Source organism: Oncorhynchus nerka, linkage group LG21, assembly GCF_034236695.1.
Source record: "Oncorhynchus nerka isolate Pitt River linkage group LG21, Oner_Uvic_2.0, whole genome shotgun sequence".
Taxonomy (NCBI): Eukaryota; Metazoa; Chordata; class Actinopteri; order Salmoniformes; family Salmonidae; genus Oncorhynchus; species Oncorhynchus nerka.
The window spans coordinates 30963581-31034424 of record NC_088416.1 but is presented as its reverse complement, the minus strand read 5'-3'; the positions used below and the strand labels follow the sequence as shown (position 1 = coordinate 31034424).

General features: G+C 42.2%; 4 protein-coding genes and 1 pseudogene across 9 annotated transcripts in view; 4 read left to right on the top strand and 1 right to left on the bottom strand.

Moving 5' to 3' along the window:
* Nucleotides 1-8294, top strand: part of LOC115110577 (interleukin enhancer-binding factor 3 homolog) — a 20774-nt gene extending 12480 nt beyond the window's left edge. For 2 of the 3 annotated variants that reach the window (XM_029636347.2, XM_029636349.2), the window contains exons 14-19: nucleotides 67-204; nucleotides 705-845; nucleotides 967-1087; nucleotides 3127-3177; nucleotides 7076-7474; nucleotides 7569-8294. In XM_029636347.2, coding sequence (XP_029492207.2) covers nucleotides 67-204; nucleotides 705-845; nucleotides 967-1087; nucleotides 3127-3177; nucleotides 7076-7474; nucleotides 7569-7699 — 981 coding nt within the window. In that variant the 3' untranslated portion in view covers nucleotides 7700-8294. Of the gene's footprint in view, nucleotides 1-66; nucleotides 205-704; nucleotides 846-966; nucleotides 1088-3126; nucleotides 3178-6109; nucleotides 6948-7075; nucleotides 7475-7568 lie in introns of those variants that run through there. The other variant, XM_065006588.1, reaches the window with a different exon arrangement.
* Nucleotides 8295-15363: 7069 nt separating this feature from the next.
* LOC115110576 (phenylalanine--tRNA ligase alpha subunit-like) lies at nucleotides 15364-24663 on the top strand. Its single transcript, XM_029636346.2, has 13 exons — nucleotides 15364-15550; nucleotides 17360-17497; nucleotides 17687-17785; nucleotides 17908-18026; nucleotides 18632-18724; nucleotides 19299-19427; nucleotides 19548-19663; nucleotides 19881-19965; nucleotides 20455-20554; nucleotides 20707-20875; nucleotides 21505-21582; nucleotides 22169-22283; nucleotides 23973-24663. The coding sequence occupies exons 1-13, from the start codon at nucleotides 15404-15406 to the stop codon at nucleotides 24076-24078; spliced, it is 1494 nt and encodes a 497-aa protein (XP_029492206.1). The 5' UTR covers nucleotides 15364-15403; the 3' UTR covers nucleotides 24079-24663.
* Nucleotides 24664-27750: 3087 nt separating this feature from the next.
* LOC115109914 (synaptonemal complex central element protein 2-like) lies at nucleotides 27751-32910 on the top strand. The gene is made up of 4 exons (XM_029635164.2): nucleotides 27751-31830; nucleotides 31998-32086; nucleotides 32168-32384; nucleotides 32537-32910. Exons 1-4 carry the CDS (start codon nucleotides 31750-31752, stop codon nucleotides 32729-32731), a joined length of 582 nt encoding a protein of 193 aa, XP_029491024.1. The 5' UTR covers nucleotides 27751-31749; the 3' UTR covers nucleotides 32732-32910.
* A 734-nt stretch (nucleotides 32911-33644) lies between these two features.
* LOC115110574 (glutaryl-CoA dehydrogenase, mitochondrial-like) lies at nucleotides 33645-41849 on the bottom strand (annotated as a pseudogene).
* Nucleotides 41850-43599: 1750 nt separating this feature from the next.
* LOC115110573 (choline transporter-like protein 2) lies at nucleotides 43600-68869 on the top strand. Of its 4 annotated transcripts, none has more exons than XM_029636342.2 (22): nucleotides 43600-43764; nucleotides 61311-61359; nucleotides 61467-61540; nucleotides 61724-61808; nucleotides 61965-62049; nucleotides 62160-62270; nucleotides 62503-62563; nucleotides 62769-62895; nucleotides 62993-63076; nucleotides 63201-63313; nucleotides 63479-63610; nucleotides 63875-63974; nucleotides 64135-64227; nucleotides 64362-64446; nucleotides 64605-64867; nucleotides 64998-65092; nucleotides 65270-65373; nucleotides 65543-65616; nucleotides 65715-65785; nucleotides 65937-66025; nucleotides 66149-66233; nucleotides 66830-67735. In XM_029636342.2, exons 1-22 carry the CDS (start codon nucleotides 43731-43733, stop codon nucleotides 66991-66993), a joined length of 2178 nt encoding a protein of 725 aa, XP_029492202.1. In that variant the 5' UTR covers nucleotides 43600-43730; the 3' UTR covers nucleotides 66994-67735. The 4 variants fall into 4 exon arrangements, with proteins under 4 accessions (XP_029492202.1, XP_029492204.1, XP_029492203.1 ...); XM_029636344.2 differs by lacking the exon at nucleotides 66830-67735 and adding an exon at nucleotides 68049-68869 and having other exon boundaries at nucleotides 43601-43764; XM_029636343.2 differs by lacking the exon at nucleotides 43600-43764 and adding an exon at nucleotides 58464-58610.
* The last annotated feature ends 1975 nt before the right edge of the window (nucleotides 68870-70844 follow it).

Sequence of the window (70844 nt, the reverse complement as noted above, 5' to 3'; positions counted from 1 at the left end):
TTGACTCCAGTTTATTGTATTGCTCTTGTTTACAGAGAAATTAAAATGTCTGTCTCTTTGTCTTAGAGTGCTCGTCAACAGGGACCAATCCTGACCAAACATGGGAAGAACCCTGTGATGGAGCTGAACGAGAAGCGGCGCGGCCTCAAGTATGAGCTCATCTCAGAGACCGGAGGCAGCCACGACAAACGCTTCGTCATGGAGGTAAGTGTCTCAGGCGTGGACGACGTTCCCATCCCCTGAAACCAGACTGATGCCTTTAGGATCTAACAGTAAATATCTAGCTGCTTCAATGAATGAAGAAGTTTACTTTATTTGCACCAATCTTGATTTTATTAAAATTTTATAGAGGTGTCTATTTTTAATTTTTGTGTTTTGAGTATTTACCCCTGCATCACTATACTGAGTGCTTTGTCATTTCTAACATTACATTGGGGTGTTTTTGGAGCTTTGTTCATGTATATCTATGGCTCCCATACTGCAGAATGAGCAACAAGGAAGTATATTGGTGAGGTACATTTTTCAAAACAGTGTCTGGACACTTCTATAACAACATACAAATTGAAATTTGGTTCAAATAAAGTGAACTTGTCCTTTCTAAACATTGACAATAACAACATGAGCTTGGCTTTGACACAAATGATGTGTCCCATGCTTTATTCTGTTCTTGTCTATGTATTGACCTGTCTTTCCCCCTGTTCCAGGTGGAGATAGACGAACAGAAGTTCCAAGGGACTGGCTCCAATAAGAAGGTGGCCAAGGCCTATGCTGCCTTGGCAGCCCTGGACAAACTCTTCCCAGAGGGCTCTGTGACTGAGGCAGCCAAGAAGAAGAAACTCCCAATGGTAAGATTCCCTCTGCCTTACTCTATCTTTCCTTGCTATTGTTTGTAAAATATATTAGCTGAGTAATGATGGTTGCTGCTGACCCGTCTGTCCATTTAGTCCTTGTGTTTTCTCCCAACAGCATGGGTTTGGCATGATGGGTGACCCGACTGGTGACCCGGCAGCCACTCCCAGGGGCAGAGGTAGAGGGCGTGGCAGGGGGAGGGGCCGAGGCTTCAATAATGGTGGCAGCTATGGACAAGGTAAAACCGAGCTATATGCTTCCTACAGTGCCCTCAAAGTATTCACACCCCTTTATTTTCTCCATGTTTTGTTATAGCCTGAATTTAAAATTGATTAAATGTATAGTTTGTCATTGGCCAACACGCATTACCTCAATGTCACATTTTTGAATATCTACCCCATCTCTGTATGCAATTATTTGTTAGGTTCCTAAGTTGAGCAGTGAATTTCAAACACAGATTCAACCACAAAGACCAGGGAGGTTTTCCAATGCCTCGCAAAGAAGGGCACATATTGGTAGATGGGTGTAAAAATTATTTCAAAAAGTAATCCCTTTGCTCATGGTGAAGTTTGGATGGTGTATCAATACACCTAGTCACTACAAAGATAAAGGCGTCCTTCCCAACTCAGTTGCCGGAGAGGAGGGAAACTGCTCAGAGATTTCAGAGGCCAATGGTGACTTTAAAACGGGTACAGAGTTTAATGGCTGTGATCGGAGTAACTGAGGATGGATCAACATTAGTTACTCCACAACACTAACCTAATTGACAATGAAAAGGAAGCTTGTACAGAGTAAAACATATTCCATAAGATGCATCCTGTTTGCAACAAGGCACTAAACTAATACTGCAAAAAATGTGGCAAAGCAATTCACTTTTTGTCCTGAATACAGTGTTTGGGGCAAATCCAATACGGCGTACCACTCCATATTTTCAAGCCTAGTGGTGGCTGCATCATGTTATGGATATTCTTGTAATCTTTAAGGACTGGGTTTTTTAGGATAAAAAATAAACTGGGTGGCGCTAAGCACAGACAAAATCCTAGAGAAAAACCTGGTTGTCTGTTTTCCATCAGGCAGTGGGAGACGTGTGTTAGGATATTGTCCTGCCATCAAGGCCAGCTATACACAGGAGTTGCTTATCAAGAAGACATTGAATGTTTCAGAGTTGCCTAGTTAAAGATTTTACTTCAATCAGCTTGTAAATCTTTGGCAAGAGTTGAAAATGGCTGTCTAGCAATTGTGCGCTATCGTGCATAAATGTATTTTGTCCCCCCACACCAAACGCGTTCACGACACGCAGGTTAAAATATCTAAACAAACTCTGAACCAATTACATTAATTTGGGGACAGGTCAAAAAGCATTAAACATGCTAGGTAGCTTGCACTTGATGGCTAATTTATCCTATTTAGTTAGCTTGTTGTTGCTAGCTAATTTGTCCTGGGATATAAACATTGTTATTTTACCTGAAATGCACAAGGTCCTCTACTCCGACAATTCATCCACACACAAAACGGCCAACCAAATCATTTCTAGTCATCTCTCCTCCTTCCAGGCTTTTTCATCTTTGAATTTATATGGTGATTGGCATTTTCACTTTCATAGTATTACCACGATGACCTTGTGTCTTTCAATCACCCACGTGGGTATAACCAATGAGTTGCAGAGCGATTTGCGTCAGAAAAGGAGTTCTATTTTAGCCCTTGGCAACGCAGACGCTCGGTGGCACTCGCAATAATTGAATAACATGGATTTCTAAATGTATTTTGCGACGCTCGCACACGCGACGTGACCGGTCTGGTCAGCATGTAACAAATGACCAACAACCAACTTGACAAAGCTTGATTTAAAAAAAAAAAAAAAAAAAAAAACATTTTAAGAATGCAAATATTGTACAATCCATGTGTGTAAAGCTCTTAGACCTAACCAGAAAGACTCACAGCTGTAATCGCTGCCAAAGGTGATTCTAACATGTATTGACCCAGGGGTGTGTATATATATTTTTTGGGTCCACGAACATGTTTGTCTTTTGTCATTATGTGTGATTGTGTGTAGGTTGTCAGGTCAGATTTTTTTATATTTTTAAATTCAGGCTCTAATACAGGGACATTTGGGATAAGTCATGGGGTATGAGTACTTTCTGAAGGTATTATTTGCAATTGTGTGTTCTGTACCTGAATTGACTTTATGCTGTAAATACAGTTCTTCAATATATTAAATGGTAGGCAACATCTCACGTCAGCTGAGAAATGTAATGGTTGATTTGCTTAACTCCTCAGGTGGCTATGGAAGTTATGGATATGGGAACAATGGAAACTCTGGAGGCTATAGTGAGTATTGACTTTCGCTCATCTTCCAATCCCTGGAATAGTCTTCCGACCGTCTAGTCTGGTTTTTATTTGATATGTCCACTAGAGGTCGACCGATTATAATTTTAACGCCGATACCGATTTATTGGGAGGACCAAAAAAAAGCAGATGCCGATTTTTATATTTGTAATAATTACAAAGCTACTGAATGAACCTTTTTTATTTTAACTTAATATAATAAAGAAAATCTATTTGGTCTCAAATAATGAAACATGTTCAATTTTATTTAAATAATGCAAAAACAGTGTTGAAGGTAAAAGTGCAATATGTGCCATGTAAAAAAGCTAACGTTTAAGTTCCTTGCTCAGAACATGAGAACAAATGAAAGCTGGTGGTTCAATATTCCCAGTTAAGAAGTTTTAGGTTGTAGTTATTATAGGAATTAATATATTTCTCTCTATACCATTTGTATTTCATATACCTTTGACTATTGGATGTTCTTATAGGCACTTTAGTAATGCCAGCTTAATCTCGGTAGTTGATAGGCTTGAAGTCATAAACAGCGCTGTGCTTCAAGCACTGCTAAGAGCTGCTGGCAAAATGCAGTAAAGTGCTGTTTGAATGAATGCTTACGAGCCTGCTGCTGCCTACCACCACATCAAATATCAAATCATACTAATCAAATATCAAATCCTAGACGTAATTACAATAAACATACAGAAATACGAGCCTTTGGTCATTAATATGGTAAAATCCGGAAACTATCATTTCGAAAACAAAACATTTATACTTTCAGTGAAATACGGAACCATTCCGTATTTTTGTTGAACCGGTGGCAAGTGACAATTTCTCAAGGTAATATTGCCTGCTAACATGCATTTATTTTAACTAAATATGCAGGTTTAAAAAAATATACTTCTGTGTATTGATTTTAAGAAAGGCATTGATTATGGTTAGGTACATTTGTGCAACGAATGTGCTTTTTCCGCTAATGCGCTTTTGTTAACCTCTCTGGGATAGGGGGGACGCTTGCGTCCCTCTTGGCCAATAGCCAGGGAAAATGTAGAGCGCCAAATTCAAATAAAATACTATAAAAATCAAACTTTCATTAAATCACACATGTAAGATACCAAATTAAAGCTATACACTCGTTGTGAATCCAGCCAACATGTCAGATTTTAAAAAGGCTTTTCGGCGAAAGCATAAGATGCTATTATCTGATGATAGCACAACAGTAAACAAAGAGAGAGCATATTTCAACCCTGCAGGCGCTACGCAGAAATAAGATATAAATCATGCCTTACCTTTGACAAGCTTCTTTTGTTGGCATTCCAATATGTCCCATAAACATCACAAATGGTCCTTTTGTTCGATTAATTCCGTCGATCAATATCCAAAATGTCCATTTATTTGGTGCGTTTGATCCAGAAAAACACAGCTTCCAACTTGCGCAACGTCACTACAAAATATCTCAAGTTACCTGTAAACATTGCCTAAACATTTCAAACTACTTTTGTAATACAACTTTAGGTATTTTTATTAAACGTTAATAATCGATCAAATTGAATACGGGACATTCTATGTTCAATACAGGAAGACGACAAACTCGCTCTACTTTTCAAGTCATGCTCCTCTCTCAAAAAGTAGACTTCAAATGACACTCATTCAAGATGGCTGTACTTCTTCATTACACAAAGGAATAACCTCAACCAATTTCTAAAGACTGGTGACATCCAGTGGAAGCGGTAGGAACTGCAAACAAGTCCCTTAGAAATCTAGTTTCCCAATAAACTCATTGAATAGACAGTGACCTCAAAAACTAAATGAAAATCTGAATGATTTGTCCTCTGGGTTTTGCCTGCTACATAAGTTCTGTTATACTCACAGACCTGATTCAAACAGTTTTATAAACTTCAGTGTTTTCTATCCAAATCTATTAATAATATGCATATCTTATATTCTGGGGATGAGTAGCAGGAAGTTGAAATTGGGCACGCTATTTATCCAAAAGTGAAAATGCTGCCCCCTATCCCAAAGAAGTTGTTTGGTGGAGTTGAATTAGGCTGTGATTTGATGATAAATTAACAGGCACCGCATTGATTATATGCAACGCAGGACAAGCTAGTTAACCTAGTAATATAGTCAAGCATGTGTAGTTAACGAGTGATTATGTGAAGATTGTTTTCTATAGGATAAGTTTAATGCTAGCTAGCAACTTACCTTGGCTTGTTGCAGCTACAAGGTCCCTTTGACGCTGCACTCACGTAACAGGTGGTCAGCCTGCCACAGTTTCCCCATGGATTGTAATGTAATCGGCGTCCAAAAGGTTGATTACCGATTGTTATGAAACCTTGTAATCGGCCATACCGATTTTAATCGGTCGACCTCTATAATGTCCACCTTTATCAGGAGGACATTACAAGAGGGGTTCTCACTCTACTCACATTGTAATATTTGCAGAAGTTCAGTGTAGTTTGATCAGAGCACAACATGCCCAGCCATCTTGGAGGAGAGTTAGTGGCATACATCTGGAGGTTCCCAACAAGACAAGACCTGGGAAAAGTTATTTTGTATCTATAATCAAAAGTATATTTTTGTTTTGTAGAGCGTATGCCATTGTTTAGATGACATTCAAACTACCAAAGAAGGAACCGGAGTGCTCTTATTCCTGGTTCGATTATGATTTTACATTTCTCTGCTTTGTTAAGCCACAGGACTCAAATCTATATCACTTTGACCCCCCCCATATGAGAGACACCCCTCCTACCAGCAGCCTGTTCTGAGGAAACACCTTCTTGAGCGTGACCGGAGCAGAGAAATCTAAAAGTCCCAACAAACAAAAAAAGCTGTTTGAAAACAATTTGACCAAATCATTGACACATGCCACGTTTTATGGCAAAAAACAAACCAATCTAATTACATTTTTCCTTCTCTGCTCTGTCTCATTCTTTAGGTGACTTTGTCTCAGACTGCTATGGCTACCACGAATTTGCTACATAGATCATCCCAATCTTTTAAATCAAAACAAAATGTAGAGAAAGAGGAGCAAACTATAGTGTTCCCGCAACATGAACTCCAATCACTCCCCTGGGGGAAAAACGGTCCCTTTGCTTACCTGCCACAACTCATGTCCCAACGCCTAGAGAGATGGGAGGCCAGTGAGTTGCCTTTGGTCAGCTTCCATTCCCTCTGCCAACCCTGGGACGTACCTGGACACCTGGAAATGCCAAAAGCCACAGGCACACTTTTCCAATAGACTGCCTTCAATAGTGGAATTGAGACCAGAACATTATGGTTGGCTGATGGATAATGGCCCACTGTGATGACATGCACATTGGAGTGGGTCAGACTGGGGAGATTGATCCCATTGTGGCCATCTGTCTTGAATGTCTAGGAAAAAAGTTACATTTCTTATGTGAACGGTCTTATTTCATTTTGTTGTCTGAACATGTATTATCAATCACCTCATTGTCAACCTGTTTTGTTTGATTTTTTGCCTTTTGTTATGGGATCATAAGGCTGCTTTGAATATTTGCAGTTTTTTTAATTCAAATGTCAGAATTGCTAAATCATAGCGGTTACATGCTAGTCTTATCTTAAATGACAATATTCACAATGCCCCTCATTTACCTCACGTGAGGCACCGTTAGGCATGAAAAAACCATGGCGTTGTTGATACTTGCACAAGACTGATTTTGACATTCTGCATTATGATTGTGAAGTAAAAAATAAAGTCTTGTATGTTTTTAAAAAATAAATGTGATATCCCATTCAATAATGTGGTACTACAATTTTAGTGAAACGCTTCACTTTCTTGAAGATGCAATGTATTATTCTTAGTGTCTTTACAAGCATGGGTGTGACAGCAGTAGAACTCTCTACAAAAAACCCCTCTTAATCTAATGCTTCTTTCTTTTAGATTATTACAATAGTGGAGCAAATGGTGGAGCTGCGGCTGCTGGCACCGTTACTGAAGTCCCTGCGGCCAGCACTACAGGCGTGACAGCTACAGGAACCTACAGTTCATACTACCAGAACGATGGAGGCTACTCCAGCCCTTCTCCAGCCCCCAAAGCCCCTGTCAAAAAGGAGACCAAGTCAACCTTCCCTGGACCACCAGGAGTTGGTGGAGGGGCCCAAGGGGCCTACCAGACCACCCCTGGCCAGAGTGCCTATAACCAGTATGGCCAGGGCTATGGGCAAGGCAATAAGACCTTCAATCAAAACCAGGCAGGAGCAGGAGTTTATCCTTACAGCACTGCCTACCCCAGCCAAGTGACGGGCAGCACTGTTGCCAGCCAAGACTACAGTTACGACGGTAAGTTGGATTCTCGGCAAAGGGGAACACAGGTACACCGTAACCTAAGCTGTTTTATCGACAGTTTTACTAATCAACTTACTCTTTTCCGTAGGTTACGGAAATCAGTCAAATTACAACGCACAGGAAGAAGCCAACCAGAGCTATGGTGCAAATCCAGCTCCATACCACAACCCAGTAGGATACGGCAGGGGAGACCCCACCATGAACTACCAGTACAGATAGACTGACTCCGTGATGGTGGCTATCCTGGTTTTTCCATGTCTGCGTGCATTTGGTTATTTTTTTTTACTTTAAAGAAATAAACTGGACTTATTAGTTGGCAGCTCCCCACGGCTGAATCAAATAGTCTATTTCATCAGTTTGGTCAGTGTTAAAGCTTGTATTTTCTTTGTATGCACTCCACAAATTTCCCCTCCCCACCATCACTACCACTCAAAAAGAGGGAATTACTTTTTTTTTTTTTTTTTCACCAGTTATGATTTTATTTCTGTCCATACACAAGTTAACTATGTTGTTTTTGGCTGAGGATTTGTTTAAATTTTCATTTCACATTACAATGGGTCTGGAGGACTGCTTGTTTGTTGAAGTATTTGTTTGTAATTTTAGACTTATTTTTCAATGTTTTACTTGATGCATTTCTGTAGTTTTAATTTTAATAAATAATTTTGGAAGTTTACTAGAAATACATTTTAAATGTCAATCACATTTCTGGTCAAAGTAGATTTGGTGGTTGGGATTATTTCATTTTTTTTCTCAGAACAGTGTATAAGAAAGTGGTGTTTGTATCAATAAAGGACTTATTTTGGAGCAAAGCAAATTGTGTGTTGACCAAGCATTTCACTTCATGAAAGATACTCACTACTAACCTTAAGTGCCCTCCCAGATTTCAGAAAATATATTTGTTGTCAACATTGTGCAATGAAATGTTACAATTGTCCTTTTGGAGACGCTCCTATCCAGAGAGACTTACTTACATTCATTTTAAGATGGCTAGGTGGGACAACCACATCTGTCATAGTACATTTTTCCTTAATGTAGCTATCAACAAAACTAGTTACCTGTCAAATTTTAATCGGTAACAATTTTTGGATTACCCAAACTAATTTATTCTGATTACATTCAGTACTTTAAGATTACTTTCCCCATAAAATACATTGGAAGACACATGTATGTTACCAATTGAACCACATCTATTGTAGGAAAAATCAATGTTAGTTTACATAGCTGGCCATATATGGATGTTAAATTGTTCTTTATGGGTTGGCTATGTAAGCTTCTTCTAATCTAACCCATCACTGTCTACTACGTATAAACATTAAAACCAAAGTCAGAATTCCAGTCATTCCAATAAATGTTTTACCCCTTTATCTTCAAGAATAGGACTTTGAAATATGGAAGTATAGATTACCCAAATGATTTTACCTGAGCATAACCCCAAAACTAAGGATTTATTAGCCAGCCCTACTCTATGATTTTGTTGATTGGACTCATTGATTTGAGTTGAAAAATAAATGGTGAGCTCATGGAATGGCATGCTTTGAGCACTACTGAAATGTGCTATATACATGTGAAAAATTTATGCCAAATGCTGCATTTGCTATAGGCCTATTGTTTACCTATTTGTCGGTGACACTTTATCTTGATAATATGCAGCTGTTTAAAGGGCAAATCCACAGATGAAACCATATGGACGCCGCCTCGGTTTTGGTAAAAAGATGAGGGGTGGGCCTGGAGAAATGTAACCACTGAGATTAATAGACCGCTATGGATACAAGGACTGACCATCCATGATACCAAAATTGTTTTAACCATATGAGGCTATACGGTGTTTGTTCACATTTACAATGTTTACAAACATTGGAGAAAAGCATATATTGTGTTCTAATGGAGTGTGACAGTTGAACTAAACTCATGAGGCATTTATTAGTTATATTCTTCAAGAATCAATGATATATACATAAGTCAGAAAATGGTTGTAGCAACTACAGACTGCCCCTTTAAGTCTATCAAAAGGGTGCTAGTTTGAGTATGTGTCCATTAGACCTATGGATTTTTTTTTATCAGCATGAATTAGATTGAGCAATAAAAGCCCCACTTTTATTCCATATGCTGGGATCTGCACTATGCAGCTGTTGCAAGAACACATTTTTCACTGGATGTCCACTGGTTTCAAAAACAATGATTGATAGGCAGCTTAGACTTCTTGAATTCAACCATTGGGTTCAAAAAAACATTTAGATTTGTGAACACCCATCCACAACCAGTAAGGCGCAAATAGATAAATGAGAGAGCAGCAGTGTGATTCACATCAATGAGCTATGTAGATATCAGTATCGCCTTAGACTACACCACTGTTGTCATCCTTACCTCCAAGTGTTTATTCAAATTGGATCATCTTTGGATGCAGTCGCACTATTGGAAGACAGCTTGGACTGTAGCCTACAAAAGCCAATTCCTACTCTTTTTCCCGCGATCCATCAAACACATTTGGTGTGTCATCATAGTGCTCTCTGACTTGTGGTCAGACTTGCTTTGGTGGAACAAACTTAAATTTGATTTGAATGTCATTGAGAAAACATCCTTTCTGAATTTAAAAGTAATCCTCGAAGTAATCATCTAGTTTTTAAAAAGTATCTGTAATCTGATTCTAATATTTTTGCTGGTAACGTAACGGATTAGAGTTACCGTTTTTTTGTCATCTCTTACATGTAACGGATTACATATAATCCGTTACTCCCCAACCCTGTTCAGATGCAGCCTGAATGAGGTGAACATGTGGGTGATTGTGATGAAGTGTCATGCTCCTACAGTTTTATCAGAAACCGGGATAACAGCTCATTGCCCTTACAACGCTGGGACAGCAGCATATGATCCAGCTCTTTGGTTTGCGACAAACTCCTACATATTACATTAAGTGTCAAACAGATTGGATGAATCTACGTATCCGGTACTTGATGAAGTGTTAAAATGTGTATTAATACAAAAAGGAAAGACAGTTTACAACCAAGTAGTACTTGGTTGGGTATCAACTGATTCCTCATCAGAGTTGTCTGTGGAAATTGTTTGTGCCACAGCCCACTGAAAGAAGAAAAGCAATGGCATTACATGTCAAAATGTTTGATTCGATTAATACCATTTATAGCATAACCAAAAGGCCTTTCCATTTGTGGTCAGCACACTTTGTTTACCCCAATTTGAGCTGATCTGGATGTCTCCCTCTGCCCCTCTCTTTCTGCTTCAGCACTGACTGTCAGTCTCAAGGAGCCACGGTGGGATGCCAGCTAGGTGTTTGTACCTACAGATGGTGTGGAGTGGAGACGGGCTCTGGTACCATCACCACATCAGGAATTACCTGCTCCGCCTTGATGTATTTCGATGGAGCCGGAGGAAGCTTGGGAAAATGCTGGAATGTCAGAGTGATCATGTTAACCACCACCAAACACTGTTCTGTCTGCTATGAAGGTCTCGATTTTCATGCTATTTTCTGGGGGGAACAACTTTGTGTAATCGTCGTACAGCATGACAGGCATCTTGTCATTTGTGAAATGAGTCTGGTGATACAGTTTTGCCAGATGTCACAAATGCTCTTCTCATATGAGCTCTTGACACGAAGCCCAGAACCAAGGTAAGCAGGTGTTCAACTACAGCTTGTTACAGAGTGAAGAGCTTTGGTCTGATCTGTGCTTCAGGGTAGATCCTCCCTACAAATCTGCAGAATATGTATTTTGAGGAGAAACTCATAGTTAATACCAATATCTGGACTCACTAAAGCCACATCTTGAAGGACTAGTTTGTTTCCCCGGTGTACCAACAGTCTCTTATGGACAGAAGTTACAAATTCTAAAACCTGCCTTGGTTCAAGATGGAGGCTGGCCATCGTTTTCAACACTGTGACTCGTTAAATTAAATCTACCTTGCTCACAACACAATCAATGAGCTGCCAGTCATGCAAGTCTATGGTTTTGTTTTTTGGGGCGTCATTGTAGATCTGAATGTGCAAGAGAGAGATATTGCACCTCACAGTGTCTGAGTGAGCCAGCAAGTCCTCTTCTTCTGTTGGAGTCCTATTCCTAGTAGCCTCTGATAAGAGGCTGAGGGTAGTGCTGACTGTTACATTGAGACTGCTGGGACCCTTAAACACATTCTTAACTTTAGCTGTGATCTCAGCAGTAATGTTGTTGAGCAGGTGTGTGTCACCTGTGCTTAGTTTGTCAGTCAGGAGTTTAGTAGTGCCAAACAGGTGCTCTAGCTTCCATTTTTTGGACGATCTTCTCAGCTGTAGGTATAACAAACTAGAGGTGCATTCAACAAGGTTTCCATTTGCAAACGCTCGCCGCTAACTATATTTGTTTTCAACAGAGTTTGTTGAATGTTCCATTTCTGTTAGTTATTGGAAAAACTGATATGGATGCGACAAGAAGAGCAGCTGTGCTTTCTGCAGCTAGAGCAATTGTGGATATTAAAAAAAAAAACATTAATGTGAACCTCCCAACTACAATTGAGGACATTGTAGGTAGGCTATTACATCTGTTATATCTTTCTGATGCAAGTAGATAATATAACTACTAGAGAGTGAATGTGGCTCATAGATTAGCCTGACTTGTTCCCCACACTGGCATCATGGTCATCGCTGGAGGAGGACATTTCACCTCTACCTCCGCCTGATTCTTCATGTCAATCATCTTCAGGCGTTTGTTCACCTCCCAAACCTGGTCTCAGAAACATTTTGTCTTATTCTGCACATAAATCCGAGACACTCCATTTAGTATGATATTCTACGTATTGTATGGTATGTACTCATTTGTGGATGTCCATCACCTATTTCATATGATATGTTACAAATTACAATTCGTATTATATATTATGAATTTGCAAAAGGTACAATATGTTACGAATTTGTGAAAGATGCTATATGGTACGAATTTGCAAAACGTATGATGTGTTACGAATTCTGGCGAGGTGGCTAATGTTAGGCTAGGGTTTTAGGCTAGGGTTTAGGATTAGGGGTTAGGATTAGGGTGATGAGATTCTAATTCTTAACCTTTAGGTTGCTAGCCATTCACCTTACAGTAATTAACCATGACAGTTTGCCAAAAGGCACCTAAAGGATTCTGACCATGAGAAACAAGATTCTCTGGTCTAATGAAACTAAGATTGAATTCTTTGGCCTGAATGCCAAGCGTAACGTCTGGAGGAAACCTGGCACCATCCCTACGGTGAAGCATGGTGGTGGCAGAATCATGCTGTGGGGATGTTTTTCAACGGCACTGACTGGGAGACTAGTCAGGATCGAGGCAAAGATGAACGGAGAAAAGTACAACGAGAGCTTTGATGAAATGCGCTCTGGAGCAGGTTAGGACCTCAGACTGGGACGAATGTTCACCTTCCAACAGGACAACGGCCCTAAGCACACAGCTAAGACAACACAGGAGTGGCTTTGGGACACATCTCTGAATGTCCTTGAGTGGCCCAGCCAGAGCCTGGACTGGAGCCCGATCGAACATCTCTGGAGAGACCTGAAAATAGCTGTGCAGCGACGCTCCCCATCCAACCTGACAGAGCTTGAGAGGATCTGCACAGAAGAATGGAAGAAACGTCATGCCCAAGAAGACTCACGGCTGTAATTGCTGCCAAAGTTGCTTCAACAAAGTACTGAGTAAAGGGTCTGAACACTTATGTAAATGTAATATTTAAAGTTTGGGATTTTTAATACATTTGCAAAAAATGTCTAAACCTGTTTTTGCTTTGTCATTATGGGGTATTGTGTGCAGATTGATGAGGGAACAATAACTATTTAATCCATTTTAGAATAAGGCTCTAATGTAACTAAATGTGGAAAAAGTCAAGTGGTCCGAATGAACTGTATTTACTGCTTTGAGTGATGAACACACAGCTTTCTTTCTGCATAGGTGTATTACAGTCAATTGAGCCAAATATAGACTGAACAAAAATATAAACCATAAAATATAATATATAAACCATTTCAAATATTTTACTGAGTTACAGTTCATATAAGGAAATCAGACTATTTAAATAAATTAATTAGGCCCTAATCTATGGATTTCACATGACTGGGAATAAAAAATATGTATCTGTTGGTCACAGATACCAACAAAAGAAAAAGTAGGGGTGTGGATCAGAAAACCATTCAGTATCTGCTGTGATCACCATTCGCTTCATGCAGCATGACACATCTCCTTCGAATACAGTTGATCAGGCCTGTGGAATGTTGTCCCACTCCTCTTGAATGGCTGTGTGAAATTGCTGGATATTGGCGGGAACTGGAACATGCTGTCTTACACGTCGATCCAGAGCATCCAAAACATGCTCAATGGGAAAAAGTGTCTGGTGAGTATGCAGGCCATTGAAGAACTGGGACATTTTCAGCTTCCAGGAATTATGTACAGATCCTTGCGACATGGAGCTGTGCATTATCATGCTGAAACAAAAGGTGATGGCGGGCGGATGAATGGCACGAAAATGGGCCTGGGGATCTCGCCACGATGTCTCTGTGCATTCAAGATGCCATCAATTGTTTTCATTGTACATAGCTTATGCCAGCCCATACTATAGCCCCACCGCCACCATGGGGCACTCTGTTCACTACGTTGACATCAGCAAACTGCTCGCCCACATGACGCTATCTGCCATCTGCCCGGTACAGTTGAAACTGGAATTCATCCGTGAAGAGCTCACTTCTCCAGCGTGCCAGTGGCCATCGAAGGTGAGCATTTGACCATGGAAGTCAGTTACGACACCAAACTGCAGTCAAGACCCTGTTGAGGACGATGAGCACGCAGATGAGCTTACCTGATGAGCTTACCTTATCAGTCGTGCAAACCCACAGTTTCATCAGCTGTCCAGGTGGCTGGTCTCAGACGATCCCGCAGGTGTAGAAGCCGGATGTGGAGGTGTTGGTCTGCAGTTGTGTGGCCGTTTGGACGACGTACTGCCAAATTTTCTAAAAGGATGTTGGCTTATGGTAGAGAAATTAACATCCTGTTAACAGCTCTGCTGGAAATTCCTGCACTCAGCAAGCCAGTTGCACGCTCCCTCAAAACTTGAGACATCTGTGGCATTATGTTGTGTGACAAAACTGCACAAAACTTTTAGAGTGGCCTATTATTGTCCCCAGCACAAGGTGCACCTGTGTAACGATCATGCATTTTAATCTGCTTCTTGATATGCCACACCTATCAGGTGGATGGATTATCTTGGCAAAGGAGAAATGCTCACTTATAGGGATGTAAACAAGTTTGTGTACAACATTTGAGCAAAATATGCTGTTTCTCTGTAAGGAACATTTCTGGGAACTTTAATTTCAGCTCATGAAACATGGGACCAACACTTTACATTTACATCATATTTTATATTTGGTACAGCTATCCATCTGGATTTCCATGTCTGTTTCTATTAGTTGTTTTTAATCTCTCAACAAGGAAGATGTGTAGTAATTTGCTTTTGTATAAAGTAAAATGTTATTATATTTCTATTGAAATATTCCTTCTAGTTCTAGGCAAACACGTTATAGCCCCCTTTTATGGGACAATTCTGGTGTTGAGAGCCATTCAGAAAAACATAATTCCAACTGTATGATCTTACATGCATTTAAACTTCACCTACCTACAGCAAGCACAATATTTCCAGGATATATCAGATCAGTAATTCAACTATATCCATTCATGTGAAGTGTTAATCATTCTCATCCTCAGTCGCAATGCAGTCACTGTCAGTACATTGCATGGGATAAATCAAGTGTGTAGTGGATTTTTTTTTATTCTTCAAGATGTCAATTCAGGTATTAATTTTCGCTTGTTCTAAGGAGTTTACGGTATTTCCAAAATACTGGCTCTTGTATTCCAGTACTTTCGACATATCCAATACTGAGCTCACTACCGGTCTCTTTTCGGCTTCGCTGTGACTAGCATGGCTGACACTGGTCTTGTAGAAACGCTTCTTCGGCGGGTGGAAAAGGTGGACGGTGGTCTCGACAGTCAAGATGTTGCGACCAGTCTCGGGGTGGACCACCAAGCTATCGTCGGTGCTGTGAAGAGCCTACTGGCACTTGGTGATGTGAGTTTACCTGCCCGTTTTGAAGCGGAAGTCAAGTGACCGTCCACTTTTTTCATTCGGCAGAGACTTTAAGGTTAACAGTTGACGCTTAAACCGCCTAGCAAAAACCTAAAACTGACCATTACCTTAACACTAACCTAATTTTAATAAATTCTGAAATTAAATATCGTTTTGGGCGTCAAGCTTGTACTTATAGCATTTTCTGTTCATCCTATGATGATGGGCGATTGGATAGGAAAGTGATGCAATAGGGACGTAAACAGGATCGTGTTATCCATGAATAACTGCAGTGGTGACTGTTCAGTCTGATTGTTCAACTGCACTGCTAATCAGCAAACTTGACTAAAAACAAAAACTGTTAGACATGTTCAATATTTGGTTTTATTGAATCGTCATTAAGGGAATCTACCAACGTCTGATACACCTAACTGGCTACTACTTGTATAGGATGGTAATTAATGGAAGCTTCTCTAATATCAAACATGTAAAGTGTGGTGTACCGCAGGGCAGCTCTCTAGGCCCGCTACTCTTTTCTATTTTTTACCAATGACCTGCCACTGGCATTAAACAAAGCATGTGTGTCCATGTATGCTGATGATTCAACTATATACACATCAGCAACCACAGCTAATGAAGTCACAGAAACCCTTAACAAAGAGTTGCAGTCTGTTTTGGTGTGGGTGGCCAGTAATAAACTGGTCCTGAACATCTCTAAAACTAAGAGCATTGTATTTGGTACAAATTATTTTTGAAGTGCTAGACCGCAGCTGAATCTGGTAATGAATGGTGTGGCTGTTGAACAAGTTGAGGAGACTAAATTACTTGGCGTTACCTTAGATTGTAAACTTTCATGGTCAAAACATATAGATTCAATGGTTGTAAAGATGGGGAGAGGTCTAGACGTAATAAAGAGATTGCTCTGCTTTTCTGACACCACACTCCAAAAAGAAAGTTCTGCAGGCTCTAGTTTTGTCTAATCTTGATTATTGTCCAGTCGTGTGGTCCAGCGCTGCAGGAAAAGCCAAGTTAAGCTGCAGTTGGCCCAGAACAGAGTGGCACGTTTTGCTCTTAAATGTAATTGGAGGGCTGATATAAATACTATGCATACCAGTCTCTCTTGGCTAAGAGTTGAGGAGAGATTGACGGCATCACATCTTTTTATAAAAAACATTAATGTGTTGAAAATCCCAAATTGTTTGCGTAGTCAACTTACACGCAGCTCTGACACACATACTTTTCCCACCAGACATGCCACCAGGGGTCATTTCACAAATTCAAGAAAGCGTACAGTATTATATAGAGCCCTTATTGCATGGAACTTCCTTCCATCTCATATTGCTCAAATAAACAGCAAACCTGGTTTCAAAAACAGATAAAGAAACACCTCGTGGCACAACACCTCTCCCCTATTTTACCTAGATAGTTTGTGTGTATGCATTGATATGGAGGCTACATGTGCCTTTATTTTTTTTTATGTGGTTCTGTTCTTGCCTATTGATCTGTATGATGTCATTATGTTTCATGTTTTGTGTGGACCCCAGGAAGAGTAGCTGCTGCTTTTGCAACAGCTAATGGGGATCTTAATGAAATACCGAAATGTCAACATTGAGAAATTAGACTGAGTCAATAAATTGGGAGCTGTTTTTGTCACTGGATCTAAAAATGAATCCATGGTAAACGTATAATGTGCAGTGATAGTTAATTCATGATGTGTACACCAATCAGACCTTGAGAAGATGACAAATGTGTGGTCTTCTGCCTCAAGGCTCCATTATGATTCTGATCATGGTTGTTTGTTTTCCTGCGCAGGTGATCTCAGCTGAGCAGCGCTCCTCGAAGCACTGGGAGCTGACTGGGGAAGGCTGTGAGATAGCCGAACAGGGCAGCCATGAGGCCCGAGTCGTCAGCTCCATCCCAGAGGAAGGGATGCCTCAGAGCCAGCTCATGGTGAGAGGACCTGTAGGGTGCCTGGACAAATAATATGTACCATGATGTTATGTTTATTTGGAGGAAAAAAATCTGGCTGAAAAATAAAGAATTGATTGAAAGTTGATCTTTACATTGTGATTTTATATGCTTTCCACTTGGAGCATTGGGGCAGTGTTTACAGGTAGTTTTGTCTCTCTTTCTGTGTAGAAACTAGCCTTTGGGAAGGTGGGTTTCAGCAAGGCCATGTCCAACAAGTGGATCCGTCTGGACAAGGGCCACGAGGGCGGACCCAGGATCTTCAAGACTGTGAGTTTATCTTCACATCTGACTTGGTGTGCTTTGTGATTGAGTGTGAGTGTTGCTTTTCTCATGGAGAAATGAAGTATGACACACATAAACATCAATTTCACGTGTGTGTGTGTGTCCAGGTGGAGCACTTAGAAGACTTGGTGAGGGACAAGTTGCTCCTGGTACAGAAAGGCCAGGCGTCTCAACTGCAGGAGAAGGAGAAGAATGAGCTGAAGAAACGCAAACTGCTCTCTGAAGTGTAAGAATCAGACCGGTTGATAATATTTGACTACTGTGAAAACGTCTGTGAAATGTTAAGTATATTCCTAATTGATATCTACCAGTAGATGGCAATAGATGCCATTCAGCAGTACAACAGTGTTCAATCATCTGGCATCCAGGCATGTTCAGGATGCCCCAGTCACAACTAGCCTCAGCATAGTCTCATGCTGATGATGTTCTCTGACTTGTTGACCCCTAAGTCGTTAGTTGAATAACAGCTGAGAAATTATATTAAATATATCAATAAGGTTTGGATTAGAATATAAATTGTCATATATCATAGTTACATCCTACTTACATAATATTCTCAGATCAGATGCGCGTCAATGTTGTCGTCTTGTCTGAGTCGAGATGTCTAGTTCACCCAATGATATGAATACACTGAGCAACAAATTGTTAATTGTATACTTTCTATTTGCTAAATAGTGTCCCAGGCCCTCACCACCACCACCACATGTTCCCAATCTCCAATGTTCCCCAAGATAAGACCTCTTGTGGCCTTTGTGACTCATGTGATATACCACTTTCAAATGACCACATTTATGCCGTTTGAATGATTATATTTATTTCCGTGAATTTTAGGACGGTCAAGTCCTATTGGATCACAAAGGGCAGCTGTTTCAGCACCACCATCACTAAGCAGGAGACAGAGCTCACCCCTGAGATGATCGCTAGGTGAGTCCTGCTCTGCTTTTCCTGTCAACTTTGTCATGGTCGCTCTATGATTGCTAAGATGGACGAGGGATTCCTCATTCTGTATCTCTAACCTGCATGCTGCTGCTGAGGACCCCGTCCTAAGGCAAATGTATATTATCATTCTCTCACAGTGATGTTGTTTCTATTCATATCACTGCATGTTGTAGTCAAATTGGCAGTGTTTTCATTAGGTACCGCGCATGATCCAATTAGTTTTTATTTTTACCTGGAAACTGCTGTCTCTCTCAAAATGCAGGTGATCTCTTGACCAAGCCTGGTTTTCATGTGATTGTTTGAAACAATTTGTTAGTTCTCGTACCCCAAAACAGATTAATGAAAATGCACCTGGTCTGCAATATCACATGAGGGGATTTGGCACAGAACTGTATTCAGGTGTCCCAAAAATGAAATGAGTGTTTTTGTACATTTACCTCCACGTTTTATCTGCACACAGACTTTGCTTGTGTTTGGCCATATACACAAATTAATTTGATGTTCTCTAGAACATATTATATGTTCTCCTCCAAATTGACCTATCTCTGGTCTGTGACAGTGGGAGCTGGAAGGAGAAGAAGTTCAAGCCTTATAACTTTGAGGCTTTGGGTGTGGCCCCAGACTGTGGCCATCTGCATCCGCTCATGAAGGTCCGCACGCAGTTCAGACAGATCTTCCTGGAGATGGGGTCAGTCGCCTATCCTCTATTCTGCCCTTGCAGGACACCATCAGTATACCCTATATAACTAATGTACGGTAAGACTAAGGTTTAAGACATGTGTGTACTCACTCCTCCTGTCTCCTTCAGCTTCACTGAGATGCCCACCAACAACTTCATTGAGAGCTCCTTCTGGAACTTTGACTCCCTGTTTCAGCCCCAGCAGCACCCAGCCAGGGACCAACACGACACCTTCTTCCTGTCTGGTGAGCGACTGGGTGTCTCTGTGTGTCTGGGCTTGATGCCCAGATAGGATTAAATGGTGCATTATTGATGATGCACTGAAAGGGAAATCTGATTTCCCTAGCTAAAACAGACTCTAGATTTCCATTAGATATAACTCATCTGTTTTCATCATGTACCATCAGTATTATTTCCATTTAACTTACTGGTAACTGTGGCCCCTCTTATTATATGTCTCAGACCCAGCTCAGGCCCATGAGTTTCCCCAGGACTACCTGGAGAGAGTGAGGAAGGTCCATTCAGAGGGAGGCTTTGGATCACAGGGGTGAGAGCTAATCTTCCACACACGTGCATACACATGGATTTACACACACACGTTTTATTTAATTAATTTTTATAAAAAATAAAAATAAATCTCCCCAATTTCGTGGTATACAATTGGTAGTCACAGTCTTGTCCCATTGCTGCAACTCCCGTACGGACTCATTCTTGACACAATGCCCACTTAACCCGGAAGCCAGCCGCACCAATGTGTCGGAGGAAACGCAGAGGAAACAGCGCCCGGCCCGCCACAGGAGTCGCTAGTACGCGATGGGACAAGAACATCCCTGTCGGCCAAACCCTCCCCTAACCCAGACAACGCTCGGCCAATTTTGTGCCGCCCCATGTGTCACTCGGTCGCGGTCGGCTGCAGCTGGACTCTAATCAGGATCTCTAGTGACACATCTAGCACTGCGATGCAGTGCCTTAGACCACTGTGCCACTCAGGAGGCCCAACATGTTCTATTTTTAACGCTGTGTGTGTGTTTGACAGGTACAAGTATGACTGGAAGATTGAGGAGGCTCAGAAGAACATCCTCCGTACTCACACCACAGCAGTCAGCGCTCGCATGCTGTACAAACTCGCTCAGCAGGTAACCCACTATCTACGTTTGTTCATGCTGTCTTAGTATTTACTAAAATGAATTAGAACGTAATTGCATGAGGGTGATGTTACATTCCAACTGTGCAGAAATTGAGCAACTTTCCTCTGTAACCATTTCAAATGTACCTTTCTTTCTACCAGGAAAAGTTCACCCCTGTCAAGTACTTTTCTATCGACAGAGTATTCCGTAATGAAACTCTGGATGCCACCCACTTGGCAGAGTTTCACCAGATTGAGGGAGTGGTGGCTGACTATGGCCTTACCCTGGGTGACCTCATGGGCATCCTTCATCAGTTTTTCAATAAACTAGGTGAGGGCTCTACCGGTCAGGGTTGGGGTCAATTCCACTCATTCAATTCTCTCCCACGAAATGTAATTCAATTCAAATTCGAGGTCGGTCTTTGAATTCAGAGAGAATTCAATTCCTCTCAATTCCAATGTTAGGTAAATTCCAAGAATTCAAGTCAAAATTCAATATTATCCCCAACAATTCAACAAATTCCAATTAGAAATTAAATTTCCTCAGGCATTCAGGCTGATCATGTCACTGTTCAGACAGCCTAGCTATACTGAAAATATCTGAATACAGGTTGAAATGATGAAAAACAAATCCTACAGTAAATGTTACTATATGCATTCATTCCATTAACTAAGGGAATGTAAAAAATATTGAATTTCAATTCCAAAGATTAAATGTAAAAAAATAAAAATAGAATGTAATTCAACACATTCTCATGAATGAGGGAATTCAAGAATTGAATGGAATTTAAATGATATAAGAATTGAGTACCTCATTCTTTAATTTATTTTTATTTTTTAACAGTTGTCCGTACTGAAGTGGCCTCTAATGCATCTTAATGCCTGTAGTACAACATGAGCTTGTTTCTCTGTCAGATGTAGTATTTCTGAGAAAGTAAATATATTTATAATTTTCTCCAGGAATCACCAAATTACGCTTTAAACCGGCCTACAATCCATACACCGAGCCGAGCATGGAAGTGTTCAGCTATCATGAAGGTACAGTTCTTTTGAAGATCCTCAAACCCTGGCATGTCTCATGTTTGTGTGAAATGTGTGTTTTGGCCTTGTCTCACTCAAACCCAAAAGCCCATAGACGACGCAATCCTATCCACACTGAGTACATCTTTTTTTTCTTTTTTTTCACAATTTCGTGGTATCCAATTGTTAGTAGTTACTGTCTTGTCTCATCACTACAAGGCGTGCATCCTCCGAAACACAACCCAACCAAGCCGCAATGCTTTTAACACAGCACGCATCCAAACCCGGAAGCCAGCCGCACCAATGTGTCGGAGGAAACACCGTACACCTAGCGACCTGGTCAGGGTGCACTGCGCCCGGCCTGCCACAGGAGTCGCTAGTGTGAGATGAGACAAGGATATCCCTACCGGTCAATCCCTCCCTAACCCGGATGACACTGAGCCAATTGTGTGCCTCCCGGTCGCGGCCGGCTGCGACAGAGCATGGGCTCGAACCCAGAGTCTGGTGGCACAGCTAGCATTGCGATGCAGTACCTTAGACCACTGTGCCACCCGGGAGGCACACACTGAATCCATCTTAATTTGTCCATTCCTGCTCACTCCAGGGCTGAAGAAGTGGGTGGAGGTGGGAAACTCTGGGATGTTCAGGCCAGAGATGCTGCTGCCTATGGGGCTCCCTGAGGGGGTGACGGTCATCGCCTGGGGGCTGTCTCTGGAGAGGTGAGTCAATGACAAAGAAACACATCCTCTTCAACTAGAACTGATCCTGGTGATGTAATGGAATTGACTGACTGACATTTGTTAATACAAGACCTACAATACACAACCCCTTCTGCCTGGCCTACCCCACTTCAACACTCTCTGACCCCTGTCTCTAGGGCCGGGAATTGCCAGGGACCTCAAGATACGATATCACTATACTTAGGTGGCGATACGATATGTAGTCTAAAACATAAGAAAGACCTGCTCTTTCCATGACATAGACAAACCATGTAAATTCAGGTGAAGGCTATGATCCCTTATTGATGTCACCTGTTAAATCCACTTCAAGGAGACAGGTTAAAGGATTTTTAAGCCTCGAGACAATTGCGACATGGATTGTGTATGTGTGCCATTCAGAGTGTGAATGGGCAAGACAAAAGATTTTAGTGCCTTAAATGGGGTGTGGTAGTAGGTGCCAGGGCACCAGTTTTGAGTCTGTCAAGAACAGCAACGCTGCTGGGTTTTTCATGGCCAACAGTTTCCTGTGTGCATCAAGAATGGTCCACCACCCAAAGGACATCCAGCCAACTTGACACAACTGTGGAAAGCATTGAAGTCAACATGGGCTAGCATCCCTGTGGAACGCTTTCGACACCTTGTAGAATTGAGACTGTTCTGATGGCAAAAGGTGGGGTGCAACTCAATATTAGTAAGGTGTTCTTAATGTTTGTTATACTCAGTGTGTCTGCTGCAGAGAAACAAGCGAGAGCATGAGAAAACACGTTTTGATCAGTCAGGGAACTAAGTGCTGAAAAAATGTTTGATCGCTATTTAAAAAGATGGAGAACAAGCTTTAGGCAGGTACAGCCGACTAGTGCTAGCTAACGCTACCGAGAGTAGCAAAACCATTTATTTATTATTAATTACAAATCAACTTGGATATCGATATAATACCATCCAAAAATAATATTGCATTATGTAACTATCTATTCACCCCCCCATCATTACCTGTCTCTCCACTGCTCCACTCTTGGGCCAGCTATCTCACTGGAATTGACCCGCATCAGCTTCATATCCCTTACCCTGACCTTAACTCTCTCATAACCAGATGCACAGGGTCAACTGTTAGTGTACTTGAATGGGACATGGGATTTCAATAGTAAAATGTTTCCATAATGTGAAAATATACAATGTTATGCCTGTAATCCCAGTGTGATTTCCCATAGAGGGGTTAAAGGTGGACAGTAGTGTGGTCATGTCCCCCCCCCCCCAGATGTGCAGCCATGCTTCCAGCACACACCACCAGTCTGTTGGCCCACATGTCGACATGTTTACTTCTGGATTGTTATATCTGAGACATTAGCATAAAACACCATATTGCCTAATGAGCCTAGAATAATGGTTTCCTCAGATGGTCAGAACTGACCAATTAGATATATTTGTGCTCTACTGCGGGTGCTTGAACCCTGGTGACACTGAGGAATTGTATCTATGAAGAAATCACTGCTAATGGCTATAGTCAGTGAGCTGGGAAGGACCATATCATCTACTCTGTGTAATCGCTCTCCTCCATCCCCTCTGTCCATATAGACCCTTGTCTCTATCCCTGTTTGTCCCCGCTTTCTCTTTGCTGTTTCCACCTATCCTTATAATGTACTATGTCATCTTCCTGACACGCTTTCCTCTGCCCTTCTCTGTCTCCTTCAGGCCCACCATGATCAAGTATGGCATCAACAACATTCGTGAGCTGGTGGGACACAAGGTCAACCTGCAGATGGTCTACGACAGCCCTGTGTGTCGACTGGACTCTTAGATTCTGTTCAGGCTTCCTCTTGGACAGGCTTACATTACCATACACATCCCACCCAAGGCCGGTGTCATCAGGACCCCTTTGCCCACTAGCAACCATATGAACACTGAAGAATCCCACAAACCCTTAATCTACCTTGGCCAGAGACAGATCTGTCTGTTTGAGAGGGAGGGAAAGAGGACTTACTTTTCTCCTTATAGCTTGTCTGTGGTTCTAGCTGGATTATTGCCGTTGTTTAGCCACGCGATACACAGATTATACTTTAAACCTAATTTATGAAACAGTTATAACTCATCTTTGGTCCTAACCAGCATCTATGCATGTGCTGAGGGGTAGGTAGTGCTATTACTGTGTTCTCTGCTGATGTGTGCCCTACATCAGAGCATAAGGAACTTCACCAGTGAGTCTGTTTTTTAATTTAAACGTTAGGTAGCCGCTGTGCAGTTTTCTATGTAATGAAATTCTTGTACAGTAAAGATGCTAACTTGAAGCCCTTTAGCCTTCCATACAAAACCAACCAACTCTGTGCTGTGTCCACTCAGTTCATGAGACAAATTAGAAATGGTCAAATAAAGATATTTGAAAGTAGCACGATTTACGCAGTCAGTCTAATGTAATCCCCATTGGTAATGCTGAGTTTTTGTTATTCTACTCTGGCTGTGCCAGGTCTGGTTTTAAACCGGTCAGAAGAACATTCTTGTTTTCCTCAATCTTGTTGTGGCAGGTGTGTAACGTGGATTGGCGTGTTGAGTGATGTGTGCCAAGGTTTAACCCAGAGGATTTAGGAGTTATTTGTGTCATTCCAGTGAAGGTGGGATTACGAATCACCTTTATCGCCTCTAAGTCTCATGTCATCGTACACAGGGTAGACTTTTAGCTCTGTGTGCTCACAGGAGATAATTGGGTTAACACATTAGAGCTCTTTGGTTGTAAGTTTAACCTAAAATAATTTGCTATGGTACTAAATAAAGAGTCAAGTCTTCCTGTTAGTTTGTTTTGGGCAACGGCACGTTGGATATGTTTTTTGCTGGTAGCCTAGTTCATCCCCAATCCCTGCAAGATTCTGAATAAATTTGCTGTTGTGAAGAGATGTTATACACTCTACTGTTATGTATTATGTAAATCTTCCATAGTCTGAATCAGAGACTCTACGTTGTAATGCAAATCAGTATCCTTCTGAGGAGCAATATTGAAGTTGTACTTCAGCCATGCGTAATCACTTCACTGGAATTGCTTCTCCTGAATGAACCTGGCACAGCGACGTCGTGGTACGTGCAAGTCTCCCTGAGCATCCTGTGCTGTCTTTCGACGCCTACATGGAGCTGAATTTTTGAATTCGGGAGTCTTTATAAAACCTCGCATGCTATTGAAGCCAACTTGTGGGCCCAGAATAGATGCTGTTGAAAGTTTGTGACAAAGAGAATGATGTTGCGTGCTCTGCCAAGACTGGGAAATCCTGTGTCTGCTGCAATAATGGACAGACAGGATTTAAAGGTTGTTTACTTAATCAAATGCAGGAACTCCTTAAGTCTTTCTGTTCAGCTAATCCTTCAATGTCTGGAAATAACATTTTAAACCAGAGTCTGGGAGTCCAAGCTAAAGGTTCCCCAGAACAAAACAATATATAGACAGAACAGATCAACCAAGTTTCTCTATGGAACCTCTAATTCTAGTTGGAACATACTTTTGGGATGCAGTTTTATCCTACCAGGTACTTAACTATCTTCACAAAAGAGTCCTAACTATCTTCACAAGCATTGGGATAGAAAAATGCTTCATAGGTATTTGTATCCAGTTTTATATGCACATTTCAATTTAGATATATATATTTTTTATCCTGTGCAATTTCATCCTGTGTGTTCACCTGCATCATATCATGTTTGCAGTTTCTAACTTGCAGAAGTTACACTACATACCTAAATCAATAATAACAACCGATGTAATAGCCATTTAGTTTGAACTTGGTACACATATTTACTACTTCATTGAACATCTCAACTTTGATGTGGTACTGTATAATTTTCATGTTATGTAGATACAGACAGTCAAGTCAAATTCCTTTGTTGGCACAACCAGTGGACAAACCTATTAGCTGGTCCTTAATTATGTTCACCCTCATACTCTAATTTCAACTCCAAAGCCACATCTGGGAGTCATTTTGCACACAGTTCCACATATATCACCATGAATGCAATGCTTTGCATTGATCAGTAAATGATTAATACATTTAGGAGTTCATCAAAACATGGTCTCATTATTTCCCTTTCATCATTTTACTTTGATCTGGAAATGAAGCAACATTTATATTACAGAGGAGTAGCTGTTTTTAGAGGCCCCCAAATCCCTCCATGTTTTGATGGATACTGAGTATTTAAATGTTATATAAGAAAGGGGGCTGGTGTAGGCAGCTGATGGTGATAGGTTTGGGATGAAACATGGCAAATCCTTTTCCATGGGATCAGTCTGGATCATTTTGAATGTGTTGCACATCTTTAAATAATCTTCTCATGGCAATAGCCATTGATTAACCCCTGTCCTGCATAGGGTCCATTCAGTAGACCAGGGGTTCTTAAACTTTTTCAGCTCGAGACGCAAATGAGAAACTGACCGTCCTCCCATGACCCAAATTAAGAATAAATAGTGTGTAATTGTAGATGTATTCTCATAACTCGCGACCCACCTTTCACATACCCAGGGCCCACTCAAGGTCCCAACCCATAGTTTAATTAAGATATCCTGCAGTAGACAAATCTCAGTGTCAGTACAGGATGATACGGTATAGCACCAGCATGAAAGTTATCTTCAAACTCTCCTTTGTCAAGTTTTGGTTGCTGTGTGTTGTTAACATTTCAACCCATTTAGTTGTCTTGTTAATAACCTTAAGTAGGTCTGTTGAGTCCTGTGACGAGCTTGGTGTAATCAGAATCAACCAGTGACCACAGGGCTGGAGGGAGTTTGTGCTGGCTCCTTTCAGATCTCGCTGGGGAGGGAGTTAGAGTACCCAGGCCAGGGGCTGCTGTCTATGGCCAGGGCAGCAGGGCTGTTGTTGCCGGTGCCATGGGTGGGGAAGAAGGGGATGTAGGGGATTGCAGGAAACAGCAAAGGGCTTGCCGGGAGGCTCTCATCCAGGGGCATGGGGAAGCCCACATCATTTGTGTCCCACACGTGGAAGGCATTGTGGGTCAGGACTATGGGGGGGTGTCTGACAATGAAGCACTCTGGGTTTCTGTTCTTCTCTAGGTCCTCCTCAGTGGGGCCAAGAAGACATTCTGATGAAAGGGGTAAACAGAGATAAGCACATTTGCTTCAGGACTGGTGCCCCTGGTCATCCCTGTGTTAGCTAGTCATTTAGCCATTTTGCATAGAAAAGCTTAGGTTTATGCCTATTCGTCACAAGTTATTTGGTACACTTATACATTACGATGGAACAGCCTAACAACTACATAGATTAGTTACATTTCCACCTGATTTTCGAACATTTTAAGTTCATACCTGTTATATCAAGGGCCAGGTCCTTGATCAGATGTCCAACAATAGCATAGGCGACTCCAACCACTACCAGTGCTGCAATCAACAGGTAGACCACTGCCTTTGGCAACGGAATGAGGTCCCGGACTGCCGGCTTATACTCCTTGTACAGCGGGTCTTCCGTCCCGTCTAGTACGTCGAATTTGGAGACTAGTGGGGAAGCATGTGCCTCATCATTGAAATTAAAACTGGTGAAATTGAGGTCATTCATTATGGAAAAGAAGCCTAAGCGATATAGCTCTAATGATGATAAACGCGCTGATGTCCGGATATGAGGAAATCCCCCCCCCCCTCCCACAACACCAAGACAAGGACTTGATTGGTGGTGAGTCTTGAATCCGTGCAACACTCAAGTCTCAACTTCTTTGATGTCTCAGTTCGAATGATCCTAAAGGGAATTGAAAAGCATGAAACATGTATATACGTTAATATATCAGTGGATTTGGAGGTGAACACAACTCCACCAAATATAGTTTTAATTTATGGAGATTTTACTTCCAAACGATTTCAAAACCATTTTGACAGTACAAGCGTTAGCCGCTTACCTTGATTTTGGACGATTTTGGACGACTGCTGTTTTGATGATACTGGCTTGGCTTAGATTTCTTTTAAAAGGTCCCTAAATTGGAGAAAAAATGTTTGGATGTCTATCTGAAATTAATATCCATGTTCATAAATCAGTCCCCCTGGAGCTTTCCTTTGACGTGCTTCTTTGTCATCCCTTTGTCTCTGTCCTTGGTGCTGAAATGACCCAACCAATTTTCACGCTGTAGTAAACAGTAGTATTTTTTAGACCGCCCACTGTTCATCACTCAAGGGATAAACTTTATCCCGCCTCCACTTAAACAGCCAACCCGTATCAACTAGATGTAGTTGATAATGTTCCCTTAATTCCTTAGTTGATGGATTTACATTACCAAGAAATGTTGTCTCCTTAAATGTACTAAGGACGCATGGCGTGAAGATCCTCTGGCCAATTAGAACCTTTACAGGAGATAGTTAATCGACACAATCGCATGTAGTGGGCCTATTTGGTTCATCCATGTTGTTTAGGAAATATTGAAGAGCTTTTCATATTCAATATAAGTCTACTATCATCTTTGAAACATGTAGTTGTTCATCTCCACTAGATTATTTTAGGGGAAATATACTTCTCCACTCCACTGGGCATAATTCAGGGCACAGCCCTGCCCTTTGACCTTCAATGCTTTCCCACCATAGACTGGATTAACAGCTAGTTTCACTAGCAGTGCTAATTGTAAGAAGATTTTGAAACTCATCCTAATAAGCCAAATCCTAACTGGAAATAAGCATATAGTTCATGGCCTCAATGTGTCAATGTAGGCTGTCCCTATCAAATAAATACATTACTATTAGGCTACGTGTTAAAACAAATAATATATACCAAAATAGGAGCTACATTGGTTCATGTTCAGTGACTGACTTCTATTTCCTTAGGTAGAGAGCAGGCTTGGGCATGTATGGGATTTATTTGTTTCATAATTCCCCATTTCAAAGCAGCAGTAGACATGCAAAGAAGCAGAATCGGAAGACATTAGAGGTTTATTCCCTTTATGAGACAAGCCTTTATCTGCCCACCCCATGTCCATCATTTCCTGATGGATTTAAACTGCTAGAGCCACTGGAATACCTCCAGAGATTATCTCCTGAACTTTGAGAACGTTTTGAAGATATCCCTCTAGTGGTGTGGGGGCTGTGCTTTGGCAAAGTGGGTGGGGTTATATCCTTCCTGTTTGGCCCTGTCCGGGGTGTCCTCGGATGGGGCCACAGTGTCTCCTGACCCCTCCTGTCTCAGCCTTCAGTATTTATGCTGCAGTAGTTTGTGTCGGGGGGCTAGGGTCAGTTTGTTATATCTGGAGAACTTCTCCTGTCCTATTCGGTGTCCTGTGTGAATCTAAGTGTGCGTTCTCTAATTCTCTCCTTCTCTCTTTCTTTCTCTCTCTCGGAGGACCTGAGCCCTAGGACCATGCCCCAGGACTACCTGACATGATGACTCCTTGCTGTCCCCAGTGCACCTGGCTGTGCTGCTGCTCCAGTTTCAACTGTTCTGCCTTATTATTATTCGACCATGCTGGTCATTTATGAACATTTGAACATCTTGGCCATGTTCTGTTATAATCTCCACCCGGCACAGCCAGAAGAGGACTGGCCACCCCACATAGCCTGGTTCCTCTCTAGGTTTCTTCCTAGGTTTTGGCCTTTCTAGGGAGTTTTTCCTAGCCACCGTGCTTCTACACCTGCATTGCTTGCTGTTTGGGGTTTTAGGCTGGGTTTCTGTACAGCACTTTGAGATATCAGCTGATGTACGAAGGGCTATATAAATAAATTTGATTTGATTTGTTCTGTTGGTTCAATATATCTACATATTGCAACAGAACACGGACATCTTCTCATATTGTGTTGCTTCCTGTACAGTGGGGCAAAAAAGTATTTAGTCATCCACCAATTGTGCAAGTTCTCCCACTTAAAAATATGAGAGGCCTGTATGAGAGGCCTTTTCATCATAGGTACACTTAAACTATGACAGACAAAATGTGGGAAAAAAATCCAGAAAATCACATTGTAGAATTTTTTATGACTTTATTAGCAAATTATGGTAATTTGCAAATTACAGGCACCCCTTTCTGCGTGCCTGTAGACTATCTGTGCAAAGGTGTTAGGGGTGGAATTCCAGTTTGCAAATCACTTCTTTCACATAGAAGCCTCTAAATAAATGAAAGAGAATGCACATCAGACACACCTAGAAGGCTATGGTATTTTGGGATATTCAGGATGTCAAGCCGAGATTCAATCAGATCGCCCCCTTTCGACTATGCACCTTTTAAAGAAAATGTTTCTTCGTTCGCGGAGACTACATTCATGGTAAACGCTGCATATATCGGCTCAACTGGAAATTACCTTTAAATGTCAATAACACGGATCTTCCATGGTCCGGATTGAATCTGCTTTACTCAGAATGGAACTGAAAGGACACTGCATGGGTTAAATTACCGTTGAGCCCCTGCCAGGACAAATCACTGTGTACATGACCCATCCAAATACCATTTTCCCAGTGTTTGCTATGGAATTATTGCAGTACAACACCGTTCTCAGACACTGCGGCAAGGTCGCCAAAACAGATTAAGCTACTGCACATGTGCAGCATGATGGTTATATTAATCCTATAGCTCCATCTGTCTGTCACACCATCTTCTCTGCATATTCCTGTTCACCCTTCTGATGCTAGGTGTTTGTCTATCCTAGGAACTGCCTTACATGAAATTCAGCCCCTAGTTTGACTTTGTTTTTAACTTCTTCCTGTCTCATCCTCTCTTTTTCTGTTTTTTTTCTTCCAGTTTGCTGATCACTTCTGTTTAAATCCCACTGGCATTACCTCAGGCCTAATCCCAGATATCAAAAACTTTTCACAATGGCTGAGCTCAGATGGATGTACTTTAAAATTTGTTTGATCACACAAAGTTCATCCTGAAAATACACCATCTCTGGTGCTCTATCTAAATGTTTTTCTCCCACTGTCTTGACCGGACTCCAGCCTCACAGTTTTAACAAATCATTTGAATGTGTCATATGTTTGATGATAAAATGTGTTTCTTTGATAATTATTTTAAATAATATGCATTCAATCATTCAAAATGCGTGTCGGTGCATGATACAGTATTGTTCGGAGTCGACGTTGAAAAATTGACCAGTTCACAGCACGTGTCCCCCAGAACCCGTTTTTGGCGCGCAATTTTCGAGGTGGCCAGACAGTTCTGACGAAAACTTTTATGACACAGTGCAACTGAATAATATTATTTTGGGGGGGTAAGTAGCCAGCAACAGTATTTTGTTGTTTCCAATGAAGTTTCGCTAAATATTCCTAATATTTTGGTTACCACATGAGTTACCCTTGACAAAACTCGAGACTGGATAACTTATTTGGTTTTGTCATGATCAGATCAGACTGAGGGGTTAGCTTTATGCCTAGCTAGGCTAGCTGGCCAGCATAGCCCAATGTAACTATTAACGTTAAAGTAGTTGATTCAGAGAAGGTTAGAAAGTGGTTTTGGTTGAGTTCTTACAGAATTAGCTAACTTCCATACCGGTTGCATTTATTTTTCCTATGCAACATTTTGCTCATAGAAAATGTCCCAGCTCTTCTTTGGAAAGCCAGCCCCTACCTTTCAGTCTACACCAAAACCGGGTCATCATCCCTCATCACCCAAGGTAAATGAAGGAAAATATGAGACTGTCCAGCTCAACTCTGAATGACTGATATCTTGCACCTGCGAATCCTTTGCTACTTAGTTTTGACAACTGTACACTTTGTCAATGTATACTGGAGGGATCAGAAAATGTTATGGTTTGATTGACATTTTTCCCTGTATCCTTAGGACCCTGAACAAGGACATGGGCCAGACCAGGACATCCCTGATGAGACATTTTCATTTGTGACACTGGATGAAAGCCATGGACAGCAAAGGTATGGAGTTACTGGGTTTAAAGCATTATTCATTATGTGTTCTGTTAAGTATTTAACGTTTATTTTTAATTTTTATGGAAGTGAGGACTCCGGCATCGACATTTCAAACATCTCCAATAGACGTAACGTACACAACAGTACTTCCAGTGAGCTCCCAGGTGAGGAGACTACGACTGTTCTCAGTTCAACGATAGAGGAGATAGGGAAGAAGGCCCAGGATCTGATAGAGAGAATAAACCAGAGCCGAGCCATGGACCAGGAAATCATGACCACCTTTGAGAACAAGTTAATGAATAAGGTATCACTGTCCTACTATTGAGTAAAAAGTACATGGTCATGTTTTTTTGTAGTTAAAAAATAATGCATTTAGATTACAAGTCTAGTTTAATGTTTATGTGAAGGAGTGTGACTGTGACTAGTGTGTATATGCATATGTGGGTCCCTCCCCAGGTGAGTGAGGTGTGCCAGCAGGTGAAGGAGCAGATGTTCAGCAGCTATGAGGAGCATGGCCGTGGGATGGAGGCCAATTTGCAAGAGCTGTCTGAGGTGCTGGAGAGGAGCAGTCAGCTCAGTATGGAGCTGCAGGGAGCCAGTCAGACCTTATCAGCCATCAACAACAGCCTGCAACAGACAGCTGAGAACTGACATCTACCCAGCCATTAATTTATTTCAACTGCCTTACAGCATCCCGACTTCTGGGAGGTCTAGAATAATTAAAGCAAAGCCTTATTTGACTGTGGTATATGTCTAAAAGGATATAAAACAGTGGTTGTAAACTGAGGTGTTGGAAGAAGCTTATGTTTATTAAATTATTTATTACATAATTAGTGTGGATATCTTTCATACCTATGACCAAATAGCATTATAGAACATATTTAAATGGGCCAGAATATATGCTTGTGCACAGTTTAGAATCCAAAACATTCACCTAAATGCCTATGGGTCCGTCCACCAATTCAGTGCCTTTGGAGAAGTGTAACTTGGTATATATATATATATATATAAAAAAAAGAACATTGTTATAAAGAGCAGAGAACTTCATTAAAAAAAAGTTATCAAAAGAAGTTAAATAAAAATAATTACTATAGTAAGTGCCAAATAAAGTAACAGGGTTGACGACTTCTTAAAGCTGCCATAAATCCCCTTGTGACGGGGAATGGAAGCTTGTTGTGTGCAGAGTGGCAATTGAATGCAAGCTTCACCCAACAAATTAAATTGTTAAAACATTTCTAGCCTGTCTATCCATGGGTAACAGGGTTGACGTGTTATGCTCCATCCACTCAGTTTTCCATCACTAAACACCAGAAAATGGTCAAAAAGAGTAGAACCTGCTTTTACACTATGATTTGACAATTAGATGTTCAATGTTTAGAAACAATAGAGAAAAAGTGTTGACGTTAAAATGTATAGAAATGAATCACAAAATAAATATTTGCGAATTACCTTGTCAAAGCAACAAAATAACTACAGCTTCACAATGACGGTGAAAACTTGAGGTTAAGTGCATTAAAACCTTTCAGAAGTCAGAGTGCACAGAGGGGCATGTCAACATACTGAATTTAGTCAATTTAGCAAGTCTTTATTCATAATAGAAATCTGATTTATTGAATTCTCCATGTGGTCTATATTAAAGGGCACTTCATTTAATGTAGCAGGCTTTTAAAATTCAATAGTGGTGCACAATTTCTATATCATATGCAAAATACACTTCATGGTATAACCCCAACCCCCTCGTCTTTTTTGATTCACTTTATAAAACACGCCATGTTACTTCAAATAGGAACATTCAAAACACTACCACGAAATGAAGGATGAGTAATCCAAAAATCCTCCAACCACTCTGGATTAAATGGACCACCTGTTGATGACAATTAATTTATAAACAAGAGACTAATTTAGCATTAGATAGTGAGCATTACTACAACACTTACTTTGTCAGCAAAAGGAAATTGCCTACGACCATGAAAGTACTGCAAGCGTTATTCGTGAAAATCTTGAATTAACCCTTGACAGTGCAATTCAAACCATCCATAACATTTACACCTGGTTGAGTTCTGAGGAGAGCAAACATAATAAAGTGTAAACAGCATTCATTGTCCTGTACCCCAAAATACAAATCTCTCTGATCTGCCTAAATGGTAAGTCATAAATACATCTATTCAATTACAAAAAAGAAATGGCATGATTATATAAACGGTTTTCATTTATTTACTTAACTTCAATTGATTTAACTTGTTTTTTTAAAACTAACAGTAAATGTAGTATCATTTATTTGGCATTCAATTACCAATAACTGGTCATTAGTACCATCACAGTTCTAAAAACTCAGGACATAAGTATGCATCTTGACCTAATTTTAAAATGCTTGTCCAACAACTATTTTACTACAAATGTTGTGAGGAAACAGTGATTCATTCTGAACCATCTTAACTTCCACAGTATAGAAACTATTACAAAAACATTGTAGTCAGAAATTGTCCAAACTAACCAGTAAGTACTAGGGTTTTATGACAGAGTAGAAAAATAGCTTTGTTTTTCAAATTGAAATAATTACACTCATGAATTGTCCATGAGATCGATGATAGACCAGGTCAAGTTTTAAAGGCAAGTCTTTCGCATAAAATATAGATTTAGGACTGGTTTCCCGGACACAGACTAAGCCTAGTCCTGTTCTAAAAAGCTATTTCAATCGAAATGCTCCATTGAGCATGCTTTTTAGTCCAGGACCAAGCTTAATCTGTGTCCAGAAAACCAGCCCATATTCTACAAACTCAAGAGAGAGGCAACATTAGCGTCAGTGTTTCTGTAGAAGACAAGCCATCAAAGCAGTGTAGAACTACTTGTCCTTTGTTTAAGGAACAGATTGACTTGAGGTTTCTGTTAGTGGTCTGTTTGAGCACTAGCAACAGGCAGTTAGGTATTAACAGTGAAAGACTGCAGTCCAGTGATGGCTCTGCCCAGGATCAGGGCATGGATGTCATGGCTACCTGGAAGACAAAGAATAAGGAACCATGTGGAACAGTTAAACAGTGCTGATGTTGAAGTTGAGCAAATATATAAGGAGACAGTTTTTTCACCTTGAAAATATCTTGGAAAATGCAATGGTTTTCCCATTTGATCCATTTATTAATTGTAAATGACATATTACTGACCTCTACTGGTGAGGAAATATACCATGATAAAACAGTTTTGCTTCCACATCCATATCCTCTTAGACCTGGTTATGGCCTTCTTTCTCCTCACCTTCGTATGTGTTGACGGTCTCCAGGTTCATAACATGGCGGATGATGTGGTACTCGTCAGAGATGCCGTTTCCTCCCAGCATGTCTCTGGCCTGCCGGGCGATGTCCAGGGACTTCCCACAGCTGTTCCTCTTTAACATAGAGATCATCTCAGGGGCTGCCCTGATGGAGGAGAGAAGAAGACATAGGAGTTAAATCTCCTCCTCAGGTTCTATTCACTCTGAAACAACCAGAAATTGTACTTCTCCTATGGTGTGTAGTTCTTTGTTAAAAAGTGGTGTCACGCTACAAGACAATTATGTTCCCATTTCCAGTTCCCGCTTACTTTTTGGCATCGATGAGTCTCCCCAGCTGTAGACAGGCCTGCAGGCCAATGGTGATTTCTGTCAACATGTCAGCCATCTTTTTCTGCATCAGCTGGTTTCTGGCGAGGGGTACTCCGAACTGGATTCTGAGATTAACAAATATCAAGAGTAGCAGAACATCTTAAATTCACTCAGAAAAGCTGAGAAACCAAAATAAGATTAAAGAGCTACAGACTTTTGCTCGGTCCTGCTCATCCAAAACAACATCTCATACCAATAGTAGCCTCAGAATCCTCACCTGTCTAGTGTGTACTGACGAGCCGCGTGGAAGCAGAACTCTGCAGCACCTAGTGAACCCCAGGCGATGCCATACCGGGCATTGTTCATGCAACCAAAGGGACCCTAGAGCCAAAGAGAACAGACAAAACATTTATACCAACAAGATTAAAACAGCACTATAAGAAAGTCTGGCCATCCACATAAAAGTCAGTACATGACAATGGTATCCTGGCCTCTACTTACCCCCATGCCAGAGACTTTGGGCAGCAGGTTCTCCTCAGGAACCTCCACCTCATCCATGATGATCATGCCAGTGGCAGATGCCCTCAGGGAAAACTTGCCCTCGATCTTGGGTGTGGTGAAGCCCTTCATACCGCGCTCCAGGATGAAGCCACTCACCTTCCCATCGTCACACTTGGCCCAGACCACAGCGATGTCCGCCACAGGGGAGTTGGTGATCCTGACGAAGGTGAAGGAGATGAGGAAAGGCATTTTCATTTAGGGAGGAGCCATTTTATCAGTATGCTACAGAGTGAGCCTGGTTTCTAGGGCTATATGAGGATATGTTTGTACAAGTTTCACAAGACGTGATGGTAGAATTGAGCAGAACCACGTACTCAATGTCAAACTAAGCATTTGGTTGAAGTTCGCTCCAGGATGAAGCCAATCGAACCGCCCTTGCTGTCTCTGCCTGGCCGGTTCCCCTCTTTCCACTGGGATTCTCTGCTTCTAACCCTATTACAGGGGCTGAGTCACTGGCTTACTGGTGCTCTTTCATGCCGTCCCTAGGAGGGGTGCGTCACTTGAGTGGGTTGAGTCACTGATGTGATCTTCCTGTCTGGGTTGGCACGCCCCCTTGGGTTGTGCCGTGGCGGAGATCTTTGTGGGCTATACTCGTCCTTGTCTCAGGATGGTAAGTTGGTGGTTGAAGATATCCCTCTAGTGGTGTGGGGGCTGTGCTTTGGCAAAGTGGGTGGGGTTATATCCTTCTTGTTTGGCCCTGTCCGGGGGTATCATCGGATGGGGCCACAGTGTCTCCTGACCCCTCCTGTCTCAGCCTCCAGTATTTATGCTGCAGTAGTTTATGTGTCGGGGGCTAGGGTCAGTTTGTTATATCTGGAGTACTTCTCCTGTCTTATCCGGTGTCATGTGTGAATTTAAGTATGCTCTTTCTAATTCTCTCTCTCTCTGAGGACCTGAGCCGTAGGACCATGCCATGATGACTCCTTGCTGTCCCCAGTCCACCTGGCCGTGCTGCTGCTCCAGTTTCAACTGTTCTGCCTGCGGCTATGGAATCCTGACCTGTTCACCGGACACGCTACCTGTCCCAGACCTATTATTTGACCATGCTCGTCATTTATGAACATTTGAACATCTTGGCCATGTTCTGTTATAATCTCCACCCGGCACTGCCAGAAGAGGACTGGCCACCCCTCATAGCCTGGTTCCTCTCTAGGTTTTTGCCTTTCTAGGGAGTTTTTCCAAGCCAACGTGCTTCAACACCTGCATTGCATTTACATTACATTTAAGTCAGTGCTTGTTGTTTGGGGTTTTAGGCTGGGTTTCTGTACAGCACTTTGAGATATCAGTTGATGTACGAAGGGCTATATGAATAAATTTTATTTTAAGTTGTTGAAGCTGCATTTCCCCAGAAGAAACAGTGTTACATCAAATATATAAAACATGAACTACAGGCCCAGGTTACCAGTTAATATGTATTTATTCAGTGTTAAGCTTACGCAATGTGAGGGCCAATGCACTCAATGGTTAAGTATTCAACCACAAAGTCCAGTTCAGTCACTGCTGACGTCTCTCAGTTCAGAATCATAACACTCTGTGAAACCAGAGTAAAGGGGAACTGAGGGGAACCTAATATTCATGCACCTAGCATGAATATATTTGTGAACAGCACCACCCTGTGGACTAGTATACAGAGTGAAATGTTGTTTACAATTTACATAAGCTCTAAACCACTTGGATCTTGGGTTTATTATTTGAAAAATACATTTAAAAAAATTGCTCTAATGAATACAAAAACTCTAATTACGATTTCTGTATAATAGAAAGCACATATTCCTATTCTTCAGAAATTTTGGAAGTAGCCTATTCTTGATGTTTCATGAATAGGTAGCCTTTTCAATCAGAAGAGGAATGCATTCCAAGGTGTTAAGACAAAGGCAGCTTTCATCAATGTTTGTGGTCTGTAGGCGTTTGTTCTGTTTTATGATCCATTGGCTATTTATAGGAAGCAATTCCAAGGTTCTTGCATGGGCTCAAACTCAAAACCCTGAGTATATCACATCAAACCATCAATGTTCTCCTAATGCCTGCTATCCAGCAAAACACATCTCTGTCCAGTCAGTCCTGAAGTCCTCATGCTCATGGGGTGATGAACTACTTCCCTCACTATGTAGTAGGGCTGGGAATTGCAAGGGACCTCCCGCTACGCTATTATCACGATACTTAGGTGCCGATACGATATGTATTGCAATTAATTCAATACTGCAATTTTATGTTCCAAACATATCGCTCACTATTTGTCTGCTACAGAGAGACAAGAGAGCATGAGAAAATGAGTTTTGATCAGTCAATAAGTGCTGAAGACTTGTTGGTTCACTATTTAAAAAGAAGATGGAGATGAAAAATACCATAATATTGCGACATGTAACTGTATTGATTTATTCCCCCTAGCACTACTATGTAGTGAACTACAGTCTCCCAGTCCTACTCACCAGGTCTTGGAGCCAGTGAGAGTGAAGGTGCGGCTGGAGGGGTTGAACTTAGCCCGGGTCTCCATGCCACTGAGGTCACTGCCGTGGTTGGGCTCAGTCAACCCAAAACAGCCCAGGATCTCTCCGCGAGCTGGGAGGTAGAGGACGCTTTACAGGACAAATACACCCAGATATAAACAGGATTGTGCGTCATTTAAGATGAGGCCTAAGGGATGTGGTTGTCCTCTCCTCCTTACCCAGCCTGGGCAGCCACTTCTCCTTCTGCTCTTCGGTACCGTACGCGTAGATAGGGTGCATGACCAAGGAGGACTGCACACTCATGACAGAGCGGTAGCCGCTGTCCACCCTCTCCACTTCCCTTGCGATCAAACCGTAGGCCACATAGCTCGTCCCAGCACAGCCATAGCCTGGTCAAAGTGTGGAGGGAGAGAGAACACATTATAGGCAATAACCTCCAAACAAACAGTAGGCCTACATTAAAAGGAAATTAAGTGAATCTACATCCAATTATCTAATTTACATGATCTATATTTAAATGCTTCTGGCATCACACATATAGTTGATTCTGAAAAACAAATAGCCTTTAACATTTTGTGATCCAAATGACCAAAAGCTTTCAGAGAATGATATAACCCCCGGTGAGTTTACAGGAACATTATCATTTACAAATTATAAGTTTATAAAACATGTGCCAGTAGGCTGAAACTCAAATGAAAATAAGAAAACTGTAAGAAATACAGAGTTTAAGTGATTAAAAAAAACAGCCAACCATGTTTCCCACCCCGCTCACCAGTTTACAGAGTCAAGTATATTTGTCCAAGCCTCAATTTTTCCTTGAGTAGCACCATTCATTCTCGCTGTCGATAATTCTAATGTTATAACTTCTAACAGTAACTGTATCCACTGGAGAATTGGGAGAGAGTGAGGTGATTACCATCTAAGAGCCGGTAATCATCTCTGATTGATTGAGAGATTCAAGGAGCTATCATCAAACATTGAATATTTACATTCATGCACATCGCACTTGTACCTTTGCCCCAGAAGCATTTAACTGCAGGGCACTCCCACAGCATATGGAGTTGGGGCCAATTTCATCATAAAACATTTCCTTGGTGTTAAATACAGTCTGTGAACAAACTTAAAAATGTATAAATTAATGGTTTGGATTACAGGATGACATTTTTTTCCATACTCTGTTCCAGTTAAAGGGTTGTTCAGATTCAACAAGATCTGTGAACCAAACTGTTTTAATAGCTAGCTCAGAATGAGCTTTCCAAAAGTTGCTTATATATTATAGATATGAGTCCTTTCGAGAGCCCAGATAATTTATTTATAAATCCCATAATTGGAAGGTTCGGTAGTTGGGTTTCCCAAGGGAGTCCATAGGCCAGCATAGCTGACCTAAGTTGTAAATATAGAAACAATTATTTACCTGGTAATGTGTATGCATTTCAAATCTTGGAATATTCTCAAACCATTACTGTCCATGATATCAGCAGGGCCACCCTCGAGATATCAAAAGGTATTGACTCACCTTTAATGGTTGGGCCCAGGACACCCAGCTCCCCCATCTCTGACACAATGTCTCGATGGAACACTAAGACAAAACAGGCAGCGTGTTATGTTGACATGGTTTGCATAGCTGACGAAATTCATAATATTGACATTCCAACTTAAAGGGCAAAACTGATCCTTAAGGGTTCCTTCCTAGGTTATTGGCATCAATAGCTCAATGGGCTCTGCCTGAATGATGGTATGTCTCAAAAGTCAGGCCCACCTTCGTTTCTGTTGGCCATCAGAATGCGGGGCATGAGTTTGTCCCGACAGTAATCCCGGAACGAGTCTCAGATCATGTTCTCGTCCTCAGTCAGCTGACCTTCCAGCTCCAGGCCATCCCGCCAGTTAAGCTGAACCTTGGCTGGTGGTTCAGTAGAGAAGGATCATAGAGCAGAGAAGCACAACTGAATAGTCATCAAGACACCAAAAATAATAAAAGGGCAATATATGTATGATTGATCTGAAAGGAGTTGATATCAACATACGTGCTTTAGCTTTCTTCTCACTAGCCGTCTCTGCATCTGTGGAAAGGACACAGATTGTGTACTTCCCCTGACAAATAGAGGCATGATGATTGTATGAATGGCTTTGTAAAACTGCTACCGTTGTGTTCTCATGATGTCAAGGTCATTATTGAGTCATGGTATACCCTTTTGTGCAGGTGCTGCTGATCCCTGTGATCTTGATGCTGAAATGATGGCACATCTCTGGGGGTTGACCAGCAGATGGCACACCGCGCTTCTCAGTGCCATGATGAGTAGCTAGATATATGAGAGAAAAACGTTTTAGAAGAAAATAATCTATAAAACAATGCAACAAACTCAAATAGTTGTTATTTCAAAGACAGAATAGGTTATAACTTTTAACAAACATGTAATTTGAGAGAGCCGGTGGAGAAAGCAACTATCAAATTGAACTCACGTAGTTGCATATGATAGTTTGAGAGGAGAAATGAGTCGTGATTAGTTTAGAGAATGTTGAAAGAAAGATGTGGTGGTTGGCAGACAAGTTGTTACACAAGATAACATTAGCACCAGCTAGTAACTATCCCAACTATTTATACAGTAGCTAGCTAGAAAAATGTCGATATGGAGGCAACTGAAACTTGTCAGCTATTAACACACCTCAACGTGTGTTGGCCACGTTAGTTGAGGTTAAAATGTCTGCTGCAGGCAGATCAATTAATACTATTAGAAGGTTTACGTTAGCTAGACTAGCTTGAAAGTCAGTCTTGCTCTAGTATCAAGCTGTAAAAGCATAGTATCGAGTTTATTTACTTGACACGAACACAAACTTCCTGTTTCTTCAATGTCCCAAATATGTTGGCTAACTTCAATACATAGACTGACCTGTAATTTATAATGCTGGAGATCCGTGACCCAGGCCTCCGTAGAGTCCTTTCCAAATTGACAAAGTAGAGGAGGACAAATCTTAACACAGGCACCTGCGTAAAGTTGGTCAGGAATGGTTAGGTTCTGTCGCCATTTTGAGTGTGGCAAATGGACCTTGATCCACATTTAGTATAAAATAAAATGTTAATGATAGTGGGAAGAAATTACTATGAACTTCAAATATGTTTTTTTGTGCAAAAGCATTGTTCGTTCTTTTTCTATTTTCACCACTCCCTATAGCTGCTTTCTAGTGTCTCTCCATGCTGTTGCGTAGTTTTTGACTAAGCTCTGATTGGTTTATTGGCGGGGGCGTGCAGATTCAAGGCGTGGCTATGAGAGGGTTAATTTCATGCATTGACCACATTCATGTTCAGAACTATTTTCAGAACGTAGGGACAATGGTGGAAAAAGTACCCAATTGTCATACTTGAGTGAAAGTAAAGATACCTGAATAGAAAATGACTGAAGTAAAAGGGAGAGTCACCTAGTAAAATACAACTTGAGTAAAAGTCTAAAAATATTTGGTTTTAAATATACTTATGTATTTTGGATGTATTTTATTTAACCTTTATTTAACTAGGCAAGTTATTTAAAAACAAATTCGTATTTACAATGACGGCCTACACTGGCCAAACCCCGACGACGCTGGGCCCCTTGTGCTCTTCCCTATGTATGGAGTAAAAAGTACATTATTTTCTTTAGGAATGTAAAGTAAAAGTAAAAATTGTAAAAAATATAAATAGTAACGTAAAGTACAGATACTACTTAAGTAGAACTTTAAAGTACTTTACATCACTGCATATGGACCTGTCAAGCTGATAAAAACGATTGTAATTTATCATAGCATACATTAACTTGACTATGACTTGGAATGTTTCACCTGTAGATAACAATTAAACATTGAGTCACTAGAGTCTGATTACTTGAGCAACCCCTTTCATGACTTTGCCCTTCTCTCCGGGTCATAAAAGGAGGATCATTTTCATATTATTCTAAGATGTTGGGCCCTGACTTTACCAGTAGAATGTAGCACATTGGCATTTGAGTAATGAGCTCAATGTAACATGCACTAATATGATAGAGTATAATGGAGATATAATACTCTACAAAGCTCATTGAAGATTTGTTTCTAATAGTTGTTAATTAAGTGTGCAAAGAGATGTTGATTCCAGACATTAACCTACCCCATCCCGCATTTAGAAAAAGGATTTAGAAAAAGAAAAAAACTAAATGAGAAGTAAATAAATTAATAATTGAAAAAAAGCACTTCAATCCTGTGTGACACTTAGCTGAAGCAGTGTGCTGTTGAAAGGCCCTAAGGATTCCTGCAATGAGATGCCCATTTAGGTAAGACCTTCAAGGTACTAGCCATGCTGAGACAGAAACAAACTGACATGGTGTAACACCTGGTGTTATGCTGAATTATGTAACTTTATTTTTATCAGGCCAGTCACACATTTTGAACAATAGCCACGTTGATATGGTGCCAATGGGATGCCTTCCAATGTAATGAAAATGTAATTGTTTGCCAGTCATCGGAGTTGGATATATAGGCACCAATTCCAGCATTCTTTTTTGTTTTGGAAATAATATTTTAACTTGACTGCACGTCCAACACAGTTCTTACAAATGTATTGTGTAGCTCAATTAATCTGATAAATTAGAAAACAAATTACTGCGCAAGTAGGTTTAACCTGTATCGTACTCCTATTCCCTTTTCACAGTGGTTCTTCCACTCCAGTTCTGACATATATTATTTAGTATTTTAGGAAATCTTGCAGCTTCTCTTCTTGACACACTGTATAAAAAAATATGTTCCTGTACTCTGCATAAGAAGATGAATAGATAGGCTATACAGTCTGCATCTGATATGGTCACATTTTTTTACCGTTATAATAGCAGTGTCATCGTGCTCACACCCACGTCCAGTGATTCGTCTATTTGCCCGTCATTCAAAGTTTTGTTCGCATTCACTGGTCAACTTTTTCAAGAAGGAACGTCTCGCTAAATGTTTTGAGTTTGATTCAGATTTGGAGTGCACTTCAGCGCAGTAACTTTATCCATAGGCTACCATTTGGACTGGAAATGAGGATATATGTAGTCTTAAAATTTTAGTTTACAAGTGGACTCACTAATTCATGATGGAACTGGAGGGTGAGAAACCGAAGTATGGTAAGTTGTTAGCTTGTTTAGTTTATATAGGCTACCATATATCTTTAACAGCGCTTTCACTGTCCTGGGATAGCTAGCCGACCAACCCCATATAGTTTCGTTTTCATGTATGAAGAAGACTGGAGTGTGGAATGCAACATTGTATTGGTGTGTGCTGGTTGCATGTAACAATTTAACTCAGCATTGGGCTATTACATATTTGATTTACCCCATCATTTTCATACGTAATAGTCTATGCTTGGTCTACGCTTCTGTTTTGGGCTAGTCTACACATTGCATTTGATTAGCCTATGTGGTTGTTGCCTCTCTCACACTCCCACGCCCAGGTCTCATCCCTGTGCCAAACAATGATATTACTGATAAACATTCCATACAATAATTGCACACTTGTATGCAAATACTGTAGCCTATCTCAAATGATCATACAATATGATTCTCAAATAGAATGTGGGTTTCTTTCAATTCTCTTAACATTTTCAGTTAGTCAGTAGTAAACATGTAGTTTACTATTGTTAGGGTTAAGCTGTAGTGTCCCTGCTCTGGCTTTGCGTGTTCAGTTGCTACATTCCTCAGCCTGGTATGGCACACTAGAGAACGACTCACCAGTTTTGTGCTGACAGAAAAATGACCACCATCCGAATATAGATTAGTTAATTAAAAAATGCCTCATGGTGGGTCTGAATCTGAATTACTGTGTGTATAGTTTCAGCTATTGTCAGGAAAACCCTGCTATTCCCTGCAATATAAAGATGTTGGTAGGTTAACGGATCCAAACAATTGTTGTTCATGTAAGGGAAATGTTTTTTCTTGAAGATATGTTCTCATAATACATTAGTTAATTTATGCTGCCTAAAAAGAGCAAGAATCTCTGCTGAAGTAGACAAACCTCTACCAAAATGATAGAGTCTGACTCCACGCTTGTAATTTGGACTTTAAATATACAGTACCAGTCAAAAGTTTGGACACACCTACTCATTCCAGGGTTTTTCTTTATTTTTACTATTTTCTACATTGTAGAATAATAGTGAAGACATAAAATCTATGAAATAACACATGGAATAATTTTGTAACCAAGGTAGTGTTAAACAAATCAGAATATAATATTCTTCCAAATTTGCACACTCTTGGCATTCTCTCAACCAGCTTCATGAGGTAGTCACCTGAAATCAATTTCAATTAACAGATGTGCCTTGTTAAAAGTTAATTTGTGGAATTTCATTCCTTAATGCGTTTGAGCCAATCAGTTATGGTGTGACAAGGTAGGGGTGGTATACAGAAGATAGCCCTATTTGGTAAAAAGCATGTCCATATTATGGCAATAACAACTCAAATAAGCAAAGAGAAATGACAGTCCATCATTACTTCTGTCAATCTGGATGCTTTGCTGGTGACACTGTCTGTGATTTATTTAGAATTCATTGCACACTTAACCAGCATGGCTACCACAGCATTTTGCAGCGATACGCCTTCCCATTTGGTTTGCGCTTAGTGGGACTATCATTTGTTTATCAACAGGACAATGACCCAACACACCTCCAGGGTGTGTAAGGGCTATTTGACCAAGAAGGAGAGTGATGGAGTGCTGCATCAGATGATCTGGCCTCCACAATCACCCAACCTCAACCCAATTGAGATGGTTTGGGATGATTTGGATGGCAGAGTGAAGGAAAAGCAGCCAACAAGTGCTCAGCATATGTGGGAATTCCTTCAAAACTGTTGGAAAAGCATGTGAAGCTGGTTGAGAGAATGCCAAGAGTGTGCAAAGCTGTCATCAAGGCAAAGGGTGGCTACTTTGAAGAATCTAATTATAAAATACATTTTATTTGTTGAACACTTCTTTGGTTACTACATGATTCCATATGTGTTATTTCATAGTTTTGATGTCTTCACTATTATTCTACAATGTAGAAAATAGTAAAAATAAAGAAAAACCCTTAAATGAGTAAGTTTCTAATTTTCACTGTTTGTGTTTTGGTTTTATGTGGGGTTTGCAGGGCCCTGTGAACAACATGGAGGAGGGATACGGCGAGATTAATGGTTGACTTGTTAGCTGTCTCCCCTCTCCAGCCATAGGAAAGCTGTTTTTCTTCTTTCCGCTGCACACAGCCTTTTCCTCCCTCTGCCTGTCTTATGATGACTCATTTATTATTTAAAATCCTCTCTTTCATTATCCAATACTTTTTCCTCTCTTCCTGGCACAATAGATTTTACAACCTCAGTATAGGCTACTATTTAGTATACAGCACTGTTTGCCTCTTCCCTCTATACAGGATTTAGGAATGTGTTATAACCCTCATACAAACAAGCAGTCAGGTCAACAACAGAGCAAGATTTTGATGGGAATAAAAGACAGCTGAGCATCAAACTGCATTGTGGGAATAGTAAGCTGTGACTTGGCAGGAAATAGTTGAAGACATTCTGTGAAAAGTTGTGGGGTTAATGACCTCTAGCATTATATTGTGACATAAATGACTCTTTCAAATGGCTGTCAAATTCAGTGTAGTAACTCTTAAATGAAAATAATGATGGAGGTGCAGATGTATTGGAATCTGACCAGTAGGAAGCATATTTAGTGATAATCAGGTATTATGTGTTTGTGTGGTTATAAATAGTGTAATGATTGTTAGACAGAGGACTTATAGAGGCCCTTTGTTTTTCTTCTTCGTTGTAAGTTCCTTGTGCGTTTGTTTTGCGGTCGTATGAAGTCTTTCTGCATTTAATGGAAATCTGTCAGGGTTTCACATAAGAAGGCAAAGGACAACAAACGTAACTATGGGGAGTTTGACACAGGCTACCCACCTTGCAGAAATGAACAGTCCTCACAAGATTGTATCTGTTTTTATGAAGAAATTGTTTTCAATATCTCCCCCAGCATTGCTCAACATTCCTTTGACCCTGACTCTCCCATGTGCTAATGTTGTAGATACATTCATACGGTTGTAATTTAGGTTTTCATGGTATAATAGGACTGTCTCGGAAATACAGTGGGGTTAAGGCTGCGATCTAACATAGTCATCCCCATTTCACATCATGGAGTAATTTCAGGCCAACACATATCAGGAAACCTCAATAACAGGGGAACTGACAGAATCAGACAGCCTACAGCCCTGTGCAGTCTTAGTTTATATGTAATTATAAGACATATTTAGGAGAGTGGTTTGAAATTTGATCCAGAGTCTCTCTGATCTTTATTTCAAGCTCTGGCAAGGTCTAGCTACACTCTTAGAAAAAATGGTTCCAAAAGGGTTCTTTGGCTGTCCCCATAGGAGAACCCTTTCTGTTTTCAGGTAGAACCTTTTTGATTCCAGGTAGAACTCTTTTGGGTTCCATGTAGAACACTCTGTGTAAAGGGTTCTTCATGGAACTCAAATAGGTTCTGGCTGGAACCAAAATGGTTCTACCTAGGACCAAAAAGGATTCTTCAAAGGGTTCCCATATGGGGACAGCCAAATAACCCTTTTAGGTTCTAGATAGCACCTTTCTTTCTAAGAGTGTAGCAATAGTGTAGTGTTGTGCTATTCATGAACATTTGCATTTGAAGTCCAATCCAGCTGTTTTCTATTACAACAGCTGTCATCGTGTTATCACTTCCCACATTGTCGCTTTACTCAACAACTGTATTGAATAAACAGGCATCCCACTGGGCACACTCTGGTTGAATCAATGTTGTTTCCACAACATTTAAATGAAATTACATTGAATCAACGTGGAATGGATGTTGTTGATGTCTGTGCCCAGTGGCATACCTCTAGGGAAGGTGAAAAGTGTTCCCAACTAGCCCAAATTATTATTGTTTAATCTGCTTGATCACAGTCTGGTCCAAACATACTCATGTGACTTATTAACCCAACAAAAGTTACGTTTAGTTTCCATTCAGACAGCAGACAGCCTGAGTGTTTGATGTTATTAGGGATAGTTATTAGGGTCATGGGGCCTGAGGAGAAGAGAAGAAGCAGAGGCCAATTCCTGTAATAGTGATGTTGAGTTATAGGACCACCCTCGCTGTTATCATTGGGAACCCCGGTCTATTTGTGTGGTATACCCTTCCTCTTCCTGACTGGTAGTCATCGCTGTTGGACTTGGTGGCCCTCCCACAGCCTGTCTGGTCTGTCACATCTTGTCATGACTTCCGCCGAAGTCGTGTCCTCTCCTTGTTCGGGCGGCGCTCGGCGTCGCTGGTCTTCTAGCCATCATCGATCCACTTTTCATTTTCCATGTGTTTTGTCTTGTTTTTCCTCACACCTGGTTTCAATTCCCTCAATCACTTGTTGTGTATTTAACCCTCTGTCTTTGTGTGGGATTGTTTATTGTAAGTGCTTGTGCACGTGTTGATTGGTGCGCGACGGGTTTTTGTACCCAATATCTTGTTATTTTTATGCCGTTTGGTTTTGCTATTAAACTGCTCCGGCTATTACCAAGTTCTGTGCTCCTGCGTCTGACTTCTCTGCCATCGGTTACGCACTCCTTACAGAATCCCACACCAACTATATGGAGTCGGCAGGAGCAAGTGCCCCTGGAATAGGGGTGGAGGAGTGCATCCGGGAGCATGTGGTGATGTGCCACCATCTCGGCGCCGCCATGGACCACGTTGTCCAAACTATGGACAGCTGGGAGAGGCAGGGAGTTCCTCCAGCGCCTTCACCAGCACAACCAGGGTCTCCATTACTCACCCCCCCTTCACCCGGTCCCAGTGGGATTCGTCTCGCCCTTCCCAGGGAGTATGACGGGACGGCTGCACGCTGCCAGGGTTTTCTGTTACAGCTCGACCTCTACCTGGCAGCCGTCCACCGGCTCCTTCAGGTCGTGAGAAGGTGTCTGCCCTCATCTCGTGCTTCTCTGGGAAAGCCTTGGAGTGGGCCAACGCCGTGTGGGGAGAAGGAGATGCGGCGCTGGACCGCTGGTCTTCGACCACCCACCCAAGGGTAGAGCGATGGGTGAACGTCTCTTCCATAAGAGGCAGGGGACGAGGAGCACCAAGGAGTTGCCATGGATTTTCGGACCCTGGCCGCAGGCGCAGGATGGAACGATAGGGCCCTGATCGACCACTATCGCTGCAGTTTTGCGCGAGGATGTCCGTCGGGAGTTGGCCGGCAGGGACACCACCCTCACTTTCGACCAGCTGGTGGACCTGTCCATTCGGCTGGATAACCTGCTGGCCACCCATGGACGTCCAGATCGGGTTCTATCGGTTCCATCCCCAGCACCGCCACTCCGGTACCCATGGAGCTGGGAGGTGCGTAGGGAGACTGGAGGAGGTTCCGACTCGTGCACCATCTGTGGCCGCAGAGGTCACACTGCTGGTCGGTGCCGGGTTGGGTCCTCTGGGGATCGAGGCAGCAGGCAGGGCACTCTGGCGTCATCCCAGGTGAGCCGGCACCCTTCTCACCCAGAGCCCTCTGTTGCACACATGGTTTTGTATGTTTATTTCCCTGAGTTTTCCCCGCATTCCCAGCATAAGGCGCTTGTCGATTCAGGCACGGCTGGGAATTTTATAGACAGATCGTTCGCCCTTAGTTTAGGGATCCCCATTGTTCCCGTGGCTGTGCCCTTCCCCGTTCACGCCTTAGACAGTCGACCATTAGGGTCAGTGTTGATTAGGGAAGCCACCGCTCCTCTGGGTATGGTGACGCAGGGGGGTCACAAGGAGAGAATTCCTCATTGACTCTCCTGCATTTCCCGTGGTGCTAGGCCTACCCTGGTTAGCTTGTTATGACCCCACTGTTTCTTGGCAACTGAGGGCTCTCACGGGGTGGTCGCGAGAGTGCTCGGGGAGGTGTTTAGGTGTTTCCGTTGGTGCTACTACGGTGGAAAGTCCAGACCAGGTCTCCACCGTGCGCATTCCCCCTGAATATGCCGATTTTGCTCTCGCCTTCTCCAAAAAGAAGGCGACTCAATTACCACCCCATCGACGGGGTAGATGCTGCACTTCCCAGGATTCACGTGTATCCCCTCTCCCAGGCGGAGACGGCGGCTATGGAAACACATGTCTCCGAATCCCTGCATCGGGTACATTCGGTCCACTTCACCCGCCTCCTCGAGTTTCTTTTTTGTGAAGAAGAAGGAGGGAGGTCTGTGCCCGTGTATTGACTATCGAGGTCTAAACCAGATCACTGTGAGGTACAGTTACATGCTACCTCTCATAGCCACAGCGATTGAGTCAATGCACGGGGCGTGCTTCTTCACCAAACTAGATCTCAGGAGTGCTTACAACCTGGTGCGTATCCGGGAGGGAGACGAGTGGAAGACGGCGTTCAGTACGACCTTAGGGAATTATGAGTACCTCGTCATGCCATACAGGTTGATGAATGCTCCATCAGTCTTCCAAGCCTTTGTAGACGAGATTTTCAGGGACCTGCACGGGCAGGGTGTAGTGGTGTATATTGATGACATTCTGATATACACCGCTACATGCGCTGACCATGTGTCCCTGGTGCGCAGCGTGCTTGGTCGACTGTTGGAGCATGACCTGTACGTCAAGGCTGAGAAATGCCTGTTCTTTCAGCAGTCTGTCTCCTTCCTAGGGTACCGCATTTCCACCTCATGGGTGGAGATGGAGAGTGACCACATTTCAGCCGTGCGTAATTGGCCGACTCCCACCATGGTAAAGGAAGTGCAGCGGTTCCTTGCGTTTGCCAATTACTACCGGAGGTTTATCCGGGGTTTTGGTCAGGTAGCGGCTCCCGTTACCTCACTGCTGAAGGGGGGCCCGGTACATTTGTAGTTTTCGGCTGAGGCGGACAGGGCTTTTGGTCACCTGAGGGCTCTGCTTACCTCGGCTCCCGTGCTGGCTCATCCGGACCATCTTTGGCGTTCATTGTGAAGGTGGACGCTTCCGAGTCTGGGATAGGAGCCGTGCTCTCTCAGCGCTCGGGTATGGCACCGAAGCTCCGCCCCCGTGCCTTCTTCTCGAAGAAGCTCAGCCCGGCGGAGCGAAACTATGACGTGGGGGACCGGGAGCTGTTGGCTGTCGTCAAGGCTCTGAAGACGTGAGCCATTGGCTTGAAGGGGCTAAACACCCTTTTCTCATCTGGACTGACCACCGCAATCTGGAGTACATCCGGGCAGCGAGGAGACTGAACCCTCGCCAGGCAAGGTGGGCCATGTTTTTCATCCGTTTAGTTTTTTCCCTTTCCTACAGACCAGGTTTCCAAAACGTGAAAGCAGACGCACTGTCCCGGCTGTATGACGCAGAGGAGCGGCTCATGGATCCCACTCCCATACTCCAGGCATCCTGCCTGGTGGCTCCGGTAGTGTGGGAGCTGGACGTGGACATTGAGCAGGCATTACGTGCAGAGCCCGCTCCCCTCCAGTGTCCCGCTGGACGTCTGTACAGCAGACGGAATGTCTGCTGTCCGTGACTGGTTGATCTATTGGGCCCACACGTCACCCTCCTCTGGTCATCCTGGGATTGGTCGGACGGTGCGCTGTTTGGTTGGGTCGGACGTCGCCCATGTTCACCTCCAGCAGGCCGTGCTGCACCAGAAAGCAAGCGCAGACCGTCACCGCAGTGAGGCCCCGGTGTTCGCACTGAGGGACTGGGTCTGGCTCTCGACACAGAACCTGCCCCTCTGCCTGCCCTGCCGGAAGCTAGGTCAGCGGTTTGTGGGGCCATTTAAAGTACTGAGGAGAGTGAACAAGGTTTGTTATAGGTTACAGCTTCCCCCTGATTACCATATTAACCCCTCGTTCCATGTGTCTCTCCTCAGGCCGGTGGTGGTTGGCCCACTCCAGGAGTCTTAGGTGCGGGAGGTTCCTCCGCCCCCTCTGGACATCGAGGGGGCCCCGGCGTACTCCATTCGCTATATCCTGGATTCGAGGCGTCGGGCGAGGGGCCTTCAGTACCTCGTGGAGTGGGAAGGAGCGGTCCGGAGGAGAGGTACTGGGTTCCAGTGGAGGACGTGTTGGACCCCTTAATGCTGCGGGAGTTCCACCATCTCCGTCCAGATCGCCCGGTGCCTCGCCCTCTGGGTCGTCCCCGAGGCCGGCATCGGCGCGCTGCTGGAGCCGTGCGTCAAGGAGGAGGTACTGTCATGACTTCCGCCAAAGTCGGGTCCTCTCCTTGTTCGGGCGGCGGTCGGCGTCGCCTGTCTTCTAGCCATCATCGATACACTTTTCATTTTCCATGTGTTTTGTCTTGTTTTTCCTCACACCTAGTTTCAATTCCCTCAATCACTTGTTGTGTATTTAACCGTCTGTCCCCCCCATGTCTTTGTGTGGGATTGTTTATTGTAAGTGCTTGTCCACCTGTTGATTGGTGCACGACGGGTTTTTGTACCCAATAACTTGTTATTTTTATGCCGTTGGTTTTGCTATTAAACTTCTCCGGCTATTACCAAATTCTGCTCTCCTGCGTCTGACTTCCCTACCACCGGTTACGCACCCCTTACACATCTGGATGTTTGGAAGGTGAAAAACCCCTATACTCTTTGGAATTCTGCATTGTTTTGTAGATTGTTGTAGCTGAATCAGAGCCACGAGTAAGGGGTGCAAAAATAGAGAACTGTTTTGGAAATTATGTTCATTTATCAGGCATTTAGAGAGTGTAATCATGTTTCTTTGTCAATGTTATCAAAACATAGCCAAGTAATCTAATTGATGTTGCCTAATGGGTTGGTGCTGAGGCTCTGGCCTATCTATCTCTGCTATGAGCACAATGGAAAAGACAAGACATGAATGGGCGTCTGTTTCATTGAAGTGCAGTGCTGTCTGTTGTCCCTGAGAGAGTCTCTCACTGGAGTAAATTAGGGAGACAGACAGTAGAGGTGACACTCTCTCCTCAGGAAGATGGGCCTGTTTATCCAGCAGGCTTCAGAAAGTGGAAACTGAAGAAGAGGAGATGGTTAGGATTCAGGAGCCTCTTATATTCATTGTTACAGCAGAGTTTTGTTTAGGATTTTAGTCCAGAGCAGGGATGGAATTACATATTGTCTCTTGGGATGCTCTAAAAATAGTGGACTGGACCAACATTGATATTTGTAACGTTTATGTGGGTGTCCTGGTAGCTCTGTAATTTGAACCCTGACCCAAAATGTACAGACATCTAGTCCAGACCATAAAGAGAATGCTGTTTTTACTAGCAGAGATATTTGGAGAGAGGGCACACTTCCCTACCCTAACCACCACAAGGCTCCATATCTAGTTTCGATATCTCTGAAGTAGTTATGTTATCTGCTGTTGGTCAAGTCAATCTTATCTTGATGTTGAAAACTCCCTATGAGGGAAACGGTCATACATACTGCACTCAGTCAACACTCTACTACTGCACTTACTGTAATGAGAGACAGACAGACTGCTACTATAGCCTACTGAGTTGATATGACATCATGCTTCTCTTTTCTCAGGAGTATACAGTGCCTTCGGGAAAGAATTCAGACCCCTTCCCCTTTTCCACATTTTGTTACGTTACAGTCTTATTTTAAAATTGATTAAATAAATAAAAAATATTCATCAATACACACAATACCCCAGAATCACAAAGTGAAAACAGGTTTGTAGAATTTTCGGCAAATGTATTAAAAATAAAAACAGAAATACCTTATTTACATAAGTATTCAAACCCTTTGCTATGAGACTCGAAGTTGAGCTCAGGTGCATCCTGTTTCCATCCTTGAGATGTTTCTACAACTTGATTGGAGTCCATCTGTGGTAAATTTAATTGATTGGGCATGATTTGGAAAGGCACATAGAGCTCCGAGACAGGATTGTGTCGAGGCACAGATCTGAAGAAGGGTACCAAACAAGTTCCCGCAGGATTGAAGGTCCCCAAGAACACAGTGGCCTCCATCATTCTTAAATGGAAGAAGTTTGAGAACCACCAAGACTCTTCCTAGAGCTGTCTGAATACTTATGTAAATGTGATATTTCAGTTTTTTTGCCAAAATTTTGAAAAACCTGTTTTTGCTTTGTCATTATGGGGTATTGTGTGTAGATTGATGAGGGGGATTTAAAAAAAAATCACTTTTAGATTTTAGAATTTGCAAATAAATTCATTAAAAATCCTACAATGTGATTTTCTGGATTTTATTTCTCATTTTGTCTGTCATAGTTGTATGAAAATTACAGGCCTCTCTCATTTTTAAGTGGGATAACTTGCACAATTGGTGGTTGACTAAATACTTTTTTGCCCCACTGTATATCTATTTCTATATCTATTTCTTTGTGCATATTCTTGGGAAACATCTAGCCACAGTAGTGTACCCTAATAAACAACCGACAGTTGTTGTAAATGTATGTCACGCCCTGGCCATAGAGAGGCTTTTATTCTCTATTTTGGTTAGGCCAGGGTGTGACTAGGGTGGGCATTCTAGTTTCTTTATTTCTATGTTTTCTATTTCTTTGTGTTTGGCCAGGTGTGGTTCTCAATCAGAGGCAGCTGTCTATCATTGTCTCTGATTGAGAATCATACTTACGCAGCTTTTTTCCTACCTGTGTTTTGTGGGTAGTTATTTTCTGTTTCTGTACCTGACAGAACTGTTCGTTGTCGGTTTGCGCTTTGTTATTTTGTTCAAGTGTTTTGAGAACAAAATGATTATGTACGCTCACCCCGCTGCGCTTTGGTCTACTTCATTTGACGGCCGTGACAATGTAGTGAAGCTGAGGATGCATTAATGGATTAAAGCTGGCAGGCCCTGACAGCACACTCCCACTCACCATGCTTCCCCAACAGAATACCACGTTGTTCTCTTGTTCCTCATGTGCTGTAGCTTTTTAAAATACCTTTTCTCAAGCAATAGAGAAAATGTGACACTGAAATGTGGGAATTTATGTCAAACCCATATTATGTATTCAGTGGAGATCCAACTCTTGCAGGGTGAAATATGCTCCCTGTGCATAGTCCATCGAGATGTTGAGACTATTTTGTGCTGGTAGCTTGTAACAGTCTGTTACTGTGCATGTAATAATGAGCCAGTAGGGTTTTTACAGAAAATGAAGATAGAGGGAGCCTTTGCTTTCTCTCATTAACTTGTAATGAAGGGAAAATTGGCCATTACCAGAATGACAGACTACCCATTGGCCAAAACAAGTGACTACACTGCCTGGAAAGAGTATGGAGAGATTCCAACAGAAGCTTCTCATCAATACCTATTTTCCAAACACAGCTCATCATGAAACATACTCAATTTCCCCATAATCTGTCTTTATCATCAGCATACACAGCATCCCGTTGGGTTCAGACAAAGGCAATCTAAATTGAATTGTTATAGAGATTGCTTTTCATTGCTCACTGCTAAATGTGTTTTAATAAAAAGTAGTCTAATATCCTGCTAGCGTGCAAACCCAGTGAAAGCAGAGGAAATGGCACAACAGGATGTGGTTATGGATATGTGAATATCCAGCCAGGCTGGATGAAACCACCCAATGTAATACAGTCATGTTCCCACAAGAGGGTAGAAAACACCTATGAATATGACATGCAATGGCTCTGAGAGGACACACCTGGATATAACAGAGAGGAATAGGGGAAGCGAGAGGTTTAACTCAGCCCAAAATATGTCCATGAAAATAAGCCCACGAAGTGAGGTATTTTTGTATGGAGGTCAATGAAAGTGTCGAATTTGGTATAAAAAAATGTAAGGTTAGACTATTTTGATAGTCCATCTGTAGATGCTCTATCCAAATAAAGTGTGGCCAAATGTAATTGCTAATTTGCTACGTGAGGCTTATTTGATCGAATAGAAGTGTCATAATGGTTGGGTTGTTACGAATGCACTGATATAAGTGGACACACATGGCATTTCGGCAACTTTGGAAGAAAAAAAAACAACTTTATATCTGCATTGTGCCTGTTCTCATAGAGATAGATAGAGGACTCATCATGGACAGGGCTCGACATTAAACACTTGTCCGCTTGCCCGGGACAAGTAAAACAATTGTCGGACAAGAAGAAGTTGTCCAAATGGACACGTAAAAAACAATCACGCAAAAATCACAATATCAAACATTAGGTTACTCCGATCAGAATTGGATCAGTGTCCTCCGGATGCAATGTGTTACACACTGTCCTCCCAATCTCAGCAGAGCGCGTATAATATTCTAGGCCTGCATTGACAGGCCTTTACATCTCGTTTTTGAAATGTACTTTTGTTGATATTCATTGCTAGTTAGTGAGTTATTTGCCCAGTTATAGCTCATTTTAGTCATGAATCAAAATCCTGTAAAAGTCATGGTGTGTGTATCACCTGCGTTCCAGTGGGACATTGCCAGAGGAGAGAGAGACATTTGCGCAGCAGGTCAAATAATGATATACAAAAAGACTAACTAGATAGCCAATTCAAAACATATTGTGTAGTTTGGCTGGGCACCGGTAGGTGTATAACACTTAAATAAATCATTTCAATCATTAACTATCTAGCTTTTAGCATGTATTAATGTCATTGTCATGTCCGATGTCCTAAAATAACTTTCCACCGGCACTCGTGTATAGTCGCAAGTGGCCTGACATGCAGTTGATATGGGTGCACAGTTGATGAAACCAATGCTGCAAACTCCGGTTGTAAAACCGTCTCTCACACGCTCAAAATCTATTCACTGGCCATGTAATTCTGACAAAGTTACACGAATATTCCTAGACTAGGCTAATTGACAAGTAACTCTTATGCTGTCAACACTGAATATTTGAACCTTATAAATAGATAAACATCTTAGTTAGCTACCTCAACCACCTTAACCATTTGATCCCTGGTTCATTGAATAAGGGAATTATTTTATAAAGACCATAAACAGTATTTGGTTGTAATTGTAATGTTGCAGGGTGGCCAATCATGCTCCAGGAGATTCCAGGAGTGCTATTTGGTGTGCAGGCTTTTGCTCCAGCCTTGCGTGAACACAGCACATTGCAAAAAATCAACTGCTCAATAGGACCTTGATGAGCTGATTCTGGTGCGTATTTTACTTTGTGGGGGTTAAGTGCCTTGCTCAAGGCCACAACGGCAGGAGATACTGTATAATACATGGGATCAGACCAGCAGCCTTCCATTGTCAATACCAGTGATAATCATTCATGTTATTTTGTGAAGTGGTTACTTGCATAATACAAAACCATTTGTCATATTTTTGGCATTTTTGGAGGGGGGGTACAAGTGACTTGAGCTTTCGGACAATTAAAAAAATCTGTCCCACTTGGCTAAAAAAGTGAATGTTGATTGATTTAGCCATTGAGGACTTCCACCATTTTTAAAGTAGTAAACTGGGTGGGATTCCTATGAGTTGGAAGCAATCAGCCAATGAAGAAGAAGAAAATGTACTACCTTAAAATTGGGATGCCATGCTGTCACGGACAATATAATGGCACAGATACAAAGAGGAGTTCTCTATCTATCTCTATGGCCCGTTGTTCACAAGTTTATCTGCCCTCTCATTGGCTATAATGGTCCCTCCTCCTGCTTGCCTTCCATGTTGGAGGATATGTATTTCCATTGTCAGAGCAGTCACATGTCTATCTTGTCAATATAATAGACAATCGTTGGCTATAATGAACTTCCTAATGAGCCGCTTTGAATTGAATGCAATTTGTGAATAATCGATTGGGCAGAGGTGCGCTCAGTTTGCTTGAACGTTTGCTACGTTGCAGAAACGGTTTGTACTGACGCTTGTACGTTTTTGAACAGACTTTGAGGTACATTTGCTCCGGTTTGGTGGGTGTGGCGAGTCGTGCCTTGATGCAACGAGTAACGTATTTAAAGGTCAGAGGCCATGATACAGCTTTCCCCAAACGACAATCCAACCCCCCTTTTCACCTGGCCGTTCAGTACATCGCTGTTAACGTTCAGTTGAATGTTGCAGAACATAAAAACATACTAAACGCAGCCCTGGTGTGACAATAATTATTCAAACGTAGAAGAAGTGACGGCTAGAATTAAGTAAATAAGGCTGCGTTTCCACAGGCAGCCCAATTCTGATATTTTTTCCCACAACTTGGTCTTTTGACCAACCACATCAGATCTTTAACATCAGGGCCCGTTTTCCCAATAGCATCTTAAGGCTGAGTTTATTGTTAGAACCAACAATGGGCCCAGATCTTTTTCAGAGCTGATCTGATTTTTCAAAAGGCCAATTAGTGGAGAAATATCAGAATTGCCATTTAAGATAGCTCTAGAAGTTAAATAAGGTATCAAAATATAGCTTTGTGTTCATTTGACAGTCTAAATAGCTTCAGGGCTGGAGATCTTGATTAAAGCGCTCATCTATCCAGTATTATAACCAACCCACCTTATTATAACCATCCCACCGGAGTCTCAACAGTCTCCAGTGCAACAGCTTTTTGTTTTTCCCCTAAACACATGGTTTAATCATTCCTGTGTAGTTTGCTTGGGATCCACAAAGATATCCAGCAGCTTTTTCACAGAGGGGCAGGGGAGAGTCAGTGTAGTGAAAAACTAGGAATTGTCTCCACCCATTTTGCCTCGTTTGTGCTCCCACCCTTCCCTGTAGGTGAGCTACCTGACCAAACTCTGGGGGGAGAGAGAGTGTGAAAGAGGTAGAGAAAGCCAGGAACAAAGGCAGAAAGTGTGAGAAACACAGACAAAAAGAGCTGTGTGTGGAGGAAAAAGGGGAAGAGAATTGTACAGGTGGACTAGAGATTTGAGCTAGGCAGCTGTTGGGGGGTTGGGCAGTGGGTGGACTCTGAGGAACAGGGGTGTGCTCAGAGCTGTTGCATACAGGTTGGACAAGTTTTTTCCCACAATACCTGTCTCTCTCACGTTCTTAAACACACCAGTTGGCAGGAAAAGGAAGTGAAGCAGAAAAGGGCTGAAGAAAAAGAGGGCGAGTGTTCTGGTCCTTTATAAGCTGACTACCAGAAAGACATTTAAAGATGCCTGAGGAGCAACCCTATTACGGAAAGCATGGTAACTTCTAATTGCGCCAACTTGGTTTTAGTTTCTTCTAATTGCTCCAATGTGGTTTTACCTTTTTTTAATCTTGTGAAAAGCTGTTTGTGTCTTTATGATGGTTGGTTTGGTTGTAGCTTAAGTTATTGAAGTGGGATAGAGCTTTTCTCACTGCTTGAATGTTTTAATGAATCTATCAGTTGGAGCTTGTTAAAGGGTGGTGTAATTTGTCTCTAGAGAAGAGCGGCACTGGGTGAAACTACACCTCTAGTATTGGCATTATGAAAACATGTCTGAGAATGGGTGTGGGTTAAACCTGCTGATTTATACAGGTGTGTGGATAAAGTGCGTGTGTATCAGAATGTTTTCTCTCTTTTATCAAATGCTGCTGCATTGTGTTTATAAGGACTGGACTGAAATTGGCAGGAAACATGATTTGTTTTCAGCCCTGAAAAAATATAAAAGCGTCAGCCATTGTTGGTTTGGACAAATGTTTCCTCACTTTGCTCCAGTCTACACTCCCTTTGCAAGCTGTTTCCACCATGTCTTTGAAGGGCATCTCAGGCTGATTATGCCCATGTAACACTTTAACGTCCAGACTCTGTATCTCTGTGCTTGTGGAATGATGTTCTCTGAGGGCAGGCCCACTATAATGCATGCTGCAATAGCACCCTGACCACTGCTCTGCATTATTAATGGCCGCCATGCTGAACGTCATACTCTATAGTATCTAGTCTAGACCCAGTGCTGAACGTCATACTCTATAGTATCTAGTCTAGACCCAGTGCTGAACGTCATACTCTATAGTATCTAGTCTAGACCCAGTGCTGAACGTCATACTCTATAGTATCTAGTCTAGACCCAGTGCTGAACGTCATACTCTATAGTATCTAGTCTAGACCCAGTGCTGAACGTCATACTCTATAGTATCTAGTCTAGACCCAGTGCTGAACGTCATACTCTATAGTATCTAGTCTAGACCCAGTGCTGAACGTCATACTCTATAGTATCTAGTCTAGACCCAGTGCTGAACGTCATACTCTATAGTATCTAGTCTAGACCCAGTGCTGAACGTCATACTCTATAGTATCTAGTCTAGACCCAGTGCTGAACGTCATACTCTATAGTATCTAGTCTAGACCCAGTGCTGAACGTCATACTCTATAGTATCTAGTCTAGACCCAGTGCTGAACGTCATACTCTATAGTATCTAGTCTAGACCCAGTGCTGAACGTCATACTCTATAGTATCTAGTCTAGACCCAGTGCTGAACGTCATACTCTATAGTATCTAGTCTAGACCCAGTGCTGAACGTCATACTCTATAGTATCTAGTCTAGACCCAGTGCTGAACGTCATACTCTATAGTATCTAGTCTAGACCCAGTGGTTCATCCACCTTAAGACTGTGATTATTGATGTTCTGGGAAGTTGAGATTCACTATGGCTCAACTTGAGCACTTCTGACTGATCGTTATAACCATACCTTTTCTCATCTAGGCCTAAATGTAGTTGACATTAATGCCTCCTTTTGGTCATCTGAGGATTTAGAACTGGCAATGAGTGAATGTAGTTTTGCTCATGACATCTCCATTCCCTCCTTGTACAGTAACTCTAGTTAACTTTGATTGATGTGGGCTGATGGCAGATGTGGAGAGTCTGTCGTCTCTGTGCTCCTCCTCACCCTGTTGGAACTCCAGGGTTCAGATCCAGGTTACACATTGTATTGGGTGTGAAAGGGAGAGAATATTGTGCACTGGTTTACAGCCAAGTTTAATTTGGGGGATGTTATCAAGTTGAGAAAATCAAGAAACATTAACAAGAACAGAAACTTTTTTTTTTTTAACCTTTTCATGGCATGAATCAACATTTTTCAGCATCGGCTGAAGGAGACATCACATGCATTCATTCCCCACATACGCTGCTGCTACTGTCTTATGTATCCTGTTGCTTGGTCACTTTACCCCTACCTATATGTAGATCACAGGAGGCTGCTGAGGGGAGGACGTTTCATAATAATGGCTGAATGGAGCAAATTAATGGCATCAAACGCATGGAAACCATGTTTGATGTATTTGATACCATTCCGCTCCAGCCCATCCTCTCCAATTAAGGTGTCACCAACCACCTGTGATGTAGATGAATACCTCAATTACCTCGTACCCCTGCACATCAACTGTGGTACTCCCTGTATATAACCATGTTACTTTTTACTCGTTATTGTTGTTCAGTATTCACTGTGTATTATTCCTCGTTCCACCATTTTAATATTTTATCTTAACTCTGCATTGTTGGGAAAAGACCCCCAAGTAAGCACAAAAAAAGTGATTTGATGAATAGGTTGTGCTCACAGTAGAGTTGCTGACCTCTGGTGACTGTGTTGTGGTACTGCAGGTTCTCAAGTTGCAGCTGCTTAGTCACTATAGAGGAATTTGTTGGGTTGCCAGGTGTGTCTGCCCCGACTGAAAAGTAATCTGACCAACAGTAAAGGGAGCAGAATGTTGACGCGTGGGCAATCCACTCTGTTTACCCCATGAAATGTATAACTAGGAGGCAGACGCACCCACATGGAACAGTGTCAAAGTGCTTCTCGGTTATTAAATGTCTTCTGACAGCCCTGCAGTGTGTACACTTTCATTTAACTTCTACACTGCAAGCCATTTACTGTCTGAAATGGTATTCCTACTGTATTTTTCAATATTTGCGTTCTTTCCATCTAGGTGAACCAAGAAAGTATGACCCCACCTTCAAAGGCCCCATCTATAACAGGTGAGAGGATTGCCAGTTCATCCACACTAGTCAGGACGGCACATCATTCGCATCTAAAAACTATTGGTCCCATAACGTTTCCATGTCTCCCTCTCTCTTTACTCTAGGGGCTGCACTGACATTGTATGCTGCATCCTCTTCATTATTTGCATACTGGGCTATGTTGCAGTGGGAATTCTGGGTGAGTAAATGTGTCCTATAGGCACGAACAAGCTTAACTGACCCCATATTAAGTACTTGGGTATACCCTGAGTCATGCCCTTAGGTATGTCTCTGAGTGCTGCTCACCTAAAGCGTGTCTGTGTGTTAAAGATGTCTGGTATTTGATTGTTTCTTTGTTGTTGATGGTTCCCTTCTCCCCTAGCCTGGTCCCAGGGAGACCCCAGGAAGGTGATCTACCCCACAGACAGCAGAGGACAGTTCTGTGGGCAGGCAGGCACACCTCTGGAGTGAGTTCTGTCCTCACCATTCATGCACAGTGGAATACATAACAGACTATCACAAACACTCATGTGTTGATTGTCTCCATCATTCCCCCCCTGGGCATTCACTTTCTTTAACCTGCTCCTGTTCTCTGAACAACTGGTTGTGTGTGTTTATTGTAGGACGAAGCCCCTGCTGTTCTACTTCAACATCATGAAGTGTGCCAGTCCCATGGTGCTGCTGGAGTTCCAGTGCCCAACCACACAGGTGACCTGAACCTTTGTTTTCAGTTGATACGTTCTTGAACCCCATGTTATTTATGCATGCCTATGCACTTGTATTATCTTGTCTCATGGTAACATTTATTTTGCCATCAGATGTGTGTGGAGAAATGCCCTGATAAGTTCCTGACGCTCCTGAAGGCCTACACCAATAAAGAGGACTTTAAGTATTATAAGAACTTCTGCAAGGAGGGTCTAGAGGGGCTGGTGAGTAGCATGTGAAGAGGAATCTGAGATGGGTGGCGTAGTAGTTTTCCAAAATCAACATGGATGACAATGTCAAGATTCCTTGGTATAGAATGTCAAGAATGTGACAGTGTTTTGTTCTACAACAGTAGTGTGTCCAGTGGCAGTTTAGTGTGAACAATTCAAACTTTGAATATACATTGCCGCACCAATGGTTGAGATACTAAGTGCTGGTTGTTCATGTGTGTTTTAGACTGTAACACAGATCCTGAGTTCTGGCCTGTGTCCTGCCATGCTGACTCCAAGTAAACCCTGTAAGTACGGCTCTAGTCTCTTTTCCTCCCCTATATCCTGTATACCTGCCCTTCTTCCATTCCTCTGAGTCGAACTCCCCAACACTCCATCTGGCCAGCCCATCCTCCACAATTCCGGAATTTGAAAAAAGTGAAAGACATTATTTTAGCTGCTCTCCCTTATTGTTGTGTGTCTTCTCCTTCACCCCCCTTCCTCTTCCTCCAGTCACCCGCAGGTGCTTCCCTGCCCTGGACCAGAAGAAGGGAGGGGAGATCACCGTGGGAAATAACTCTAAGTTTGATGACGGGGAGGGGAATATTAGAGATGCCAAAGATCTGGTGGCGGGGGTCAAGTGAGTCCACAGAAACAGAATTTGCATGATGTTTTCCTGTGATGGTTGCTAGTGCTACATCTACAATCAGCATTGGTCACTGTATTTTCTTCTATAGGAATGCCACAGTGGTCATTGAGGCTCGACAAGTGGTCATGAAGATCTTTGAGGATTACACCCAGTCCTGGTACTGGATCCTAATGTAAGTCAGCATCTTCCCTTTGACACTATTGTGCAGTAATGCATTCACACTGAATTCCAAAGCACTTGATCAGCAAAGAGTCAGTTATGTAGCCACTATCGTCTGTCTTTGTGTCGGGGTTCAGAGGGTTGGTGATTGCCATGCTCATCAGTCTCCTTTTCATCGTCCTCCTGCGCTTCCTGGCCGGGATCATGGTGTGGGTCATGATCGTCATGGTGATTCTGGTCATTGGATACGGTAAAAACCAGTTCAACAGAAGTCCCATTTTGAGTTGTTTCTTAATGTTCCTATCTCTATATAAACTCTCTATAATCAACAAAGTCATATCCTGTGTCCCTTTCCCTAATCTCTATCTAAATGCTGTATGTCCCTCTTGTGGCCATGCTCTGTATTGCACCACAGGCATCTTCCACTGCTCCATGGAGTATGTTAGCCTGAAGTCAGAGGCAGGCTCTAATGTCACTCTAAAGGACCTGGGCTTTCAGACAGACTTCTCTGTGTACCTGCATATCAGACAGACCTGGCTGGCCTTCAGTAAGTCTCCCCACTAACCTCCTCTCAACCTTACAGCTAGTGTGGCTCAGGAGGTATACACCTGGGCCAATACATTAGAGTTCTACTGTATATCACGAAGCAGGATCAATGTTAGCCAGGTAACTTTTATAAACCCTTAGATATATTGCAGTGTTATCGCAAGCATAAACTGATACTAATGACAACTAGGATTCCTGTATAAATGGTTGTGACTGAATTCTCCATTTTGTTTTTATGCCTTTTCTCTCTCTCCCATTCTCTTAGTTATTATTCTGGCCATTGTGGAGGTCGTCATCATTTTGCTGCTCATCTTCCTCAGGAATAGAATCCTCATCGCTATCGCTCTCATCAAAGAAGCCAGCAGGTCAGGAAACGGGAGTGATCTCTGCACTTACAGCCATTTATGATGAGATTGGATGGGAAATGGATCATTGAATGCTAGGTCATTGTCGTTAAAGGGTGATCGTAATACAGATGGTGGATAAGACCTTTTCTAGTGCTAAACTGTGATGTTTTGTTTACAGGGCCATTGGGTATGTGATGTCAGCCCTGTTTTACCCCTTGTTCACCTTTGCCCTCCTATCCATTGTCATCGCCTACTGGGCTGTCACCGCTGTGTATCCTTCATGTTTGGAGAAAAATGACTCATAGGCTTGAGTAACTCAACATGCTCTTCTGAATGATTGATGTGTATTTGCTGGGATGTGTAGTTCTCTGGGTCATGTTCTAGTCCTTGACAGCCTCTGGCCAGGTTCCTGTCCACCTCCAATCAGCCCATCTATAAGGTGTTCAATGAGACGGCCTGTGATCACTCCAGGAAAATCTGCGAGCCAGCTGTGAGTCCTGCTTTTCCGTTAGCCCATGCAGTATATCACCATCTAACAGCCTGATCTTAATTGGGGAGACATTGAACTATCGGCTCACATTCCATGATAAAAGTGTATACAATGGATAGAATGTCCACTGTTGATTCTTCTCTACCTGTCTCCTCCAGAACTTCAGCACATCCAGTATGAAGGCGGAGTGCCCAGACTCCAAGTGTCTGTTTGCCTTCTACGGTGGAGAGACGGTCTACCACAAGTACCTGATCGGCCTGCAGTTCTACAACGTCTTCCTGTTCTTCTGGTGTGCCAACTTTGTGACAGCGCTGGGTCAGATGACCCTGGCTGGAGCCTTTGCCTCCTACTACTGGGCCTTTGTCAAGCCTGACGACATGCCTGCCTTCCCCATCTTCTCATCCCTTGGCAGATCACTCAGGTGTGTGTGACTGTTTACGTTCCTGTTCCTGACCAAGTTGGGTGTTCAGATATGTACATGTTGCATATGTGGGTATCTTGACAACATTTTAAGGTTGGTTAGTGTGACATGTCGTCACTCCCCTGCTCAGGTATCACACAGGTTCCCTGGCGTTTGGCTCTCTCATCCTCTCCATCATCCAGATCATCAGGGTTCTGCTGGAGTACATCGACCACAAGCTCCAAGGTGAGCCATAGATCCTGTATTAGCAGTACTATGTACGGTATGTTGCTATTAAAACAGCTGTCATTGTTTGCCCTCATCATACTTCACATTAGTTGTGTATGAAAGTTTTTTTGTTTTTTTTGTACTTGTGTTGGCTCTGATTGGTTCTGCCCTACTGTGTGTTATTCTCCCCTAAAGGAACCCAAAACAAGTGCACAAAGTTCCTTCTGTGCTGTCTCAAGTGCTGCTTCTGGTGCCTGGAGAAATTCATCAAGTTCATCAATAGAAATGCCTATATTATGGTGCGTGTACCACCTGTTTGTATGCACCTGCTGTGCCCAATGTCACCCAGTTAAATGCATGTCAGATTGGATATAATTAATTGCAGAGGAGCTTTGTCACCTGGATCATCTAACTGTGGGAAAATGTTTGGTTTATGCTTGATTATGAATTTGAGTCTGCTGCCTCCAGGTGGCGATATATGGCAAGAACTTCTGCACGTCTGCCAAAGATGCCTTCTTCCTTCTCATGAGGAACATGATCAGGTGAGTGAGTGTGCTGTTTCTTAATGTTTGGGTTGACTTAATGAACTTTACAAAATGGACTATGGTCCATCACAACGTATCACTGTTTGACCTTGCAGGGTAGCCGTCCTGGACAAGGTGACGGACTTTCTGTTGTTCCTGGGCAAACTCCTCATCGTGGGGCTTGTGGGTAAGTGAGGCTGTTTCTATAGGAAACATGATGAACAATAACACGTTCTCAGTAGGGCCAGTCTTATAATGATTGTATTTAGTTTTATTATGTTTCACTGTTGACAACCAGTTGTGCTATTGGATGAGAACTCTTCAATCCTGTTTCCCAGGAATCTTTGCGTTCTTCTTCTTCTCTGGGAGGGTGAAGGCCTTTGAGAACACAGCGCCCAACCTCCACTACTACTGGGTTCCCATCCTGGTGAGTAGCATAGCCATGCTCCGGGTCTGGTGGGTTATGTAGTTAAACCTATGATTTAAGTGTAGCTGAGTGTAACCTATGGTGTTATGTATTGTAATGGTTGGAGTGTGTTTCTCTCCTCAGACGGTGGTGGTTGGTTCCTACCTTATTGCCCACGGCTTCTTCAGCGTGTACGCCATGTGTGTGGACACACTCTTCCTCTGCTTCTGTGAGTAACAGTAAAACCATCCCCCTCTTGTTTTACGCATGGTCTTTCCCCCACAAATACAAGGTACCAGTGGTGAAAGTAAAGGATTATGGTGGACACAGTATACTTAGGAAATGGCTGCCTCGTGTTGGCAACTCTTTTACATCTCAAAGCTTTACTAAATGGCAAGTTTTGAAGTCAAGATGTCCCAATGTGTCTAGAGTTCATGTTGTCCTGAAATGGTGACTTCCTCTCTTTCTTCATGACCTCTTTCACTGCTAACGGTGTTGGGCTGCCACTAATGATGAATTGCATGATGATATTCTGGTGTTCTTCATAATGCTTTATTGCTAAGTTATTGATCCTAACCCAGCTATCTAGGACTAGTGTTAACTTGCTGGTTGCAGACAATGGGGAAGTTTGGGTGTTGATCTATTCATTTAAAATGCAAATGGGTGCTTTTGCGGGGAATTTTGACTGACTTTCTCTTTCTCTCCCTTCTCAATTCATATTGTTTTCCTCCATCTCCCTTACTAATGCCACCCTTCACCTTCATCATCCTGTTTTCCAATCAACCATTCCTTGACCCCATTTAACGCGCACGCACACACACATAGGCGAAGACCTGGAGAGAAATGATGGCTCTCTGGCAAGACCGTATTACATGTCCGCTTCGCTCCATGACATTCTGTCGGAGAACAAGGCTGTGGAGGAGACTGAGGAGCCAACCCAGTCCTCGCCACATCAGCCAGATGACCAACACGTCCAGCTGAAACAATAGCAGCCTCCGATGCAGCAGAAAGACCAGGACGTTTAGGAGTAGTCATAGCAAAGACACTGTGGACGAGATCTCCACCTGCAGATCTGTCTTGTAGAAATGGGCATGCTACTCATGATTGGTAGATCGATATGAAAGCCTGAATTTGAACAAGTCAACTGCTTCACCAGTATGTATGTGCTCTTAATGGTTGGAGTTGGCAAATGATAGTAGTTTCAAACCATAAACAATGCTAGGGATTCCACTGATGTTTTAGTGAACATGTTGCAGTTCTGACATTGTTGCTAGAAGGGAAACACTGTCGGCCATAGGAAACAATGTGCCTAATTGACTATCCGTTTTGGTCTGATGTATTGAACCTCTTACATATCACATTGTTTACAGTTAATGCATTCAAAAGATCTCTGCAATGCTACCATCATTAGTATTACTGCTATTACTGCTAGTGCATTATTAAAATGTTGATTATTTTCAATGATCTATAAAAGCCATATGTAGTTTTGTATATACTGAAATGTATTTCTTAGTTCCGCTTGTGAGGGAAGCGGCTCCATTTTGTTCTGTAAAGCAATGCAATCAGATCCCTCATTGCCTTGAAATATTTGCCTGTCAGCAAGGTCTGTTTGATGCACAGCCCTAGAGACTTCTATGAGCATTAACTGAATGCAGTATCTCCTCTCTCTCGTGCTATTGTGCATGTTGGTAGTATGTCTGCTAGTGATTAAAGCTGCCAGTCTTTCTGTTATTTGCCTTTCCTCCTCATTCTCTTTCTGCATTGTGTTGATGGGGAACAAGCTAAGGTAACTAACTTCCTTTTGGGTTTGACTAGGCAAACTTGACCAATTCTATCAAAAGAAGGCTAATTATGTTTTGTAGGATGACATGTGAAATGACTTAAAGCATTTGTTTAATTGGTGTAATCTTTGAAGCTTTGCTAATGCATCACAAGTTGGTTCTGATCTGGCCCCTGCTTGGAAATGTAACAATGTTCAAGTTTTTCGTTTTGAAATAATGTTCATATTTTTGTCTCATGATTTTTTCCCCCCCTGATTCTTCAGTGGAGGACCTGGAGAGGAACGATGGCAGTGCGGAGAGACCCTTCCTGATGTCTGACCGCCTCCTCAAAGTCCTGAATAAGAAGAACAAGCCTGAACCAGCAGAGTAGATCTCTCCCATGAGGTGTGGAGGAGGGCAAAAGCTCTGGTGTGTAATTGTATATAGTGGAGTATGCCTTAAAGACCAGGTTGGCCAAGGACCTCATGCTGTCACTCATCCTGTACCTATGTGTCAATCTGTTGCCAGAAGTCCAAACAATCGCTGCCGTCCTCTGTGGTCGAGTGAGGCGTAATTTTAATGCTGCATGCAGAGTGCTTCTTACAAGGATGTTGTTTTTTCATTGTTATTTGGTTTGGATGAAATCATAGTTGTACATTTTCAAAAACCATCAACCAAATGTGGTTCTTATTGAATATAGTTGTATGTTATGAGCATGTTTTGTTATGAATATTACTTGGAGTGTGTTACATGAAGGTGAGCACGGAACTGATCTATTTAGTAAAGTATTTTATACATTTATGTAACCTATGCAATTATTTTAATACATGCAGTACTTCAAACAAGTTTAAAATGTATAACTACTTTTTAATTGTTGCAATATTTTCTCTGCTTTGTCCTTACCAAAGCCATTAATACAGTACTGTAGCCCCTCCCGCTGTTCAACATCAATGCTTTGCTCTCTGTTCTAATTGCCAGGGAATGAACGGTAAAGGAATGTATTCCGATGGTGTGAGGCTGAAAGCAGGGAAAAATATGGGTTGTGTATGTGGATCTGTTTAAGTGCCTGTGGATTTCTGAAAATAAAAATAGTTTTGTACATTTAGTCCTGTGTGTGACTGCCTGCAGGGCAGATGTGATTATTTAGCTATTGTCAGTTAAACTGTTTTAATGGTCAGCTGTGGATCCTCACGGCTCTCTGAATGACAAGTAAACCATAAACAGAATGAACTGTTCTACAATCATCAATTATACAGTTGATGTTGGAAGTTTACATACACCTTAGCCAAATACATTTAAGCTCAGTTTTTCACAATTCCTGACATTTATTCATAATAAAATGTCCCTGTCTTAGGTCAGTAAGGATCACTTTATTTTAAGAAAGTGTAATGTCAGAATAATAGTGATTTATTTCATCACAATCCCAGTGGGTCAAAGGTTTACATGCACTAAATTAGTATTTGGTAGCATTGCCTATAAATTGTTTAACTTGGGTGGAACGTTTTGGATAGCCTTCCACAAGTTGGGTGAATTTTGGCCCATTCCTCTTGACAGAGCTGGTGTAACTGAGTTGGGTTTTGTTGGCCTCCTTGTTCGCACACACGTTTTCCATTCTGCCCACACATTTTCTATAGGATTGAGGTCAGGTCTTTGTGATGGCCACTCCAATACATTGACTTTGTTGTCCTTAAGCCATTTTGCTACAACTTTGGAAGTATGCTTGGGGTCATTGTCCATTTGGGAGACCCATTTGCGACCAAGCTATAACTTTCTGACTGATGTCTTGAGATGTTGCTTCAATATATCCACATAATTTTACTTCATGATGCCATCTATTTTGTGAAGTGCACCAGTCCCTCCTGCAGCAAAGCACCCCCACATCATGATGCTGCCACCCCCGTGCTTCACGGTTGGGATGGTGTTCTTCGGCTTGCAAGCCTCCCCCTTTTCCTCCAAACATGGTCATTCCGGCCAAACAGTTGTATTTTTGTTTCATCAGACCAGAGGACATTTCTCCAAAAAGTACGATCTTTGTCCCCATGTGCAGTTGCAAACTGTAGTCTGGCTTTTTTTATGGTGGTTTTGGAGCAGTGGCTTCTTCCTTGCTGAGCGGCCTTTCCGGTTATGTCGATATAAGACTCGTTTTACAGTGGCAAATATATATACTTTTGCACCAAAGTACGTTCATCTCTAGGAGACAGAACTCGTCTCCTTCTTGAGCGGTATGACGGCTGTATGGTCCCATGGTGTTTATACTTGCATACTATTGTTTGTACAGATGAATGTGGTACCTTAGGTTTAGGGGTTTAGGAATTGCTCCCAAGGACGAACCAGACTTGTGGAGGTCTACAATTTTTTTCTGAGGTCTTGGCTGATTTCTTTTGATTTTCCCATGATGTCAAGCAAAGAGCCACTGGGTTTGAAGGTAGGCCTTGAATTACATCCACAGGTACACTTCCAATTGACTCAAATGATGTCAATTAGCCTATCAGACGCTTCTAAAGCCGTGACATAATTTTCTGGAATTTTACAAGCTGTTTAAAGGCACAGTCAACTTAGTATATGTAAATGTCTGACCCACTGGAATTGTGATACAGTGAATTATAAGTGAAATAATCTGTCTGTAAACAATGTTGGAAAAATGACTTGTGTCATGCACAAAGTAGATGTCCTAACCGACTTGCCAAAACTATAGTTTGTTAACAAGAAATTTGTGGAGTGGTTGAAAAACAAGTTTTAATGACTCCAACCTAAATGTATGTAAACTTCCAAACAGCTCATCATAGCTCATTCTGCAGAAGGTGATGGAGTTCTAAGGCATCTCCATATCTCTCCCAGTCCCAATGCTGGCTTTGCGTCAGGTGCTTATTCACCTACTGGCTAGGAACCATTATGATCCAAGAAGCATCCATCGTCCTTGACACCAGCATGACTGACTGTCTTGGCATTGTCTCAACAGAACGTTACATAAAACATATACTGGCAGCACCATAAACAACATTTTTCACAGTCACTACAATTGTGTCATTGTATAACATATTAGAGATGACTCGAGATCAGGCTTTCGGGCATATGTTCAG

What these genes read in the sequence shown, in the direction of transcription:
- LOC115110573 (XM_029636342.2), top strand. Translation starts at nt 43,731, where the DNA reads ATGATGGAACTGGAGGGTGAGAAACCGAAGTATG. An exon ending in CTCATCAAAGAAGCCAGCAG is followed by an intron (nt 63,975 to 64,134) that starts GTCAGGAAACGG and finishes TTTTGTTTACAG; the next exon opens with GGCCATTGGGTATGTGATGT. An exon ending in TCCCTTGGCAGATCACTCAG is followed by an intron (nt 64,868 to 64,997) that starts GTGTGTGTGACT and finishes TCCCCTGCTCAG; the next exon opens with GTATCACACAGGTTCCCTGG.
- LOC115109914 (XM_029635164.2), top strand. Translation starts at nt 31,750, where the DNA reads ATGTCCCAGCTCTTCTTTGGAAAGCCAGCCCCTACCTTTCAGTCTACA. An exon ending in GAAAGCCATGGACAGCAAAG is followed by an intron (nt 32,087 to 32,167) that starts GTATGGAGTTAC and finishes TTTTTATGGAAG; the next exon opens with TGAGGACTCCGGCATCGACA. An exon ending in AGAACAAGTTAATGAATAAG is followed by an intron (nt 32,385 to 32,536) that starts GTATCACTGTCC and finishes GTCCCTCCCCAG; the next exon opens with GTGAGTGAGGTGTGCCAGCA.
- LOC115110576 (XM_029636346.2), top strand. Translation starts at nt 15,404, where the DNA reads ATGGCTGACACTGGTCTTGTAGAAACGCTTCTTCGGCGGGTGGAAAAG. An exon ending in TGCCTCAGAGCCAGCTCATG is followed by an intron (nt 17,498 to 17,686) that starts GTGAGAGGACCT and finishes CTTTCTGTGTAG; the next exon opens with AAACTAGCCTTTGGGAAGGT. An exon ending in CGACACCTTCTTCCTGTCTG is followed by an intron (nt 19,664 to 19,880) that starts GTGAGCGACTGG and finishes TATATGTCTCAG; the next exon opens with ACCCAGCTCAGGCCCATGAG.